At 48.4% G+C, this 71,464-nt stretch overlaps 2 protein-coding genes and 1 pseudogene across 4 annotated transcripts; all 3 read right to left on the reverse strand.

Moving 5' to 3' along the window:
- Positions 1 to 926: 926 nt before the first annotated feature.
- Slc25a37 (solute carrier family 25 member 37) lies at positions 927 to 42,788 on the reverse strand. Of its 3 annotated transcripts, XM_048422110.3 has the most exons (4): positions 42,517 to 42,788; positions 8,693 to 8,921; positions 6,939 to 6,995; positions 927 to 4,446 (listed from the first exon to the last, which is right to left on the reverse strand). In XM_048422110.3, exons 1-4 carry the CDS (start codon positions 42,724 to 42,726, stop codon positions 3,926 to 3,928), a joined length of 1,017 nt encoding a protein of 338 aa, XP_048278067.1. In that variant the 5' UTR covers positions 42,727 to 42,788; the 3' UTR covers positions 927 to 3,925. The 3 variants fall into 3 exon arrangements, with proteins under 3 accessions (XP_048278067.1, XP_048278070.1, XP_048278068.2); XM_048422113.3 differs by lacking the exons at positions 8,693 to 8,921; positions 42,517 to 42,788 and adding an exon at positions 8,267 to 8,686; XM_048422111.3 differs by lacking the exons at positions 8,693 to 8,921; positions 42,517 to 42,788 and adding an exon at positions 8,165 to 8,240.
- LOC125392339 (small ribosomal subunit protein uS12 pseudogene) lies at positions 17,164 to 22,619 on the reverse strand (annotated as a pseudogene).
- Positions 42,789 to 51,648: 8,860 nt separating the features above from the next.
- Positions 51,649 to 53,620, reverse strand: LOC146892298 (syncytin-B-like). The gene is given in 2 exon segments (XM_085698159.2): positions 51,649 to 51,795; positions 51,797 to 53,620. Coding segments are annotated over 2 exon segments (1,971 nt in total).
- Between the last annotated feature and the right edge of the window lie 17,844 nt (positions 53,621 to 71,464).

Genomic DNA, 71,464 nt, shown 5'->3' on the forward strand with positions numbered 1-71,464 from the left:
TGTCTTTGTAGTCTGGGTTTCAGGTCTCTGAGGGTAGGATATCTTTCACATCCGCCCCATAGCTCCAGCATGGATTCTGTTACCGCGTATTTGCTGGCTCAGTTTATCCAGCCACGGAGAATGGGTTGAACCCACTCCACCACACCCCATACCAAAACGCAGCACCTACAAGCCATGAGGTAATTTTGAGGAGTTCAGAGTTGGCTGTGGCCAAGACAGAAAGTCGTTACCTACACACTTTGCCCAGCACCTTTGCCCACCTGGCACCCGTGTCCATGGCTGGATCCCAGGCTCAGCCTCCATTCTAACTATATCTCTGGTCGGGACTCAGCAGTCATACTGACCTTGACTCTGTGGGCAGCATCCAGAGTTCTCAAAGCAAACATTTTCCTTTAGGCTTCCTCTCTTGCTCCTCTTGGGAAAGTTCTACTCTCTGGCTTTGGCTGTGGTTTGGGAGTGTGAACTCTGGTCAATTGGGGGCTTTTTCTGCAAGAGGTTCCCAACTGACTTTCCATGAAGGTATATACAGAGAAAAGCCACAATCCTCCAGGTGTTCAACGTAAGCAAGAGGGGCAGGAGAGATGGCTCGGCAGTTAGGAGAGAGCACTGACTATTCTTCGAGAGGACCCAGGTTCAATTCCCAGCACCCACATGGCAACTCACAATTGTCTAAAACTCCAGTTCCAGGGCACTTAACACCCTCAAACAGATATATGTACAGGCAAAACACCAATGCACATAATTTTTTTAAAAAAAGGATAAAGAAAAAAGGCAGACCTTCAGCTAATGTGATGTATGTACAGGAGAACCCTCTGCTACGGTGATGTACAGGGGCGCCCTCCGCTGGCAAAGTGGCTAGTTCCCAGTCTAGCAGCCTCCTCTATTACCCCTCTCCGGCCCCTGTGTTCACAAAGAGTCCACAATGCTTTCCAGAACAATGCTTTATTTTCTCCAGCTCCAGTGTTACAACTGTAGCACCACAGCAGACACCCCCACATGGGAACACACTGCAACTCCCCGTACTCAGAAGTCACAAGGCGAAAACAATCTCGAACACAGGCATTTTCAGACGTTCAGAGAATAACACTGGGCCGCTCTTATCCCACAGTGTGCGACTGGCGGCACATCTGTTGTTTACAGACACAACTACCCATAAATAAAGTTAAATAGAACCTCACTGGCATAGCAGTGTGTTGGAGATACAGCCTTGGGGTGACATTTGGAGGGGGATGGCTGTAAGACATGGTGGGGGGACACACACAAGCACACATAAAAGTAATTATAGTTATTCCAAATAAAAAAAATAGTCATGACTTAAGAACATTCCCATTTTTAAAGATCAATGTCTTATTCTATAATAAATTAACACTCATCTATTAAGTGATTGACTGTCATGTGGCCTGATCATGAGAACACACACAGCTAAAGTGTTAACAGTGAACCCAGGTCACACGGTCCATCCTCGGGTGTCACTCCAAAGATGCCGACAACTCTATTAACCTGGTCACTGGACAGGGGAAGCATTTTCCTATTTAGATCTTTGCGATGTCAAAAATCACAATGCACAGGCCATTAACACGCACGGCGCGAGGACAATACCAACCCTGGAGCAAAGGGTGACAGGGACAACGTAACCCCTAGAGGAGTAAGAAACACCTTTCACTTGCTCAACCTGTGGTGGCTGGGTGGGCCGGGCTGGTTAAAAAGCCGCCTCCCTCCCTGTAGATCCTGCCCACCATCACCGGGAGGGGGCAGAGAGGACTGGACCCCTGGACCTCAAGCCCACAGAGTTCCGAAGTCCTGGTCTTAATTCTCCAGCTTACATGGCCATGGCCACAGAGGCTATTCCAGACAAAGGTAGCTATAAAGAAAACCCAACAGGGAAGATTCTTTTTGCAGCAGGACTCGTCACCAGATGGACCACAGGGTGCGGTAGGAATGTTTCAGACTTGGACTTCAATTTTACTCTAGACTCTATGATCTGATTCCCCCTTCCATTGATATTTAACACTACTCAACACTAGCAGGGAGACAATAGAAACACGAACAGTGAGAAAAGGACACCAGTTAGCCTCAGACACGGCAAGCACAGAAACCTCTCACCCTGTGGTATGACAGCTCAGCAGCCAGCCACCGAGCCCTCCTGGAGAACTTTAAGTACTCGAGGTGGCTCTCTCCTCCTTCTGATCAGAATAAAAAAGAAGACAGCTGACCATCATCTAACTTCTCACGGTGAGTGGACAAAATCAAAACCTGTGCCCAAGGGCACTGGGTGATGTGTGGCCCCAAGATGAAAAGTCTCCAAGTTCAAGCTGAATTTTCCCCAGGCAGTGGCACCTATCCACAGGAACTTAAGTAAAGTCCATGCTTCCCCAGTGAGAAGGAGCATGCTAGCCATGGCTTCCAAACGAGACCAGGGCCAAGGAAATGAAAACACTAGTGTGTCCCCTGCTCGTTCGTAGACAAGCTGGAAGAGAGACATTGAGACCATTCTGTTCTCTCCATGAGAGTGACAGACTGGAAGACACAGGCTTGTATGTTCTCTCAGAGATGATCGACCAGAGCAGAGAGGACAAAGGTTCTCAAGTGACACAGGAGGAGCCTAGGCTGCTGAGCGGCTCTGGAGAGGCAGAGAGAGAGGGTCCTAGCAGGCTTCAGCTGTGCTGTCCAGGCTGAAAGGCTGGCCTCAGTGCAGTGAGAGGCCGTGACGGGCAAGACCCGGGGCTAGAACAGGGCAGGGGACAGATGAAAACCAGAAATAGTCCAGCTGGGATTTTCAAAAATCCCTAGACTGCAGGGGAAATGGGTTAAGAGGTGACTTTAATAACAACACAGAACGACCAAATTAGCTGAAGTGCCTGAGAATGAGGTCGCTACAGAAATCTGTCCTAAGACCAAGGCGGGAATCGTCCCACTAATGTGCTAGGCAAATGATGGCAAATCCAGTGCTAAGTGCTGATCAGGGAGGCACACATTCACATCACTCTCGGGAAAGGTGAAGGCCAGGCATTCTGATTCTCCTGGGCCCACTACCCTACAGTGTGGACAACCAGCATGCTTAGTACTGTACGGGTGTGTCCACAGATGGAGGCAAATGCTCCAGGGCCATAGCTTCGGTCCTGGAAATCTTAGGAAAGACAAAAGGCACACACGGGTGACTTTTTGTTGTTTGTTTAAAAAGATTTTTTTTAAAAAGAAAAAAAGCTCCAAGTGATAGATCATTATTTTGACTTGTTTTCAACGTACCTTTTTTCCCCCATGAAAAGAGAAATTCAAAATATAAACTTTGTATTTATTATTTTACATTCAAGTTAAACTCCCTTGGGAAGGGTGCTACACACAACTCCAGGCCACAGCAAGCCATTTATTACTTTGGTGCCTTTTTTTCTGTTTTGTTTTGTTTTGTTTTGTTTTGTTTTACTTCTCATGATGGAAGAATTCAACTCTCTTATTTAAAAAATAAAAAAACAAAAACAGGTACATCATCCCAACTCTAATACTATTTATGGACACACACACAAGCGCACACAATTTCAAAAATCTCAATGTAGAAAAATAAAGGATAAACATTATCCACCTCTTTTAGACTGGGTAATGGTCCTTTTATGTATACGAACTCTTCTTACTGGGTCATTGCTCTCCTCTGCGGTGTGATCTAAAGATCTAGGGAGGAGGCCACAGGGATGCAGAAAAGCTACATTCCTCTCAAGGAAGGAGGAGAAAAAGCAACGTCTCACTCTTCTTCCCAAGTTTTCCCCACCTACCACCACCCAGGGCGCCCCCACAGCCAGCCTTCTGAGCAGTGGAGGCTGCTCTTTCCCTTTCTAGGGCACAGGGAATGAAGGGCCCGGCGCAAGCACCCTGCAGGTCAGGGGGATGAGGCAGGAACAAAAGATGCTGGAACCACTTCCCACTGCCCGTTCCTTTAGTACAGAGTTCGATTCTCCAGCTGCCGCTTTGTAAGGAAATACTTGAAGAACTCATAGACGGACCAGGAGATGGCGGTGGAAGGCATCTGGTAGATGACTCGCGCGTAGAGACCTTTGAAATAGCCAGAGAGCCCGTTGAGCTGGTATACCATCCTGAAGGCGTTGGCCATGCCCGACAGCCGGCCGCTGACATTGGCCAGGGAGAGCGCCATGTTCTCTTGCGTGTTGAGGAGGGTCTTGCAGACATCCAGCGGGGTGGTGGCAGCTGCGGCCAGTGCACCGGCCAGGCCTCCTGAGATGATGTGGGACTGGGGGTTGTAGTTCCGGAGAGGGTTGACCTGCTCCTGCAGGAACTCGTAGGTGATGAAGTGGATGGACTGGAAGGGGATGTTCATGGTCAGCTGGGTGGTGTAACTCCTGTAGAAGGCCCCCAACCCCTCGGTCCGCCACACCGTCCGGATACAACTGAGGGCTGACCGGTGCTGCGAGTTGTACATCTGTAAACGCTGCTTCACCACTGTGTCCGGGTGGGGAGGAGCAACCGACAGGCAGGTGGTTGGTTTGGCCCCCTCCCATCCCAGATGGGAGTGGAATGGGGAGCCGACCAATAAAGAGAAACAGCATGTTAGAACACACACTGATGACGGGTACCAAGACAGCACCCACACAGCCCCAGCCAAGAAACCATGGAGAGCCAGCTCCAGGCAGCCTGCCTCAACTTTATTTCATTTCATTTCTACCTCTGGGACCCCATGCCAGGAAAGTGGGTACTTCTAAAGAATTTCCTGTCTGAAGTCCAAATGAGAGGTCACCCCCAAATGAGGCCTTCACTTGAGGTTCGATTAGACAACCTGATCCCCAAGGCCCTAGCCTTCTACACACTTGCCATGAATATCTCCGTCTCCCTGAGCTGAGCCTGGTGGCACATGCCTTTCATTCCAGCTCTTAGGAGGCACAAACAGGCGGCTCTCTATGAGTTCAAGGCCAGCCTGGTCTACACAGGGTGTTCCAGGCCAGCAATGACTACATAGTGAGATCTTGTCTCAAAACAAAACGCTAATCTACAAGAGTATCCCTGACTTCTCTGATTCTAATCTCTATCACAGTTCACCTGGGACAACACTAGAATTACATCTGTCCAAGCTGAGTGGCACCCCCTAGTGCAGATTCTGGCTCTGAGACAAAATAAACAAATGGTTCATAGGACCGGAGAAAATGAAGTGCGTTCCCTAGAATCTGGAATGACACCTACACATGGCCAAGAGCATCCTTATGATGTGGTCCATCTTTAAACAGGGACCCAACTGAGTCAAGAGTAAAACCAAGTGGGCAAAGGAGATGAGTGTCATGTAAATTATTTAAAAAAAAATGACTGTGTATGTGTGTGTGTGTGTGTGAAGAGATGGTTCAAGTTAAGAGCACTGTTGCTCTTCCAGAGGACTCACATTTGATCCCTAGCACCAACAAAGAGGCTCCCAACTGTAACTTCAATTCCAGGATCCCATACCCTTTTCTTGTTACCAAGCTCACATAAATACATGCAAACAAAACACCCACAAGACATAATTACTTCTTTTAAAAACACAAACACCCAGGTATAGTAGCATTTACTTAGAATCCCAGAAATCTGGAGGCTGGGACAGGGGAATAGAGATTTCAAGACCGGCCTGGGTTACAAAAACAAACAAAAGTACTGTTTAAATAAACTCTGCTTACTTAACATTGACCATGTGACTGTCATTGTCAGGTCCCTGTATGAACAGCTTTTTAAAAAAAGAATGAATCCCAAGATATATACAGCTAGTCAGTCCCTCTATACCATGATTCTGTATCCACATATTTAAGTAACTGTACATCAAAAGAAGCAGGAAAGAAAACAGTCTGCAGCAAACACAGGCAGGCCTTTTCCTTGGCATTATGCCCTAGGGGGACATCATACAGCATCTGCTTACATAGTACTGAAACCTAGGAATCAGTCAGAAATGACTTACGTATGCATATGGACATCAAGCGGGATATAAATACTGCCTTATTTTACAAGAGGATCCCCCAAATAAAAGAGTAAGAAAAAGTAGCCCCCCTCAAATGGCGACATGCTAATTTTAGAGTTACATAGGGGTAATAATTCTATATATTCACTTTTTCTTGAAATATTCTATAATCATTACAAATCAAGGGTGTGGTGATGTATATATGCCAATAATCCCAGTGCTCAAAAGGCTAAGGCAGAGGGCTGGAGAGACGGCTCAGAGGTTAAGAGCATTGCCTGCTCTTCTAAAGGTCCGGAGTTCAATTCCCAGCAACCACATGGTGGCTCACAACCATCTGTAATGAGGTCTGGTGCCCTCTTCTGGTCAGCAGGCATACACACAGACAGAATATGTACACGTAATAAATAAATAAATAAATATATATATATATTTTTTTTAAAAGGCTAAGGCAGAAAGATTTGGAGTTTGGGCAAGCCTGGGTCTCAGAGGAGTTCCGAGGCATCCTGAGTTATATGGTGAGATTCTGTATTAAAGGGGGTTGGTGATACAACCCACAGTGAATGAGACAGAAACAATTCCTCTACATCTGTGATTGGAAAGAATGAACAGTGTCTGATGTGTATATGTGCTTATTGATCATGCCCTTAAACATGCACAGTGTCCGACGTGTATATGTGTTTGTTGAGCACACCCTTGAACACATAGGTTGTACTGTACTGAAAACCATGCAAAGCAATCCCCAAGGATTCTGCCCCAGTGGGCCTGGGGCAGGGCCTGAAGAGTAGTTTCTAACTTCTCCTAGGATGCTGCCAAGTAGGCGGACAGCTCTGCTTAGCTGTTTTCATGACAGGAAGCGCTTAGAACCCCAGGGCTCCCTGGCTTTCCTGAGATCTCCCAGTAATGTATAAAGAATGAAATCTTCCTGCAGGCTGATGAAGCCAGCCCCTGTCCTGCCCCCAGCTCCTCCGGCCTCTCCACCTGTCCCCCACTGTCCCTCCCTGGAGCCGTGGAACATTACCTTCTGCTGGATTCATTACTGCATCGTGGAGTAGGGTGGCCATACTCCCAGCTATCCCTGCAAAACAAACTCCAGAAAATCAACCGCTGACTCCAGGCATCCTGGAAAGTTCCTTGAACTTATGGTCGGATGAACTTAGCTTTCTATGGATCAAAACTGACTAGCGAGAGGCTCAGCCCAGGTGAGCAAACTTTAAAACCCCAAAGCGGAGGTAGGAAAGCTGAACTACAACAAGGACCAGGGCATCTGTTATACACATCTTGGAGACGTTTTCTTTCCTTGTAAGTCAACCGTGGGAAAGGTTGGAGCCCAGAAACCACACTTTGCCTAGACTTTGATTCTCTTGTCTTGAGCCTTTAGGTACAGAGAAATCTCTAGGCTACTGACGAGATAACACCACACATATGACTAGCTACCTTAACTGAAGTCTAAGCACGCTTAGGACTGGACCGGTGAATGATCGTCATCTAAGGTCTCTCCGGACCTGGCTCTGAAAGCCTGAACCGGTCCTGAAATTTCTCCTTCTGGCTTCTTGGTGCCTCCCACTGCCGTGCAGCTACCTGCCAGTTACAATGACCAGTGGGAGGGATAGGGACAAACTAAGTCACCTCTCAGGAAGGCACCTACCGGCTCCTGCCTACTGCACACACAGACACCAAGGCGATTATCCCCAGAAAGGTGCCAGCGACCATAGGATTTGGCACACTGCTGTGGGGATAGCACTGGGCAGATAGTCTCCTCCAAAGAGCTGAGCCATTATGGAAGGTGGTTTGGGTGAGAGGCTGGCCTGTTAGTACCGCCTCAGAGATGCATGAGGGTTAGGGTTAGGCGCTTGGTGATGGTCACCAGCTGAAAAGCCAAGTCACCAAAGTAGCCAAGGATGCTTGTTTCTAAGGGTGACTGACAGAAGGGACGCTATTCTGTTCTGGGTAGAATACAAAGCAAAGGGAGCTTTACTGATGGTCACATCCATTCCTCCAATGCCTCAAAATGGATTTTGTCAAAGTAAACATATCTTATGCTACCTGCTCTCCACAGTCCTGTCTCACCCACCGAAAAGTCCATTAAAGTCCCGCCCCATGCTACCACCCGACCTGGCATATTGGCTCCTGACTCACAAACGAGTTACCCGCAGACGCCCAGTTCCCAGTCACCCCCTCCCCGCTAGATCAATCACAGGAAACTAGTTCGGCCCTGGCTTGCAGAAAGATGCGACTCAGACACACGGAGGAGGCTGGGGGGGTCAAAGGCCCGAATCGCCTGCAGCTTAAAGCGGGGAAGGCCTTCTGCCGTGGCACAAGTCCTCTGTCAGCATAAACCATCTTGACCTTTCCAAACTTAGTTGGATCCTGGTGCTGGAGAGACCTGTTGGACCAGTTTTTAAATAGTCTCAAAGAAGTTGTCCTTTTCTGTGTTTTGTTTTGCTTCCAGCATTCAAAAGATTTTTTTTTTCCTATGACTGATCATTAATTGTTTTGAGTGGTTTTGGTAAGGAAAAAAAAAAGCCCACACAACAATAAATACCAAAACACCTCTACCATCAGCTTCCTCCAGAGAAAGAGGGAATGAATAAAACATGTGTACGAGTGCATGTGGAGGTGTGTGCGTGTGCAATCACGTGACCCTAGAGTTCTCTGTTCCTGAACAAGCTGCCGAAGAGACGAAGGCTGCTGGGTCCTGGGGAGGAAGAAGACCCAGGGAGCAAACACTGAAGAGAAGGGCTCCCTAGCTGCACACAAACGCTTTCAAAATACCATTAGCGAGGTGGCTGTTTCCTTGGTGGCTGAAAACGTCATTTAAAGTCCTTTTCATGTTTTCGTAGCAGGCAAAATACATGGCATGTGCGGGCCCTGCGCCTGTCATCATCACGTTCAGGCCCCTCAGGGGCCTCCAGAAGCCTTCGGTTTGTATGATCTTCTTGAGGGCGCCATAGATGCTTGTATACTGGGCTCTGGGATCTGGATTCAAACTCTGCATCCGTGTCTGCGGGAGACAGAAAGTAGGTATGAATAGGGGAGTTAATATGGACAGACGCTTGCCCCCAGTCTCTGTGGGGGACTTGACCCTAGAGTCCCCCACTAAGGACACCAACATTCATGAAGGTTTAACCTTGTGTGAAAGGCTACGGTGCTTCGGGTCTACGCGCCTGTCCCCAGATGATAGATAATGTAATACAAATGCTCTATGAAGGCTGTGGGATGAGGCTCCACTGTGAGAATGCTTGCCTATCGTGCACAAGGCCATATGGTTTGAGTCCCAGCACCGTATATATAAACCATGCATGGTGGGCATGCCTGCAATCTTAGCACTCAGGAGAAGAATCAGGAGTTCAAGGTCAGCTTCGGTTACACTTGTCTCCACGAAACCGAACAAACAACCAACAATTAAAAAACCCACCAACAAAAGTTGCCACCGCCACCAAAAAAAGTGCTATAGGAAGTTATCAGAGTGCCCTGCTCAGGGACTAAAGACAAGATCTAACAGTCTGCATGTGCTTAATACAGGTGTACATTTTCCTGACTTAGGATGCACAGTTGGCTGCAGCTGCTAGTCTGGAGAAAACCAACTGAATTATCTGCATCCTTCTGGTCTGCTCTGGTTCCCAGCATCCTCTGGTCTACACTGCTTCCCAAGTCTTGTGTACCCTTCTACCCCTGAACCTCTGTGTCCTGTCAATTTTTCCTCAGGCCCTATCAGGAAATCTCCCCAGATCCCCTGGGCCTCACTCACACTGTCACCTCTAAGTATCTTTTATACTGTGTTTGTATGAAGCAATAGGCTTCGCTCTTACCACCTCCTATGCATAGAAAGGAAAGTCTACGTGAGGAGAGGCCATGGCTTCCCCAGCTCTGCTGGCCGCCAACACTCCCGCAGGTATGAAAGGCCCATGAGGAGATAGGGGTTAATTTCATTATTTCAGCCTGGCAAGGCTGAGATGCACAAATTACCTGATCAAACATCAGCGTGCTCTAGATGGTTCTCTAAGGCTTGTTTTGTTTAGATAAGGCTAACAAAATCAGTTGTTCCTGACTTTGTGTGATGTTGGTAGTTATCCATCCTGCTGACCTGCAGGGTGCAGGCCCGATGGTGACGTGAGCCAGTTCCTTAAAACAAATCCCTCAGCCTCATTCCCTCTCTATTTGAAAAGATCTGAAATCACTCAAAGTTTCAAGCAAATGAGGTCTTGTCTTTCACCAGGCTGTGTCTCCTGTGGCTGTCAGGATGCCAAAAGTGTAGCCCGACAGATGACACAATGCCTTGTTTTGTGGTCCTGGGCCTTGGCAGCGTGGGGCTGGAGTGGATTCAGATCTTATGGCTCCTATTGCAACCCTGGTCAGCCAGCTCATCTCTCTAAGCATGAGTTCATTCCGGGGGGTTGGGAGATTGAAATGGCATGGCGTCTAAACATTTCTGTAGCAGGTGCTAAAGGAGTCATGGGTGTGATGGCATTTCATTTGTATTTTAATAAATGAAATTTGCCTGAAGATCAGAGAGTAAAACAGCCCCACTGGTCAGCCTTACAGACCAGGCAGGGGTAACATACACCTTTAGTCCCAGTAACCACACTAGGGGACATAGAAACCAGGCGGTGCAGGTCTGTAAATCCAGCCCTGGCGAGGATTATAAAACAGGAGGAGACAGCTCTCAGTCGGTCTCATTCTGAGAGTCTTGGGGGCAGGATTGCCATTTTGGATAGAGATAGAGGTAAGAGTCAGGGCTGGCTGTTTTGCTTTTCTGACCTTCAGGTTGAACCCCAATTTCTCCCTCTGAGTTTTCATCAATAGTGTTACCCACAGGGGGAGGGGTGTTATATAAAGGGGACTAATGTGGATCCAGGATATAATCTCCGTGAGAGCTGAGACACCACCACCCCTAGCTTGGGCTCTAGCTCTCATTCACTGCAGGGACTAAGGCTTGGTAGACATACTGATCCTGTGCACTCCCAGTGGATATAGGAATTGACGATGCAACTTTGCCAAGTGGGCTGGAAGGATTCTGCGCCACCTGGCCCACCTCCCCCAGCAAGAACCACACTCTCGGGGACTGAATCTATCCTTCACTGTCAGCATCATTTGTCCATCCCTAGCTGATGTCAAGGCTACAATCCACTGTGGTTCTCACGCTGTACTGTGCCCCACTGAACACACCTGTTCCTGAAGACAAAGCTGAGCTTAGGGAAAAGGGTGACTCTGGCCAGAGCAGAGGCCCCAGTGCCTCCTAAAGGGTCTGCTGTCTTGTGCCTCTTCTCAGCGAATGATACTGGTCAAACAGGTGGATTACTACCTCCTCCTGAGCTCCTGGCCTGGGGCAGGGTCCTGCCAGGGTTTTTGAGGATGTCCTTGGATCCAAGCAGGCAGAAACCACAGAGCCCAGGGCAAGAAGTAGGAGCAACAAGGTGAGAAAACAGAGACAGCAGGGGTAGCTACTGCAAGACCTCAGACGAGAGCAGATGCTGGCTCTGGCAGGCCCAAGGGTCTGATTCAGCATGTTACCTCTTGGGTCCCCAGCACGTTTGATCTGAAATTGAAAGCAGGGAGTAAAGCAGGGGCTGACTAGCAGAATCACCTGGGAGAAACTGTGGCTAGATCTATGGTACCACCTCAACATGTACGAATTCAATTCCTCCACTGATTCTAATCCCTGTAGGTAGGAAGACCCATTAAAGCACTCCTTAGGCCCCGCCCAGCCCCTGGTACTTTCCAATAACTTTCTCCACACCAGTATGGGATTCATCGCTGGTCCTATGAGGAGGGAGGGGAGGGGGGTTGAGGGACGGCAGTGGGCACAGAGCCAGGCAGGATGGGAAACAGTGGTGTCCAGTGTAGGCTTCAGAACCGGCCTGAGGTGGCTGACCCTGGCATGGCTGTCCTCAGCTGTAATAATCACCCAGAGAGCTCCCGGGGAGCAACACCTATCTCTTCTTCACCTCTTCTATAAAGACAAGATCATCACGCAGGCCTTTCCTTTACACACATATCCTTCACAGCTCGTTGGGCACAGCATCAACACTAATGCTTCCCAGGAAGTCTGGCAATGACTTTGCATTTCCATCCCCTGTTCTGATAAAGACGTGGCGGCTACGCCAAACACTATTGAACCTAAGTGCACCAACCTCCTAAGAAAAAGGCAAAGTCAAAGCGGGCATCTCTGCAACCTGGTGGGTGTTTCTGTCCGTGGGGGTGCTCAATGATACTCACCTGGAGTAGAGCAGGAGGCCGTGTGCATGGAGCAGGGCCCAGATAGGCCCTCACCAAAGAGCAAACACCCAGAGTCAGACTCTCAAAATAGAAAGAAGAAAAGACAGCAAGGAAAAGAAAAGAGAAAAAGAAAGCACGTGACAGGAAGGAAAGAGGATAACCCCTGAGGCGTCCAGAGGTGGCACGAAAGTTGGCATAGCTTCAGAGGAAAGGCTGGAGCCAGGTGGGTGAGGAGCGAGGCAGACGGGTGAAGAGATGCAGGGAAGGAAATCAATTTAACCGCTTACTTTTCAATTCTCAGTACCTCTGTCTATTAAATGTAAACAAGAGAGCTGACAGTCTCTGTCTGATGGGTCAGAAGTGGAAAAAAAGTAGGTAAAAGCAACCCAAAAGAACGAGGATTTACTCGACCGAAGACTGGATAAGAAAAATGTGGTACATTTACACAGTGGAGTACTACACAGCAGGAAAAAATAATGACAGCTTGAAATTTGTAGGCAAAAGGATGGATCTAGAAAACATCATAGTGAGTGAGGTAACCCAGACACAGAAAGACAATTATCAGATGTACTCACTCATAAGTGGCTTTTAGACATAAAGCAAAGAAAAACCAGCCTACAGTTCACAATTCCAGAGTACCTAGACAACAATGAAGACACTAAGAGAGACATACATGGGTATAATCTACATGGGAAGCAGAAAAAGACAAGATCTCCTGAGTAAATTGGGAGCATAGGGATCATGGGAGAGGGGAGGAGGGGAGGAGAGGGGAAGGGAGGGGAGCAGAGAAAAATATATAGCTCAATAAAAACCTTTTTTTTTTTAAAAAAAAAGCGCTTTAACAAGAGAAAACTGATATTTTTTCTACTATGTATTTTACTAGAATTAAATGGTATACTGAAAATGTATGCATTGCACTGGATGTAAAATAACTCTTACCAATAATGTATAAACAATAGGGAACTCCAGTTCCAAAATAAGTCTGATGACATACATAAAGGTAAATACATCAATATCTACACACTGAAATCAGACAAAAAGTAAAATGAATTTCTGAGTTTGAAGGCACGTGGGGAAAAGATACTATTTCATGATTGGTTTATCACAAAATCAGTATTTGTCCGAAGTTGAACCATATTAATAATCAATGTGTTGTTCACTTTTAATAAAGACAAGACATATCGATATTTAAAATATTAACATTAGAAAAAGGAGGGTTTAGCAAAAATGTGGCTATCCACTTCCCAGAGTACTGCGCTGACAGGAGGGACCCACCACAGTCAGATCCACACAGCTGGGAGTGGGGGCGGGCAGAGGCTGAGGGCGGATGATGGAGACATGTTTAGGGGGCACAGGAGTTTGACTCTGCAATAGGAAGAGTTCTGTAGATTGACAGTGGCGATGGTTACACAACACCACGGACCTGGGAGATGATGCTGAGCTGTAGGTACTTAACAATGGTGAGGATGGCAAAATGTATGAAAGGTGTGTGTGTATACGTGTGTGTGTGCATGTGTGTGCGTGTGTATGTGTATGCGCGTGTGTACAAGTGTGTGTGGAGTGGGTGTGTCTGAAACGTCACCTAGTGTTCTCCACCTATTCCTCTGAAACAGGGTCTCTTCCTGAACCTGGGACATATTTGCTCAGTTAGGCTGGAAGTTTTCAAGCCCCAGTCATCTCCAACTCCCTGGGAGCTGGGGTCATAGACCTGCATAGGATGACTGCCTTGCTATGTGGATGCTGGGATCCAAATTCTAAACCACATGATTGCAAGGCAAGTACTAGTTCTCTGGGCCCAGCTTGAAAATGGCATACATGTGTGTGTGTGTGTGTGTGTGTAATATGCATATTACATGTACATTAGGGTATATAATATATACAATCTGTATATTATATATATATAACTACATTTTTTTAAAAATAAAAAGACATGAGAAAAGTGAAGGAAATGAACAAATGTGGCTACGCGAAGATGCAGAAAACACACGCTCGCACGCACACGCTCCAGAGAAAGGATTTGGCTGAGTTTCATCTTCATCATTTTACATTCATTTGTGTGTATGTGTGTACGTATGTGAGCACGCATGTGCCATGGTGCACATGTGAAGGCAAGAGCAAACCTTTAAGGATGAATTCTGTCCTTCTACCATGTGGGTAAGGGGGCTCAAACTCAGGCCACAAGGCTCCGCAGCAAGTGCCTTTCTCCAGCAAGGCTCCCCAGCCCATCGGGACTTCGGGTCCTGCGTTAGACCTGGATGCCTTTCCTTACACTCAGTCTCCATGTTTGGGCTGTAATTCCTACCTCTTAGAAATCTATTCCACACATCAGCATGCGGTAGGCTCTGGGAAACCCTTCCGGAAAGAAACTTGTTTAGCTCGTTTTAACCAGGTACTTCCTAAACATGTGTCTTTGGCAGCACAAGCGGTTTTTCTCATTTAATAAGCAGTCACACTTGGCCAAGCACACTTGTGAAAACACAGCTGGGGCCAACAGACAAACCTCTGAGGCAGGAAATACAGGGAGTCTGTATGTGTCAGAGACCCTGGGGCAGCCCCTCTAGAGGAAGGACAGAGGACAGGATGGTCAGCAGGGAGCGGTCAGGAGTAGCCAACAGCAGGAGCGCAGCCTTTTCTGCTTCGGAGCTTTCCCGAGCCGCCTTCTGCACTACCGCCACTCACTCTCAAGGGGGCAGCAAAGAGCAACGTGCTCTGGGGCTCGGCCTAGCTCTGTCACTCATGAGTGTGGCTCTCGGTCAGGCCCCCTTGGGCACCAGGTGCTTGCGGTACATGAGGGATTTTAGGCAATGTCACATGCATAGGCCAAGCTCCTTCTATAAGCTTCCAGAGAGATTAGGAGAGGGGTCATCTCTTTCTCGTACCCTCCCCAGGACAAGACAATAGCCTGTTCTCTAACCTGGGGAGGCGGGGAGAGGGGAGGAGGGAGAGTGGAAAATGTGTGTGCTGTCCCAGGTGAGCTCGTGGATCATATAACCAGAGGCAACGAGCCCGTGGAGCGCAGCCCTGTCTTTAGATAGAAAACACAGGACCCCAGAAGCACCTTCCCCTCCACCTGATCCATGGGGAGTATGGAAGCTGGGTCCGGCCCAAAAGAACAAAAGAAAACCTGGAAGAGAGGTCTCGGAGCTCCCAAAAGCACTTGCTCGGGACGCTGCCCAGCCCAGGCACCAGTGTGTCATCACCAAAGCACTGACTCTGCCCGAGAGTCGCTGGCGACTTTCAATCTCCCATCTCACATTTCTCAAAAGAGGGTGGAGAGCGGACCTTCCCGGGTTCAAAGTACATGTGGCACTTCCAGGGTCAGAGATAATGTGAAAGCCAAGAACCACGGGGATCCAGCCAGGGTACGGGTTCCAAAGCCCTGGTGTGAACATGCGCATGCACGCATGCACACACACACACACACACACACAAACAGGCTCAGCTCATGCGCTCCACTGAGTTCCCTCCACACTGGGAGCTGAGGTTGCCCTGCAGACACACAAGGCCATCTTCCACCAACAGCCACCCACAACACAGAGGGTTGTGGTGGCCTAGGAGTTCATTCCCAAGTTGAGACCTCCCCATGACTCACCCCACAGCGGCTCACAGCCCAAGGCCAGCAGGAAGAGGCTCCTCTGGCCAAGTGTTCTGTGGGAAGCAATGTCTTTTGGAATGAAGCTATAAATTCACCCAGGCCTTGGAGAGCCATGTCTGTTCTTCCGGAATCCTTGGGATGTCTACAGATAGTGGAATACTACAATACTACAAATGTGGAACCCCAAATCCGGAATCCTTGGGACGTCTACAGATAGTGGAATACTATAATACTACAAGTGTGGAACCCCAAAACACAAGAAGCAGCATGAGCAGTGAAGCCCTCAATACTCAATTTATCTATGTCCCTAACCCACCAGCACCTCTAAAACACCAGCACCCCTAATTCACCAGTACTGCTCAATTAGAACCTGCACCCTTTTTCATTCTGCTCTACAAAAGACAGACTCACATTGGTCCCATCCTGGTCCTTTGAAATCCTGTATAAACAGCCAGCAGCCAGCACCATTCCCATACCCACTAACCAAGAATGAAGCAGTGGACTAAGTCCTGGAAGAGAAACCATGGCGTCAACGCATCTCAGCTCACCCACAAGCTCTGAACTCCAGCTCACGCTTTGCTTTGGTAGAAAGTTGGTCCTTAAAATTAGCATACATAGTAAAGAATTTTATCACACTGCTTTCACAGGAGTCAGTACGCTTCGCTCTAACTCATCAGCTGTGCTTTGAATTTACACCATCCGATTTAGAAACCACATCCACAAGACACACTTCCCTATCCGGATGTACGAAAATAAAGACATGCATAAGTGTCTATTTAATGAGGAGGAAAACCGTGTCCTTTGATGTTTAGAGGTTTAGGGAGCAGCAAGAGAAGATGACCACCCGAGGGGTTGCTGCTGTCTTCTGAAATGGTGGGGGGGGGAGTCTACACAGCACTCAGGGAGTCTACACAGCACTCACAGTGGGCGCTCCAAAACGTGTATTCTGAACAGAGACCTCCCATGCTCTGCTGAGAACTTCTAATTGGGAGCAAGCAGAAAGGCTGGTCCAGCTCCAATACCAGCTAGAAGGACGGAGTTAGAAACAGTGAGGAGAGTGGGCCTGGAGGAGCCTGATACCATGCCAAAGTTCCTGAGTTTCTTCAGGTGGCCCCAATGGGAGGAGGCGGCCAAGAGAAAGTGTGTTCATACGCAAACAGCGAAGGTTCTGTCCTCCCTTCACCCCCGACCCTCGGGGATCCCCATCCTCTGAATGGTGTTATGTCCGAGTTCCGCAGTCCTGCCTTCCTGGCTATCTATGACAAGGGAGGCTCCTCACACCTGCCACTCCCCAGGGAGGGACAGTCCTGAAGCCCGCAGGGTCCGGTAGGGTGTGCTTTAGGGGGTAATGCTAGTTTTGCTTGTTATGCTAGCCATTCAACCAGGTCCTCGGGCATATCAGGCAGACACTCTGCTGACTAATCTAGGTCCCGGCCAAGGCACTTGCTGTTTCTGGGGGACAAACTGCATTGTGTGTTGAATGGAATTCCACCTTGGCCAGAATAGTCAAGTTCCTCAGGCTGTGTGAAGGAGTCACAGAACCAAGCCTGCTTCTCCCCCTGTGGCCACACAGGGGCGCACCAGGGTACAAAGATTCTCACCTCCAAGGTGGCCAGAGAGGGACCACTGCAGCTAGGAAAAGGGACAGGGCACCAAGTTGTCAGAACTTGTCACTACTGCTCTTTCTAGACTATTTAATTTTCTAGACTCTCTTACTCTGGGAAAAATATAAAGTAAGCCCATTCACGGAGGGTATGGGAACAATGAACCAGCTGGGGGAGCGCACAGACATGGGGAAAGGGGTTGGGTATTTGAGGAAAGAGGACCATGTGAACAAGCAGAGTTAACCGGCAGACAAGATCATGTGACTGGGATATGACGTGCAGGGATGTCCCTCAGGAAGGTATGGGGATAGGAGGAGCACTGGCCAAGACTCAGAGGAAGAGCTGGAACATTACATGGGCATCTGAAGATGGCTATAAGAAAGGCAGGTTAGCACCAGACAACAGAAAGGAAGGCCAGTATTGAGCCAGTGAAGCTGGAATTCAATCAGCTGACTTCCCAGGCATGGCTATATGCTACTTAAAACAGTGACGGGACAGCCAGCAGGAAATCTCAGGCATTTGGCTGGACAGACAAAAACCCTCCCTTCAGGGTCCCCAGACAGGCTGGCTGCTCTCTCCAAAGCTGTGGCCACTGTCACACACACCACTCGGGTTTCCCCTCTACCTAGGGCAGCAGCTCATACATAGCATGCCTATGGCTCCAAGGATAAGAGGCTATGGCTCCCATTCCTGACCCCAGGAGCTGGCCTTGGGTTTAATCCTTTCTCCAGAAAGCCCCACAGCCAGCAGGGAAGGACAAAAGAATCCATGCCTGGCCAGTTTACTCAAGACACTCTCAGAACACCCCAAGTGAGACACACCCCAAGAATTAACCAATCTCTACCCTTCAGGTGGGGCAAATTCCCAGGATACCAGATAGCAGGCCTGGGATCTCATTGGGGCAACTGTGACCTCATTGGGAGACAGAAGGGAAACCTGAGACACGGGTCACTCCTTCCCACTCAGAACAGAGCCTCTAGTCCTGTTTCTGTCATTTACAGACTGGCAGACTCTATGCCCTTATCTCTATTTACCAAAAATACTATAATAAAAACAAGAAAAGAATGGCAAGCTCATTTTATAAATGAGGAAATCGTGGTAGAGAACCAAGTGATGCAACTCCAAATTCCTGCCTGTCCCCAGCATGCACCGCTTCTATGATCACACTAAGTCACATGAATTGCCTAAGTTCCCCCAGTTTCCTTAAGTTCAAGTCCAGGCAGCTCTTAGTGGGCTCTGTCTATGCATGGCCTACACCATCGTCCTCACAGGCCAAGTCCTGAGCCAATTCCCCCAAAGACCTCATGGCCGCTGTCTCCAGTCGAACTAGATATAGTGCTGAATCAACATATCACCATTTGGTCTCCGGAAAAAGAATTTGGGCCAGATACCCATTGAGGTCATGGGCAGGAAGGGTATCTAAGAGGGACAGAAACATAGAGCTGAACCAGTAATTGTCTCAGGCCTTCTTCTCCTGCTATCACAGAACACCTTCAACTGGCTGTAACAGCAGCCATGTTTGGGGGAAGTCCAAGTACATATGCCAATATTTGGGGAGGGTCCCTGCATTTTGGAAGGCAGAAAGGCAAAGGCAAGCAACACAGTAAATCCAGCCAAACACTCTCATCAGGCCCTCCCCCACTCCCATGGTAACTGACCTCTTCCTGTATCGGGGCATCAATCCATTCAGTAGGTGGGAGCCCTGTCTCAGCCTCCCCCTTGAAGGACCTGTTTCTCAACTGTGCTATAATAGTAGTTCATTTTCTTTGTTTTTTTTTCCAGAAAATGTAAATTTATTATTGTGTTTCCATTGTCAAAATGCATGCTCTCGGTCTTTCCTTCTTGCCTTTGAACAAGGCCAAAAGAGACACACTGGTTCCTTTAACAGCCTTAGAAAGGACTCTGGGAGCATCACCTACAGCGTGACCATTTGGACCAAATCCAGCAACAAAAACTTCACGGTTTTCCTCAGTGAAGGTCAAGCAGCCATCACTGGGCACAGACGCTGTAATCTTCCTGTCATTCTTGATGAGTTGAACCCTGACACACCTCCCGGCAGCAGAATTTAGCCGCTTGACTTCAACCCCTGCTTTTCCCAGCACAATTCCCTTTGCATGAGAAGTAGGTCTAAAAAGATTGGCCTTCAGAGCTGTGCCCACATCGGCTTTCTTATATTGTTTATCATGCCGTTTTGGACTCCACTGGTGACTGCAGAACTTCCTGGCCGTCCAGAGACCACGACACTTGCCCATCTTGCCAGGTGCCACAATCCAAACGGCAGCAGCTCAATTTCAACACTGTGTTTTAAACAGGATGTTCAAAACGTACCAGTATCCAAAGGCTAATGCGTCCAAGAGACACAGTTCAACTCCATGCCAATAAAGTGCACTTCTGAGGCCTCCCACTGACTCAGCCAGTCTTGAGGAGCTGAATGGCTTGTAAACACTCCATTCACAAGTAAGGACAAGATGTCAAGACAAACTGGAGAAACAGCATGTTATTTTCACAAAGCATAGGTAGGCTTGGCAGGCCACAAAAGAACAAATTTAACCCAAGAGTCCCCATGCAGGCACCACAGAAGCCTATCGGCCTGGACCGGGCAGGTTCACTCTGCGCGCATGAGAGAACAAGGATCCAGGAAGATAAGCAAGGTCGTGCTGAGGCTCTGCCGGCAATGGTTGTCTGGCATGGTAGGGCTACCTTCAAAGTTCTCATTTGCCTTCTAAGTGCTACTTCCCACCCCACTCCCACACCATTTACCTCCAGCTTTGTTCCGCTCTGAAGGAAAAGTAACACAGAGCTAGCTGGTCAGGGGGACAGCGCCCTCTGCCTGTCCTTCAACTATATCTTGCTGGAAAACCCAGTCTCAGGGTCTGGTGGATGCCCACTTCAACCATCCACACAAGGCGTCACAGAGACACAGCTTCTACTCTCTGTCTGGGGACGTTAATTGATAGCTCAGTACGATAAAGATGGGACGGGACGGGATGGGATGGAATAGAGAGACGGGGTCAGAGGGTCAGAGACAGGTGAGAGGCTTCACCCCAGAGGATGATCACTTTGGGCCACTGGGCACAAGGCTGGGGACAGTGGAACATGGAGTAGAGCTAGCAGTTCATTATCTGAGTTAGGGTCAGTCCCAGCAACCTGGGCGCAGGCATCTGTCTTAAACGGGTCAACTAAATACACAAGTCATTGTGGAAAGCAGAGGAAAGGGGATTTGATTTATTCAAGGTGCCCACGCTTGGAAGAGAAACACAGAGGTCCAGTGGCGCCCCCATTCCATACTCGGGGTCCCGCTGTGACGCTTTGGCTTACACAGAAGGAAGAGGAATGTATACACAGTTTTAGGCAAAGTGGCAATCACTGCCTCCGCTCTGGTCTCTCCTACAAGGTGATCAGAAATGCTGACAACTGTTGTGACCTCCTCCAGGGAGATAAGCTCCCTGGCACTGCCACCAGCCTGCAGTCTCTTCCTTTCTCCAAGCAGGAGACTCCTGGGGGAAATCCCAATACCTTGGGCTTCGATATCTCAACAGTCTGATAGTCAAAGGGAGGGACAGCTCCTTAGGATATCTCCATGCCTGGCAGGGACAGCTACAGGTTCATCCACCACCAATGCATGCCTCCATCCATCAGGTGCACAGCGAAAGCTGATTTGAAGCCGGGACACAAAGATGGCCCAATCTGCTGCCACCTAGTTGCTGAAGTCCTGATTCAACTTTGTAGCTCGGCAACTGACTTGACCTCTCTGACCTTCGGCTGCCTCACCTGCAGAGAGACCTCTTAGCTTGTATACTTCCCAGGATGAAGGAATGAGGAACCGGTACCCTTCCGTTCTGCCATCCCACTCAACAGAGTGAAAGCGAAGGCCCAGGAGAAAGGAAAGTTGCCCAGGCTGTCCCCGGGGGGACACCACAAGACTCCCACAGTCATTCCTCTTCCCTGTCATTTCTGAATGAAGGGATAGAGCTGCTTAAATTAATCCTGGTTATATAACAAAGGGAACTTGGACAGCTAACTAGTGTGGAGGATGGGGAGCTGTCACTAATATCAGTTTACATGAGCTAAGAGAGTGGCAAACAAAAGTGCTCCAGGAAGCTCGCTCACCTGGCCTCCTGGCTCACCTTTACTGGGTACTAAAGTTCCAGCCCAGGGCTGGAGAGGGTCCTTGAGCAATCAGATACACTGAGACCACTGTGTGGTGTGTTATGACCAAGCTCCCCCTCAATGGCAAGCCTTTGGCCTCGTTGGATGCCTTCTGGAGTGCGGGCAAGTGTGGCTGCCGCAGGGTGGCAGACAGGTGAGGGTGGAGATCAGCTGCAGGTCTGCACATAGAAGAGCCTCCCTCCCCTGCCCATGACCCCCACCCCTACCCCAGTTGCCCTGAAAAACTTTGACCTCCCGCAGCCCAGAGATGGGATGCAGGTGTTCTGGCCTGAGATTCTCTAGGAATGTACACCTGGTACAAATGCTGACGTGGTGGTGGGACTCACTTTGCCAAACAGATGGTCCCCCAAAATGTTGCTTGGCCACCACAGAGGCACTGAGCGATCGTGTCACCTCTCTGGGAGCCCACTGCCACGGAGGCTTGACATGCAGATTCCTAGTGCTTTTGTTCACCATCTTGTACAACTACAAACACAGGCTGAATGAAGAAACGGGGCTAACACTGTCTCTAAGAACACATTCCGAATATCAAGTCTCAGAATCTACATAACTGGCAGCACCATTGATAAACAAAGGCGCATCAGTGTGTCGGAATATTTAGTTGGAGGAGGTAAGCCTCCGACATTAATGCACGTTCATTAATGTACACTGGACTTATCTGCAGCTTGAAAATGGTATAGGAGGTCCTTCTGTATTTGTGTTGCTTTCATTGGTTAATCAATAATGAAACTGCTTGGCCTGATAGGGCAGAACTTAGATAGGCGGAGAAGACAGAACTGTATTCTGGGAGAAAGAAAGCAGCAGATGATAGAGTCAAGCCGCCATGAAGCTGCCATGTCAGACACGCTGAATCTTTCCTGGTAAGCCATGACCTCATAATGACATACAGATTATTAGAAATGGGTTGAATCAAGGTGTGAGAGTTAGCCAAGAAGAGACTAGAGTTTAGGGGCCAAGCAGTAATTTAATTAATACAATTTCTGTGTGATTATTTTGGGTATAAGCTAGCTGGGTGGTCAGAACAAAAGGCCCCCCCCACTCTTTACTATATTAAAACACCTATATTTAAAAATAGTTTTTTAAACACACCTAGACAGGCACGGTGGTGCACACCTAAAATCCCAGCACTTGGGAAGTGAAGGCAGGGAGCATATAAACTCAAGCTCAGTCAGGGCTGTACAGGAGACACTGTCAGAAGAAGAACCAAAGGTGTAGAGTGGCTGAAGACCAGGGAAAACCCGAACCCTCGTGCACTTGGCTTAGCTACTGTTCCATTGCTGTGGCCAAGGAACTCATACAAAGAAGCATTTAACTGGGGGCCTGCTTACAGCTGCCGAGGGTAGATGGTCATGGTGGGGAGCACGGCCGCACAGATAAGGATGCAGCTGGAGCACTAGCTGAAACCTCACCTCTTATCCTCGAGATAGAGGCAGAGAGACTGGATCTGATAGGGGCCTCTGAAACCTCAAATCCCACCCCTAGTGACACAGCTCTTCCACAACAGGACTGCACCTCCTAATCCTTATCCTTCCCAAACAGTTCCACCAACTAGAGCCCTAGCATCCAAATGCATAAGCCTATGGGAGCCATTCTCCTTCAAACACACTATTTACGACTGGTAGGAATGTTTAAAGGACAGCCAGGCAGCTCTTCTAAAAGTTAAAAGCAGAGTTTCCAAGGATCCAGCAATTCCACTTGCGGGGATACACCAAGGAGAAATGAAAGCGGGGTCTCGGGGTATTTGGATGGGCAGAAAGAGTCCAGTTGTCCATCACAGACAGAGATAAATGTGATTTTAGTCATACAATAAAATACTGTCTAGCCTTAGAAATGGTGGAAATTCTGACATGTTCCATTATGGGTGAACATGGAAGACATTATGATAACTGAAATAAGCAACTGCAAAAGGGCAGATTCTGGTTACATGAGGCACTAAAGGAACAGCATTCAAAGAGAAGGAGCAGAATGAAGCCTGCTAGGGTCTGGAGGGCGGGGAAATAGGAGTTCGTTATTTAAGAGTTGGGGTCTAGTTTTGCAAGATAAAAAGATGCCTGAGTCTGGCTACATCACAAAGGAAAAACATTAAACTTTTGAAGGGTATGCGTGCAGAAGGCAAGAGATGGCTGTCAGTAAAGCACTTGTCAAACAAGCCCAAGGACCCAAACCCAATCCCAGAACTATGCAGAAGCCAGGCACAGAAAGGCGCTGGCGATGGAGGTGTGGATCTCTGGCGCTCTCTGGCCTGCCAGCCTAGCAGTTTTGGGTAAAAAGAGACCCGCTCTCAAAAGACAAGGTCAGGGGCTGGAGAGATGGCTCAGTAGTTAAGAGCACTTGCTGTTGTTATAGAAGATCTGAGCCCAATTCCCAGTATCATGGGTTACATCTATCTGTCATTCCAGTTCTAGGATATCCAATGCCCTCTTTCTGAACTCTGTGGGTACCAAGCACACATGTGGTACATAGACATACATGTAGGCAAAGCACATACATGTGTGTGTGTCAATGTAATTTAAAAATTTACAAAAAAAAAAAAGATAGCAGCTCCTGAGGAACATTCCAGGTTATCTCTGGCCTTCCCACACATGAACACACACACACAGAGAGTTTTAACAAGGGCAAAACAACATATTTTATGTACATGTATATTTAGTCTCAATTTCAAAAAGATTTAACCTAAAGTTTGCTCCAAGCATGTATCTCAAGAATCTGGACTCAGAATTCCCTGAGGTCTCCTGCAGGCCAGCCCTCCAGGAGCTAGCCTTTTCCTATCTTAGGCTCTCTGCGGGGTCAGTCCTCCCCACACCCACCCACCCAGAACTGTCCCTAGCCCAGAAGTGTATGGAGAAAGCATCTGAAAAGAAAGACAAAGTGCTTAGGCCACAAAACCTGAGCTCTGCTCCTCCCATAGGCCAACCTGCCTGGATGACACAGCACTTCTTCCCCAGCCTGTGCCAGCCACTTGCCACCCCAGGAGACACCCTCCCAGAACACATCCCAGCTGTTCGGGCACAAGGGAACGGACGGATGAACACCAGCAATGTGTCTGCGTGAGAGACCAGGTGGCTGACAAGGCCAGTGGCCCTGAGACACAGCCCTTGGCATTGATACCAAGGAAGGGAGGGGGGCCCAGGATTCAGGGGGGTGCAGCTCAGCAGAAACCCACACTGCATCGGGAGACGGGCACCCTGTGCATGCCTCCAAACTGGGTGCGGCCCTGCCAGCTTCTACAAGGCCGCCTTCCACACCCTTCACAGAGCCACCACACCTTCTGCGGTGTGCCCGGTGATTAGCCCAATAAACAGAGGAAGAAAGCAGCATTCAGAGCGAGCCTGTCGCCAGCCTTCGCTTGCTCATTCCTCTGCGTATAATTATATCAGGCGGGGCATCTGTGCGGCTGCTTCTTGTGAGAATCATCCACTGTTGGTCACTGTGCCTCACCGAGACATTTTAACAATGGCCAAGGAGTCAGGGGCCAACAACGGTTCACCCACATGCACACAGCAGGGTCTTAAGTGCTCCCCAGACTATCCTCCAGAGTCCAGGGCACAACACACAGGGAAACGGCCAAGGCCATGAGCACCAGCAAAGCTGAGCCCCAGAGGTCAGGGTGTCCCAAGGGTCTAAGGTTTGGAGATAAATTCCCGGGGCCATAATTTGCACAAACTCTACTATTAATCTCGACAGCACAGGGGGATATATGTGCAGTCAGGCCAGTCACACTACGGACCTTCTACCTTGTCTCCAAAAAGGTGACACCAGGTAGGAAACCCTAAGCATCACATGCAAAGGCCTCGGGAAAGGACACTCCAAAGGATCAATCAGAAGTTTCAGGTTTCAGTCTCTGGGGCCCGTTTGTTAAATCGATGTTATGTGACTTGCACAGTGTATGCCTGACACTTTGGAGTTAAGTTTTCTCTGGACGCAAAGAAGGCAGAAAGCTTCCATTACGGGTGAGAGCCAAGGCTAACTAAAATCTTTTCCCTGGGAAGAAGGAGCGAGGAGGGTGTGTGATTTAAACCAAAGCTGCCTGAGAGAAGGGCTCCCAGGGGTGACAGAAAGATGAGGGACTAGGGCGAGAGTGAGCCCAGGTTGCAGAAGTCCCCAGTAGGGAAAAATGACTGTGCTGCCAGAGATCTTCCCGTGAGCTATCTATTCGTACACTGCTGGGGGCAAAGCCCAGCAAGGTGGGCGGGGTTCTGGCCTTTGAGGTATTTATGATCTAGTAGGGGAGAAAAAGGAAATCCCAAATCCCTCAATTTCCAAACTCTGAATGTCTTAAATAGGCAGTGCTATAGAAGAGATGCAGGGGACCTAATTTAGATTAGGGAGTGATGGCAAAGTGGACACCAAGGCTAAGGATGGGAAAGTTGGGGATGTGGAGGAGAAAGAGAAAGTTGCCTGCAGCTTGGGAGATAGCTCAGTCATTGGTGAAGTACTCGCAAAGGCCCGAGTCAGACGCCCAGAATCCGCACTTAATAAATAAATAAATAAATAAATAAATAAATAAATAAATAAATAAAGCCAGGCACATAGGCTCACTCTTGCAATCCCAGCACCGGGGAAAGGAAGGTTTAACCTGGGGCTAGCTTGCCAAACAGCCTAGCCTAGTGAGAGCCCGTCTCAAATAGGGAAGGTAATGCTAGGCGTGGTAGCACCGGCCTTTAATCCCAGCACTCGTGATGTAGAGACAAGCAGATCTCTGTGAGTTCTAGGCCAGCCTGGGCTACATAGGAGACCCTGACTCAAAGCAGTAACAACGCCAAGGCTGGGGAAGGTGAAGCTGGTGTGGATGAAACACACCCAGGGTAAACAGCACCTGAGGAGTAATGACTAAGCATTGTCCTTTGGCCTCTATAAACACAGACACGTGCACACACATACACACACAGGAAAGAAAAGAAAGGGACTCGGGCACGTGGGACTGTGGAATGGGAATGTGGGTGAGTGACTTAGGGGACTGTTGCCCCCTAAACCTGGTAAGGGTGGGGAGATGAGCCTGGGACCACAGCCAAGGGACTAAGAGCTTGAGCTGAACCCAAAGATGAGACATGAGGAGGGCATTTTATCCTTGGCTCTGTGTTTTTGTTTGGTTCTGACCTCGGCCTTGAATTCAGAGAAGGAAAGAATCGGGGTGAATGGAAGGAGATGGATCTTTGCTGTTTACCCCAGGATGTGCAGCTGCCACCCCAATCCCCACCCCGAGAGAGGGGAGGATGCGGGGGAGGAGGAGCTTGAGCTCATCCACTTGGCCATTCCTACACGGCTCCCCCCAAATGCCCAGCCAACGCTATCTGTGCTGCTGGCAGCCCTGGATGACTTTTGATCATGCCAGCTGACCCCTGGATGACTCAGCTTCCTGGTGATGAACTTGTGAAAGGTCTCCGGCGGGCAAGAGTCAGAGCGCTATAAACAGAGCCCTCCAGAAACATCTGGGACATTCTCCCCTAGGTTCCAGGGCGGGGCTGCAGTCAGTCAACATTCTGGAGCTGCTTGAATGAAGGGTCTGCGCTCTTGCTGGCGATTTCAAGTCAACAAAATAAACTATAATTTTGAGGCGGGCACTTTGGAATTCTGGGACAAGGCAGGCCCCCCCCCAAAAAAAATGGTACATGAGCAGTTGGCTCCTCTCCCAGAATGCACTGCAAGCAATCCTCCATCCCAGCATTCTTCTCAAGGCAGAATTGCTCTGACTGGGAGTTTACATCAATATCCAAGTCTAAATAGAGCACCTAGAAGTCACATTGCCCCAAGGAACAGAGGCCATGAGTTTGAGTCACACTTGCCGTGCAGTCAATATACCCCTTGAACTGCAAGTAAACATGAACCTTGGGGTCCCGCCTCTGGGATGGAAAAAAAATCACTCCCCTATACTTCCGGGTACCTTCTCTCTGGCTGCTCTGAGACCAGACATCTGCTCCCAATTGTGCAGCAGCTTCTGGGGACAGCCCATCTTTACAGTCACTTTTGATTTCCAAGGTCTGAAAGGACTTTCAGGAACTTTCTTAGGATGTCATTGTCATAAAACACAAAGAGCAAGGTCTGGGACGTGTCACCATAGTGATGGGGGCCAGCTTCTAAACCTGAGAGAGGAACCCTACATTTGAGGGTCCACAGAGCCCACCGCTATCTGTAGTCATGGCGCTATGCACCCCGCAATAGCACAATGCATTTTCAACATTCTCCAGCTCCAATCCAAAACTTGAAAGGGTCTGTCAGAAGTAAACAAGTAGCTGAGGGCTAAAGCAACTCGCAGACTGTGAGGGCTGCTCTGTTTATAATTAAAGGCCATTTCTGAGCTGACATCCTTAAACCTCTAATACACATTTGTCAATCTTCAATAATTCTGGAAGTGAGTTCGTTGAACCCTCTCCCTTCCCAGCATGCACAAGTGCTTAGAAACTCAGATGTTTCTGGAAAAGCTATGAGACTAAAGGGGAAAAAATTTGTTTGATGTACAGCTTCATTAAGGAGGGCACTCCAGGCTCCAAGGCAAATGGCTCCACAGGCAAAGGGCTTGCTGTTCAAGTTCAAGGACCAGAGTGCAGGCCCCCAGAACCTGGTGTAGATGCTGGACAGATACGGTGGCCCACCTATAACCTCAGCACATGGGAGGTGAAGGCGGCTGTACCCTGGGCGGGGGGGGGGGGTCAACTGAGAGACCCTGCTTCCATATACATGGAGAAAGACACCTGGCATCAAGCTAGAGCCTCCGTAAAACACACTTGGATCTGCCCCACACATGTGTCCACACACGTGCAAACACACATATGTATACACACATGCATATCACATACACGCACAAGAAGGGGTGAGGGGGAGAGAAACTCCCTTCTTACACTTTGGTGCTTTCTTGGGCTTGACTTCAATCAGACTAAATCTCTTCTTCTATTGTTTCTTCTGAGTAACTACCCAGCACTGGCTAGACACAGAAAAGGATCCATCCCCAACCAGAGCGACCAGAAAACAAACTGAGTCACCAAGGTCTCTTGGGCCAGGGACCGCCACAGTCGCATGGTGGTGTGATCAGGATGTCCACGCACGTGGTGCTGGATTTGCCCCAGGAGAAATGGGACTCCATCAAGTGCGTGTTTCATGTGCCCCTCTCTCACCCGGGATTGGCCAACAGGAGCAGAGGGTCCTCCTGCACTGCACCAGTGCATCTGTCCGCACTAAACCAAAGGAAAGCTAACAAGGGAAGCACGCCCAGCCGCACCTTCACTTTCCCGGAGAACAAGTCACCACTTATGAGTTTCCACCTCCAAAACAAGCTCCTGCTTTCACTAATTCTGGCCCTGTTCTGAAAAGCAATACCTCTGACCCAGCCGTGTTTCCCTTTTCCTACCTTTGCGTCCACCTTCCCCTGCTCAGTCAGTGTTCTCACCCCTAGGACAGGATGATCTCCTCTGCAAGCCACCATGAAGTTCCCAAAAGGAAACTGAGAGAGAATGCAGAGTTTGAGCTTCAGGAACCCCAAAACAACAAAGCATTCTCACAAGGGATCAGTCCTGATCATCAGGAGATCCCCAAGATGAGCTGGTGTCTAGGGGACCTGCTGTGATGGAGCAGAATGAGCCACATTCATCTCTGTTCTAACACCCATAGCTTCAGGCCTAGACCCATGCTGAGATACAACTGAACCAGCACGGGGCCTCGCATACCCTCTCCTTCACTTTGATGCTCAGAATCCCGGAGAATGGTCCATCTCCCTTCAAGGAACTGATGTAATAAGCATCTGTCCTCATGGGTATCAGACCCCATGGGTGAGGCATCCATCTCACAATGAGTACCATTGCTTGAGGGTAGCCAGACATTACCATGAATCAGGGAGGCAACAGACTGGAGGCTACAGGAGCAACCAACCCCAGAGACGGTGACTATGGAAATCCACCTCTCACTTCTTTATTGAGAATCACCCAGCTCACTTGCACACCCATGCACAGGACAAATCACACACACACACACACACACACACACACCAACACCACCACCACCACAACCACCACCACCAGCAGCAGCAACAACAACATCCTTTTGGGTCCAATTCCTTGAAACGAATCATCTACAGCTACCCGGCACTTTTAATCCAGGTACCAGAGAGCCTGGGAACACCCCTAACCACCTTGCCATGTCCCAACAGAGAGCACCCTACACTCAGGCCATAGCTGTGGCTGTTAGGGAAAGACCTGTGACCCACAAGCCAGTACTCATCCCTACCTTTGATTCCTGATGCCAAGTACCAGCAAAAAACCATGAAGAAAGGGAGGCCAGGGGACCCCAAGACAATGACACCTGTTTCTACACAGATCGGCAAGCACAGAAACCAGGACAGTACACGGTTCATGAGCCAGCTGATCCAGGGGTCTCCCTCCCCAAGACATTCCTAGACCCATTTGTCTGGTGCTCCAGAGAACAGACCCTCAAAATGAGAATGAGGGTGTGCAATGCTAAGTCCATAGAGGACTCCCAAGCAACAGCATGTGCCTTCTAGTGGTCACCTCCTCTTCCCTTATGTCCCAGGCGAAGACAGCAGCAGGCAGCTGAGGGCTCAACGGGATAAGAGGTCAAAGCCCAAGGCCACAGCCACAGGGAATCCCACTGTCCTACATGAATTTGTCCCTTTCCCTAAAAGCCCAGTTTCACAGTAAATAAAATACGCAGAGCAACCTGCATAGGGCTTTAATTCCAGGAGAAGGAGGTGGCTCAGTGAAAAGCCATTTGTCACACAAGTGTTTAATCCTCAGATCCAAGGCAGGCACAGTACTGTCTATAATCTCATTGTTCTATCCCAAGATGATGGGTGGAGACAGGACAATCTCTGGAAGCTTCCGGGCCAGCTAGCCTGGCCTGTGCCATGGTGAACAAAAGACATTGTCCCAACAAGAGGGGAGGTAGGGGTCAGCACCCAAAGCTGTCCTCTGACCTCTGATGCCATGACACCAACACCCACACTTGGAGAGGAGGGAGGAATGAAAAGAAGGAAGGGGGAGGAGGGAGGGAGGGGAGGAGGGAAGGAGGGAAAAACAGAAAACAAACAAAAAAACCTATGTTCTCTGTATGGTAGGGTAATACATAATCCCAGCGCTTTGGGAAGCTGAAACTGGAAGATTAGGAGTCAGAGGCCAGCATGGGCTATAATGGCGAAAGTCCATTTCAAACAAGAAAAAAACAAACCAAAAAAAAAAAAAAAACCACTTTGGGCCAAGGGGTGGTAGAGCAGTCCTTTAATCCCAGCACTCGGGAGGCAGAGGCAGGCGAATCTCTGTGAGTGCAAGACCAATCTGATCTACAAGAGCTAGTTCAAGGACAGTCTCCAAAGCTACATAGAAACCCTGTCTCAAAAAACAAAAAACAAGGGGGAAAAAAAACCACTTTGGGCTCCTGACAAAACCGGCTGCATCATCTCTAAGGTGCCAGTGGACCAAATGGACGACAGGCCAAGCATGGCCACTCTTGCCAACTTCAGATGAGAAGCCTACAGCCCTCGTGGACAACAGAATTCTAACACAGCTCAGAGAGATGACTTTCTCAACACTGAAACTGCTTAAAGGCAAGACCAGGAATTAAATACATAAGGCTGTCTGTCCCCTAGCTTAAAATGGCTTCAATGCCAGCATAAGCAGAACGTATGCACACCTCTTCTGATCCCCAGCCTACGGGTACATCTCAGAAGTACCCTTCCCAGCCACCCCGGGGGCGGGGGGACCATCGGCATACTGAAATACAGGAGTAGGGGCTTCCTCCAGCCACAGCATGCACCATCTATGTGGACAGTCGCCCCTCCGGGTTCAGGAATTAGGCTCTGCCCAGCCATGTCTGATGGACGCAAGAGCTCATCAGACACAGGAAGTGCCATCGGCGACCGAGGCTAAGCTCGACCATCAGAGGACAGACATTTCCTAAACCTGTTATGCAACTGTTGCCCCAAGCCGGCTGGGATTTCTCCCAATTACAACACATTTTATTTTCTCTGAAGAAAAAAAAAAAAGACACCGGTTTAAGGCTGAGGCCCCTGGGTGACTAAGCTGCAGCATCCTAGGCTGTCTGGGAGACAGCACAGCAAGGGGGATGTTTTCAAAGGCGCCTCTGTGAGCCAGTGTCAACTTGCAGAATGACTAAAGATACCTGGCAGGGTGGGAGCAGTCAGGACCCACCATCACTGCCTTTACTCACCAGTGTCCCCAAAGGAGGCCAGGCGACAATGCTCTAAAATCCAGACCTTCAAGAAAGCAGCAGTCTGGCCACCCCAGAACCCGACAACTCCCACCTCATCCTTCTAGCCCAAGTGAAAGTACTGCCTTAGGGTCACTGGGTAGGATGGGCAGGAAGGCAGGGCTGCTTCTCCCCACACCCCAGGGCCTGGCACCATGCAAGCCAGATAGATGACCCGCGTCAGGGAGCCAACCTCACCCTTACAGCAGGATCTCAGTTTGACTCTCATAAATGGTGTGGGCAGTCCAGGACTAGGGCCTTCCCTATTGAAAACTGTGGCGCCTAGAATTCTGGTCACTGTGACTCGCAACTGGTGCTGTTGCACTTCGGATTTCAGAGGAATCAACCTACAGGGCTCTGAGGTCAGGTGCCCGGGAGCAGCTGTGAAGGGCGGTCTCTGCAGAATGGAGAATGGTCTCAGCAGAAGCTGATTCACCAAATGCTTCCTGGCACCTATTCTGTTTCAGGTCAGGAAAATGCAGAGAACAGAACACAAGCCCCGCCTACTGGAAGCAGATATTCTAATGAGGAGAGGAAGTCCACAGATAATAATAAAGAATGCTGTAACCGCAAATAAACTCTAAACACTATAAACAAGCAAATGGTAATGTGTCTTAGAAGGAAAAGACACCGTAGAGAAAAATCAAGAGAGGAGAGAAGGGGGCGTCCCGGAAGCCAAGGTCCATCGGCAAATCTAAAGACCCTAAAGCATGGCAGCGGGGTGGAGAAGCGCTGTAAAGAGGCCTTGGACTCGGAGATATACAAATCTTCCATTTATACAAGCAGGAGCCAGGAAGAAGCTGAAGATGTCACACCAAAGAGTTGGGAATACGCTCTCAGAAGGGCATTGAGGTGAGGGAAAGAGAGGCTGGAGGGGGCACCAAAAAGACACATGATGTCTTCAAGCCCAGTGGTGCTTCAGTTCCTGAGCGCCTGGACTGGAGACGGAGAGAGAAAGGGATGGCTGAGTTATCAACCCTGATGGAAACTAAGACAGGAACACTCCCTGTGAGCTTGGGAGACGAAGGTGTGCCGGGCAAGTACCCAAGGACCAGGAGGGAGTCAGCTGCAAAACTCAAGAAGATCACTAGCAAAATACAGAGTGGTGGGTGCAGAAGCCTGCAGAGCCATGGACAATGCCTGTGATCCCAGCCCTCAGGTGGTATAGGCAGGAGAATCAGAAGTACACACTGAGACCCTGCCTCAATCAATCAATCAATCAATCAATAGGTGGTGGGAAAGGAGAGAGAGAAAGAAAGTCATCCTTGGCTACAAAGGAAGTTCAAAGCCATCCTGGACGACAAGAGACACTGTCTCAAAACACAAACCAGGTGCGGAAATTGGGACACGAGGAAGGGGAGATCACATGACAACAGTTCTCTCACAATGCCAGTGTGAAGTTTAGAATGGACTTGTTTATTTGAGACAACAAAGCTGGCCTCGGTTTGCAGAAATGCTCTGGAGGAGCCATTGGATGGAGGAGGGGCTGAAGACCCTGGCCTGGGTCACCCAAGGGAGGCAAAATAGATGACTATCTCAAGCACCGTTTACTGAGAGCATCACCAGACAGGGGATGTGTATACATTGTCACATTTTTTTTTCTTTCAGTAACCTCCAAAAGGTGCATCTGGGGTTAATAATGTCCCCCAGTCTGCAAGGAAGGGACCTGAGGTGACAGAGGTTAAGTCACATGCCCTAGGTGTAAAGTCAGGACTCGGTCCTGTGGTATCTGGGTGGTTCATGAACATCACACCACACCTCCCCGTCACTGTCAACTTCCCCTGGTGCAGCGGTTCTCAACCTGTGGGCTGTGACCCCTTGGGACACAAAGACCCTTTCCCAATGTCGCATATCAGATATCCTGCACATCAGATATTTACATTGTGATTCATAACGCCGGCAAAATTACAGTTATGAAGTAGTAACGAAATAATTTCATGGCTGGCGGTCACCACAACATGAGGACCTGTATTAAAGGGTTGCAGCATTGGGAAGGTTGAGAACTGCTGGCCTGCAGAAAAAAGAGACACCTGCTCCCTTACAGTGAGGGTTGGAAAACAAAAGAGGCTGAAGGACACTGACCGGAAGATGAGGCCATCTGGGGTCCTGGTTTCTTGTGTTTCTGTATCTTGTGGCAGTGAGGAAAGCATAGGCAGTTGGGTGGTCAGAAGCAGTTGATGGAGCGTAGGAGGACAGACCCAGAGCTCAGGGCCCACAGGGTGCCAGTGGGGGCAGTGCCGAACTACCTAAGGGCTCAGTTCCAGAACTAAGTGTAAAGACACAAAGGTGAAGAAGCTGAAGGCCTGGCATCAGCTGCCGTAATGGACCAAGGAAGGAGACAGATGACGAGGCAGGGAGGTTCTGGGGCAGAACTAGGACCCATGGAGGTGAACATCAGTGATCTCCAGGGTAGAAAGAATGGGAGAGTGTGAATGGGGAGACAGCTTAGCTGGCAAAGCATTTGCCTTGCAAACAGAAGAATCTGAATTTGATCCCCAGAACCCGCACTGGGATTTAATCCCAGTACTTGGGAGGCAGAGGTAGGCTGAGCTCTGTAAATTAGAGGCTGGCTTGGTCTACATGTGAGTTCCAGGACTATATACTGAGACCCTGCTTAGATAGATAGATAGATAAGATAGATAGATAGATAGATAGATAGATAGATAGATAGATAGATAGATAGATAGATAGATAGATAGATGATAGATAGATAGAGGAGAAGGAGAGAGAGAGAAAAGAAAGAACACATACAAGCACACAAACTAGATGTGGGGGTATGTTTATAATCCAAGCACTGCGAAGGCAAGGGCAAGCAGATCCCTGGGGCCTAGCTGAATCAGCAAGTTCCAGGTCAATGAAATCCACATACACATGCATGTGCTTTGTGCCCACACACACACACACACACACACACACACACACAGGGCCCAGGGGCCTGCACTGTCAGGCTCATTCATACCTATCCATAGAGATCTGGAGAGAAGCAGATTGCCAAGGGTCCAAAATCCTTGGAGAAGGGACAGTGACTACAGTCACATTACCTACAGGGAGGAGGAAGAAGCAGGCTCATTCTTGGAGAACACCCTTGTATCAATTGCTGTTCTAAGCAAGGTAAGGATCTCACCCTCTCTGACCACCCAAGAAAGAGGACAATGTCTTCTTTCTACAAGTGGGAAACAGACCCAGAGAGGCTATGAAACTATTTCAAGATCACACAGGTGAGAACTGGGGCCCACTGCTAGGAAGATAGGTAAAAAGTCCCCATGCTTCCCCAACATTAGGAAGAGAGGAGAACGTCTAGGAGGACAAGAGGTAGCAGCATTCAGTGACAGAGGAAGATGTCAACCAGACATTTCCACTGGACCAGCGAATAGACGAGGGGCAAAGCAATCAATGGGAAGTGGGGCCAGGAAAGAGAAAACGAAATGGAAATTAGGGTTCTCTCTCTATAGATAAGTGTTGCAATAAGGAATATTTCCACACTAGCCCAGAATGGAGTATAATACAGGTTTATTTATAAGGGAACCAATTCACAGAATCGGTAGCAGTCCAGAGTCCTTTGCATGTGCAGGGAACTGGAACTGAATCCAGCAGCGAAGGGGCTCCTCGTGCATGCCCCTAGATCTGCATATAAAGTACACGAGACCACGCCCAAAGTGGGCTAACATCCCAAAGGCCATTGGCTGAAGGAGTTCCCATTGCACCTCTCCCTTTTGTCCAAATAAGAGAATTCCAAGCCCAATACAAAACTATATACAACAAGAACAAATATCAAGTAAAAAGGTTAGAATTACATGTGGCATGAACTACATCAAGCAAGAAATATATGCCAAATATTTCAATAGTAAGCCTAGCCTAAAGAGTCTAAGTCTTATATTAGAAATGGCTAAATCATAAGAGGAAAGTAACTATGACCATCTAGTCTTCAACCCCATCAAGGACCTGAGAAGGGAAATAATAGGGCTTGAGTAAACAGGATATGCAATGAAGCAACTTTCAAATTGTGCAGTAAATGACAGAGACAACTGGCTACCTGGGCAATCACCCAAAGTCTCATTTGCAACATTGGGGCAACCAACATTGGGCGTCACCTGTAATCTGTGGCTGCTCATTCGTTTTCTGGCTGCCCAGACTCAAATAATCACACAGAAGCTATAGTAATTACAACACTGCTTGGTCTATTAGCTCAGGCTTCTTATTAACTAACTCTTACAGCTTAAATTAACCCATTTCTACTAATCTATGTATTGCCACAAGGCTGTGGTTTATTGGGTAAGGCTCTGTTTTGACATTTTTCTCCTTCGGCAGCTATATGGCATCTCCCTGACTCTGCCTACTCTCTATATATCTCTGCTCGAAATCTCCACCTGGCTTTATTCTACTAAGCCATTGGCTAAAACAGCTTCTTTATTAACCAATGGTAATAACACATATTCACAGCATACAGAGGGGAATCCCACATCGGAGAAGGAACTACTCAGGAGAGCTAATGGGCTTTGCCTCAACCGTGTAAGCCAAACACTGGGATGTGAACTCCAAGGACAGAAAAAGTCAGTGTAAAGTAAGCCTTGGGAGTTCAACCAAGACAGAGCAGGAAATAGCAAGGCCAAACCACAGGGCTGCAGTGCTCTGTCCCTGGGCAGTACCGATGGGGCCAGACTGCTTCAGATTACAAACACCAATGCCCCTAAAAGGAAAGAGTGAGTACAAAAGGAGATGGGAAAAAGGGAAGCACTGGGGTTCTAGAGAAGCCCTCCTAGTGGCTTAATGAGAAGAGTGAAGGGAAGGGAGAGGAGGGAAAGAGAAAGAGGGGAGAGGAGGGGAGGGGAGGGGAGGGATTGGAGCAGGTAACTCATACAATGATTGAGGAAAGGCAGTCATCTGCAACCAAAAGCCAAAAGTCCAGTAGGCCTGCTGGCTCCCACCTGCAATCCCAGCCCTCAAAGGTGGGACTGATATGAGTTTGAGGCTAGCCTAGGCTACCTAGTAAGTTTCATGCCGCAAAAGAAAAGGTGGGGGGAGGGGTTCTGGAGACAACTGCAGAGGACAAGAGTTTGGTTCCCCAGCACCCATGTCAGGTGACCCACAACCACCTGTAATTCCAATTCCAGGGGATCTGACACCCCTAGTGGGCCCTTGCACTCGTGTGCACATACCTACACAGAAATACACATGTACAAATAATTATGAAAATCTTTAAACACCTACATACATACATACAAAAGCCCAAGACAAAACAACGTGAGTGGAAATAGGGGCCTGAGGTAGGTCACTGCAAAAGAAGACAAAAAGGACCTTCCAAGAGGAGGTGACCAATGTGGCAAAGACTTGGCCAATAAAAAGTGTGGAGAGCACACACCAAGCCCTGAACACTTACCCCTGTGTGACTTAAGAACACAGCCAACTCACTCACTCACTCACACACACACACACACACACACACACACACACACACCATTAAACTCTAAATACGCAGTAGGCAAGATGACTCAGCACTTAAAGTGCTTGATGATGTAAGCTCCAACCCCTGAACCCACATAAAAGTGGGGCGAGAGAACTGACTCCCAAAGTTGTCCCCTGACCTCCACATGTGCACCCTGTCATGATCACGCCCCCAATCACACATCATACCCATGCACAATATAAAAAAAAAATTTAAACCTAAAATACCACTCCATATTGAAAAGCTGGCCAGGTGTGCTGGCTAATCTTAGGTCAGCTTGACACAAGCTAATTATCTGAAGGGAGGGGACCTCAACTGAGAAAATGCCTCCGTAAGATCCAGTTGTAAGGCATTTTCTTAACTAGTGATTGATGGGGGAGGGCCCAGCCCACAGTGGGCAGTACCATCCCTGGGCTGGTGGTCCTAGGTTCTATAAGAAAGCAGGTTGGGAAAGCCGTGGGAAGCAAGCCAGTAAGCAGCACCCCTCCATGACCTCTGCATCAGCTCCTGCCTCCAGGTTCCTGCCCTGTTGGAGCTCCTGCCCTGACGTCCTCCAGTGATGAACAGTGCTGTGGAAGTGTAAGTCAAATAAACCCTTTCCTCCCCAGCTTTCTTTGGTCATGGCGTTCGATCACAGCAAGAGTAACCCTAACTAGGAGAGAAATCTTCCCTTCACCTCATCTTTCCAGCATCCCCGGTGGGGCACAGCGGTGCACACCTTTAATCCCAGCACTCAGGAAGCAGAGTTAGGCTAATCTCTGCCGGTTTTAGGTCAGCCTGATCTACACAGTGAGTCCCAGGCCAGGCAGGGTTACGTAGAGAGAGAGAGAGAGAGAGAGAGAGAGAGAGAGAGAGAGAGAGAGAGAGAGAGAGACTTCATCTAAATAAATAAAGTTTACGTATCCGTTTTAGAAATCAATTTAAAACTAGGCGATTTATTTTCTTTGTAAGGCTGAGTCCCCTCCACTACTCATTATTGTTCTGGGTGCTATCCTCCAACCTTTGGGCCCAACCCAGCCTGTCCTTCCATTCCTAAGCAGGGGTCAAGTAGCAACTTTGCAGTGGGCAGCAGATACGGTCACCCGCGTGCACTGGGGTGTCATGAAAGAAGGAAAGAACTGTGGTTGAAGAGAACTCTTTTTTTGATTCCACAATTGCTTATCACCCACCTATCCAAATGTGCTTCTCACTGAAGGGCAGGGAAGAGAAGACACAGAGGTAGAGAGGGAAAGCACCGTCATTTTGCTCCAGGAAACCGGGACGCCATGGCCTCTAAAGGGCACTGGTATCACCTGTCCTACACTTTGTTCTAAAGCATGAGGAAGTGGTGGTGAGGGGGGCGCTCTGGCAGCTGCTAGTACTCTCTGTCAGTCAACCAGAAAAACTCAAGGGCTGTGGGGGTGTCCCAGAGGCAGGCTGGATTGTGACCATGCCTAGGCCACCCCACCACGAGATACCCATGAGGGCCGCCTGAGGAGCCCTTCTGGGCATGGAGGACAGAGGGCTCACCCAGGAAGAGTCTGAGCAGTGCTTTCTTGACAAGCCACTCAAGAAGGGCTGTGAAAGGGTCAGCGGAAGTTCCCCACTTCAAATCTTTCCTGTTTCCTTTCTTCCCTGTGCTTACCACGCTGACTTGCCTGGTCTCTGCCTAATCTGGATGGAATTTCCTCCTCCACCCACCTGGCATGCGCCCTACCGTCTTAAGCACTTCTGACCATGGGCTCTTGCGTCCACCTCACAGGCCAGTCTAAGCCACCATATCACTTGCCCACCAGTTAAAGGCTCCTTGGGGAAAGCTGCCAAGCACAGGTTAGAGAGACGCTATGGCTGGACAAGAGCCTGCAGACACCCAGGCATCCTAGATCCCTGACTTGGTTTCCCTCTGCTGGTTGCTACAGTCGGGGGCACTCAGAGGTCTCACCAATCTGGCTCTCATTAAATGAAGCATTTATATCTACCATGGGCTGTGAAGACTTAGGGGAAAAAAAAAAGAGGTTAGAAAAATTGATGCAAGTCTTCCCAATAGGTACTTAAACAACCTAAGACTGCTGGAAAATCAGAGAGAAATTATGGACCATCTAAGATGCTCATACTTTGTTTGGAAATGGAGTTTTGCTAGGTAGTAGCTCAGGCTGGCCTTGAACTCACTATGAATTCAGGCTGACCTCAAATTCTCCACTGTCCTGTCTCAGCTTCCAAGTGCTAGGATTCAATGTGTGCACTATCTGGCCTGGCCAGAAGTGTTTTGTTTTGTTTTTTTTTTTTCAATCTCTGAGAAACATGACCCACACAAAATCAACAGTGTCTCTTCCTACCGAAGCCATAACTGCTTATATACCATACAGTCACCAATCTGTCTTTCAAATGCGCAGCCCACTAGTGGGTCAAAAGCCACAGTTTGAAAAACACTGGGCATGAACGTGGCATTGGAAGGTGACAGAGCCTCATGAAATGAACAATTTCAGTATTAGAACAGAAGACATCTATGAGTCCTCTTCCTATACATAAGACCACAAAACCAAGGAGCTCCACAGGCTCAGAGCTGCAAGGAACCTGCCCTGGGTTCCACAGCTCACACATCCTAGGATAGCAAATCTAAAAAAAGCAGACTGACTCAACACCCACATTTAACAACAACAAGCTCAAAGTGGAGGTGGGGGAGAACACAACACAGATCATAGATGCCTTTTCAAAGAAAAAAAAAATCAAAGAAAACTTTCTTTCTTTCCAAGACATGATTTACATACATTTGGTTTCTGTTGTAATAATTAACACGAAAGGACAATAGGTGTGCCAGAGAAAGGGGGTGGGTTAAAGGTGAATAAAGTGCCCATTTTCCCCACAGCAAAACAAAGGCACACATCAGTGCTTGAGGCAGAGAGCAGGGGTGCTGAAGAGCTGCCAGCCCAACCCACATCTCCTGACTCAGTTACTCAGTCTTCATCATCCAAAACGATTTAAGAGGGACGCAGCTGTGGTCGTCCCCACGTGGAACGCTTCCAGGACTGGGCTGTAGCTGTGTCCCTGCCACCAAAGGCTGGGCACAGACAACCGTGGTCATGTGCGGAGACACTGGCTCTACCGCTGCTTACTTGGAGTCATAAGATGGTGTCATGTACCTTTCTCTGTGCTTTTTTGTCTTTGCTGAAAACGAGAGAGAGAGAGAGAGAGAGAGAGAGAGAGAGAGAGAGAGAGAGAGAAAGGAAGAAAGTCCTTGCTACCCAAAGAAAGTTGCAGGGGAACACAAAAGGAACTTCACACCCATGGCTGAGAATTGCAGAGCCCAAGGGTCACTACCCGCAGCCAGGATCAAAATCGCAGACCTAGGAGAACTTGCTGACTGGCAAAGGAAAACATCAGTTTGTAACCAAGCCCCCTAAGGTGAATACTTACGACAATAAGGACAGATACAAACACACTCACACACACACATATGCTCACAACTCACACTCACAAAACACATTCTCTCTCACACACAGCTCATATACATTCACATGGTCTCTCTTACACACACATATTCACTCACACAAGCACACACATGCTCACAGCTCATAAACACATGCGCTCTCTCTCTCTCTCTCTCTCTCTCTCTCTCACACACACACACACACACACACACACACACATATATAAGGGAACTTTTTGGAAAAGACCGAGCACAGAGATGAAGTCTGAATCAAAACCGGGCAGGGAACAGTATGGGGGAACAAAACACACAGCGCATGACTTACACAGAGGAGACAAACGCCTTGACTGTCAAATAAATGAAAAGGCAGTAAGAACTGCTACTAACCTTCAAAGTAAGCTAAGTCCCTGAACCAGAATTCATGACAAAGAGGCACCAGGCCTCACAGGTGGAAGGGTTCCTTTGATGTAAAGTCATCTCCCAAGTCTATGGTCTATTCAAATGAACAGCTCCTAACTTTCCCCTGGCTCTAACCCAGGACACATTAGACTGCAAAAATGTCATTACATTTGATCTGTTCTATACTAAAGCCATCTAGTATATGCCCCGGGTCTTTCTGTGGTAATTTAAAAATCTAAGACGTTTCCCCACCTCATTCCTCAACAGTGGCAGGCAAGGAACACTACAAGACTCCCCACTAGGACAGTAGGGGGACAGAAAAGACATTCAGGTCTGGCAGCGAGCTGGAAGACAGGCCTTGCCGTATGCCCAGTGTCTGTTCTCCCTGGACTTGGCCTGTCCAGTCACTGACCGCCAGCTCTGAGAAAACCCCAATATTCACAGCTGCTCAGGTGGATCCCGCATCAGCAATAAAGTACTGTTATTTTGTGTACAGACCTGGCCCCCTGCCCTACAAAACAACTGCCACCAAGTTCCCCAAACCGTACTAGAGGGTGAGCCCAGAATTAAGACTCTGAGCAAGCTCCTATGCTCCCCTCCCTTGCACCTCGGTTTATTCATATGTTAATTCCCAGAGATGTCCCCCATCCAACTCCTGTTAGTTGGGTTCCACCCCTAAAAGTCAGTACAGGTATTACTTCCTGGAACTCTTGGGGAGCTTCTCCAGGTCCAGTACAGGCAGCTCACCTGTTCAAGTCGCCCCTTGACAGAAACACACGGGAAACTACCCGGGGGAGGGCGGGGAGTGACCAGGTCAAACTGGAAGCCTATTACACAACCCATAGCCGTACACAAGTCTGCAGGTTCTCCTCACAGCAAACGAAAGACAGCGAATGACCCAGTAGGTCCCACTGTCTCCCAGCAGAATTGGGTGGGAAGGGAGGAGTCACGGGTATGTCACCGATCCAGTACCCCCTCCCCACCCTCCCACCCCCGCCCAAAGGAGCTGTTCCGAGCCTGGGGATCTGGCATTCATGGCTCGTCCCCAGCCCCTAAACCACCCCAGAGCCAGAGGCATGCCGGGGCCAGCGGGCGCACGGCCGGGTGTGTGTGTGTGTGTGGCGGGGGTTGTTAGGTTTCTCCACAGAGCGCAGCAAGCAGAGCAGCGAGCGCTGGGCTGCCAGCTCCCTCGGAAGCCGCACACGTGCTACACCCGCGCGGTGGGATGGCTCAAAGCCACAGCCACCGCTGTGCAGAGTGCTCACCACTTTATCCCCTGCGACAGAGGCGGGGACCAAAGTGCGGGGCTCCCAAGCAGGATCTGGGAACACTCCCCCAAGGCATCCTGGAAGGAGCAACTCGGCACACTTCCCTGAGCCTGAGCTGCACACGCCCAGTCCGAGAGAGACCCCCTGCCTGTGCCGAGCCCCGAGGGACCAGTAGCGTGGCTTCTCGGTGCTGCCCTAGGGCTAGCGCTGCACAGGATGCAAAACACGCTCACTGCTACTGCTGCTCCCCCGGCTCCTTTCCCCCACAGTCCTCCGCGAGCCTCACCTTCACGGAGTCCAACGGGTACATGAGGGAGTGCTCCAGAATCCCGGCCATCGCTCCTGCTGTCATGTGGGTGGACACCGAGGCGCTGGTCGGTAGGTTCTCGTAGTCCTCCGACCCGGCGTCCCTGCTGCCGCAGCCGCCATCGCGGCAGTCCCCATCCATCCTCCGGCCCGCAGCCTGGCTCCCCACGCCACCGCGGTGGAGCTCCATCCGCAGCCCCGCGGGGCGCGGGAAGTGGCAGGAGGTGGGCAGAAGGGGGAGGGGGAGGAAAACTTCACTTCTTAAAGTGGGAACCTCCTCCCCCGGGTTGCGGCGACTGACGCCATGGCGGGCTGGGGTGGAGCCGAGTGGCCTGAAGCACCAATGGCTGGAGAAGAAGAGGCCGGCCGCGGCAGTGCTATTGGTGCGCGGGGCAGCGGGCTCCCGCCTCCCTGTGTGACGTCGCAGCCCACTGCACATTTCCAAGCAACCGGATGGGGGCGAGAAACGACGTTGGGGTGTCCCGGGAAGTTGTGCTACCTAGGGGGTGGTGACCATCTGCAAGGGACTCAGGTCCCTAGGGAGAGTCAGCAGAAGAGGTATGCCCAGAGCTGCAAGATAAGGAGCAGGAGCTGTCCCCAGAACCGGTGGTTTTGCACACACTGGTCACCCAGCTTTAGCATTCCTAAGGCTGGGGATCGAGTGGGAGAGGAAGACAGTTACTGGGAATGTGACTTATGAAGCATGGTGGGTGGACGGACATTGGACTCGAGGGAAAGGTGTGTTCTAGAATCAAGGACACACCTGGACATCAGCGGGTGCACCTTTTGTGTTTCACTAGAGCACATTCCAGGGAGTGAACAGTATCACTCATGCCCCCCCTTTCTAGTTAGCTTTGCTTGGAGACAGCCTCATTGATTGGGAAATGTTTCTCTTCTGAAAATAATGAAGGGCTAAGTGTGTGCCTCTTGTTCTCTGGAAGATCCAAGTCCACCCTGTTCTGGATTGACCAAGGCAATAGTAGGCAGGACCAGAACCCTTTGCTAAACAACTTCCTGGGCATTTTCTTTGGGTTTGTAAAGTCCTTAGCTGATGTTACAGCAAGTAACTGAATAAAGCTTTACAACAAAGTCTGCCTGTCTTTTAAAATGTTCTTTTAAAGTCATCTCTGCTGGCTCCTTCAATGAATTGGAGCCCAGGATGCTTTAACTTAATATTGCCTGAGGTTAAACGTAGAAACCAAAAGGCAGAGGTCTGTCTGCTTGTGGAAGGCTCCTTCCTTACGTGCCTTAGGACATATTCCAGGGTGGAGGGCTGATCTGCAGAGCCTGGGCCTCCCTCACTTATCAAGAGCAGCAAGCCTGGGCAATGAGATATGCAAGGGTTGGGGGGAACCCTGTAGATACTGTGCTTACCAAGCTTCAGGTCAGCACATGGCAAGCAACTCTCAGGGATCTGAGATTCAGTGATGGGCACATCAAACAGAACAATAAAGGCGTCAAAGTTGAGGGAACCATTTTGCAGTCTTGGGTAGCTGTCCTAGTGGCTTCTGGGTGAGTCCTAAGATTATGAAAGTAAATACCAGATTGTTGTCTAACAAAAGTGACGGAAAACATGGCTCAACTTTTGACAAGAGTAGTGTTTAAGAACTGTTGATCAGAAGCTGTTGACACTCACAGAATGTAGCCCAGCAAGAGGGTGAGGCAAGGAGCTCGCCACTAGTTTGAGGCCACTTTGGAGAGTCCCAGACCAGCCTGAGTTCAGTGTGAGAGCCTGTCACACACAAAAATGGCTTTCTTCAGCCAACACATTTGAACCCCCATTCCACTTCTGAAGGCCTGAGGCACATAGAGAGCTTTTGAAAGTGTCGTTTGTAGAAGCTATATAAATATTCAGTAAGAGTGAGAGGGGAAATGAAGAAATGATGACGTGTATCAGTGAAATAGTACACAGCCCCTAAAAACTTTGGCTCTGTTAGGCAATCACAAAGGAAATGATTCATGTACCGTTGGGTTAAAAAAAAAAAAAAAGAAAAAGGCAAAGCACAATTCTGTGACCATTACGCTCACAAAATGTCTGTGCACAGAAATAAAAACAAATTGACTCGTGATTGCTATTTTTCAGACTCCAGTTGACATGTTATTTCTGTGATTTAAAAATAAAAAGATTCGTATACCACCTCCTAATGGATGGGAAATGGGAAACTGAAATTTGCAACAACAGCATGGGTGGAAGGAATTCAACTTACCAGTGACTAAGAATATTCTTGGGGACTTTTTTTTTTTAATTAAAAGAGATTTCTGCAAATGTGGACATGACTATAATCTTCAGAGTCAGAAGATTTTTAAATTTTTTTTTTAAAAATTCATTCCAGTGTAGCACTCACTTCTCATCAAAGAAGTTTCTCTTTGAAACAGGCGATACCATTACAAAACACCAGAGTTCACCAAATTTCAAAGAATAACTGATCATGGGGTGCCCAACCCCCAACTGATGCATATACAACAAATCCCCTATATGTGAGGTTCACAAAACATGGAGGTAGATCACACAGAACATGGAGATGGAGCAGACAGAAAGATTCTAAGAACCAGGGGACCAGGACATCTGTTGGGAAAGAGTGGTTTTCTGTTGGGGGCTGTGGATCCCCAGACCCAAATTTCTTGTAAACAACTTGTTTTCGCCTGCTCTGAACAGGAGAGTAATTTCTGGTGGGCCTGCGATTGAAAGATCCCACGAGCTGGGCCGTGCCCAGAGCCCTATATAAGCTACCCCTGAGCACAATAAAGTTGGCATTCTAGTATCAAGGATGACCCGTGTCTGTGTCTCTGTATGTCTGTCTGTCTCTGTGTACATGAGTTTTTAAGTCTCCAGCCTAGTTCCCGACTCACGTACAGTCTTGTAGTGGCATGGGCGCTACAGATAGAGGCCCCAGCAAGATTGGGAACTGGGGAGATGCTAAGAAATAGCCCTTGGAAGGCTGGCCAGCAAGCAAGAGATTGATGCTGAGGGTGGACTGAAGATGGGTGCCAGTAATCCTGTTCAGGTATTGACCAGATTTTAAAGAGATAGAGTAAATAATAAGAAGCCACATAAAGATTAAGTGTGCACGGAGAATTTAGATTATGTATATTACTGTCTTTTGATTTTTTGACTGGAGAAAGACATTTGATTCTGGGAACTGCTAGGAAAGGTATCTTGACTCTAAAATATGGGTATAAAAATTTGTTGCTTTGAAAAAGAGGTTCTACTTTTGTTTCCACAGAGGATGAGAACCTGTGGACTCATTCCAGATTAATGTGGTTTGATGCACCAAGACCCTCTGAAATGTCACTGTGAAAAACCCCTTAAGATACTTGGCCCACTAAACAGCAAGGACACTCAAATTCCCTAAATAATTGTTTACTGAAGGAAGTGGGCCTTGGGAGTCTGTCCACCACTGTGGGCCCAAGAAACAGAGGGAGCTCAGGCCCCTTCCATGATTCCTGAGCACAAACCTGCTTCCCAAAGTCACCCAGACCCCACCAGGCTGCCCAAGAAGGTGGTGGCAGAACCGAGAGGCAGTGGCTGGAGCCGAGCTTTGCAAGGGCAGCAGCTGACTGCTGTGAGAACTTGACTTCTGTGAGGGCTTGCGGAGAGGCCCAGAAGGCGGCTGCAGGGCATGCAGTAGCCATGGAGGGTCCTCAAGTATGCCTGCCATCCCTGCTCCCAGTGTTCTGGTGGCACACGCTGGTAGGATTTGCTGAAGGAGGCAGAGGCAGGAGAATCAATTAAGGAGACTATCCGGCAGTTTGTATTTTGTTTCTGCTGAGTTTTCTTTCTCTTTGTGCTAAGTGTTGGCCTGGTACTATGGCTTATGGCCAGAGCACATTATTCATTATGGTGATGATGAATTGCCACACTGTTGATCCCCTAGCCAGACAGGTTGCCACTGCCTTAGAGATCCAGAATTTCCTATATAATTTTTGCCAGGGCGTTTTTTGGTTTGACCTATAGACCTCCTTTTATAAGAACAGTTGGAGCATGTGGTTGGCTGTTCCCTTTCCTTTCATCATATTTGTGCCACACCGATGCCAATCTAATTATATAGAAAATGGGGAGCTTTTGGGAGCTGTGGCCTCCCAGGCCCTGAATTTCTTGTAAACAACTTGTTTTCCCCTGCTCTGAGCAGGAGAGTGGTTTCTGATGGGTCTGCAACTGAACGATCCCGAGAGCTGAGGCATGGCCAGATCCTGCTTTATCCCTGAGCACAATAAAGTTGGCATTCTAGTGTCAAGGATGACCTGTGTCTGTGTGTCTCTCTCTGTCTGTCTGTGTGTGTGTGTGTGTGTGTGTGTGTGTTTAAGTCTCCAGCGTAGTTCCTGGCTCGCATACCATCCTGTAGTGGGATGGACGCTAAGTTTTCTTTTTGTTTGGTTTCGTTTGGTTGGTTTTGGTTTTTCAAGACAGGGTTTCTTCTGTGTAACTCTGGCTGTCCTGGAATTCACTCTATAGACCAGGCTGACCTTGAACTTGGAGTCCCGCCTGCCTCTGCCTCTGCCTCTGCCTCTGCCTCTGCCTCTGCCTCTGCCTCTGCCTCTGCCTCTGCCTCTGCCTCTGCCTCTGCCTCTGCCTCTGCCTCTGCCTCTGCCTCTGCCTCTGCCTCTGCCTCCCAAATTCTGGGATTAAAGGTGCACACCTCCACCTCCCTTCAACAGTGTCTTCTATAAGACAGGGAAGCGACACCAGGGAAACTGTAACAATATGTTTGCTTAAACAAGACCTGAAAAATGACACTACCTATTGACATGGCAACACAGATGTGGGAATTCTCCCAAGACTCCACCCCCGGATGAAGAACTTCAAGCAATTAATGGTTGCTAAGAGAGGGAGACACAGGATTCTCCAGGGATGAGCCCCGGACAGGCTATTCAGTCCCAAAGAGGTTAGCCCTAAATACATATGAGCCACACTCAAGGAACTCAGCAGGTTGTATTTATAAATGTATATGTATATAGGTAACAATAATAAAGAATAAGAAGCTGGGGCTGGAGCGATGGCTCAGCTATTAAGGGCACTAGTTGTTCTTCCAGAGATTCTGAGTTCAATTCCCAGTACCCATATGGCAGCTCACAACTGCCTATAAAGGGATCTGAAACCCTCTTCCAGTGTACAGAGGTGCATGAAGACAAAGCACCCATATACATAATCCTTTTTGTTGTTGTTGTTGTTTTGTTTTTTCGAGACAGGGTTTCTCCGTAGCTTTGGAGCCTGTCCTGGAACTAGCTCTGTAGACCAGGCTGGCATCTAACTCACAGAGATCTGCCTGCCTCTGCCTCCCGAGTGCTGGGATTAAAGGCATGCACCACCATCACCCGACCATAAATCTTTTTTAAAAAAAGAATAAGAGGCCATGAATTTGAGAAGCGGTGTGGGGACATGAGAAAAGTTGGAGGAGTTGGAGGGAAAACTGTATATAGTACTTATATATCAAATTTACACAAAAATAAACATTAAAAATCAAACTATGGAAAGAATTCAAGCCAGGCCCAAGAGCAAATCTGTGAGGGATTTACTGTAAGTGCTCATTTTTTTTTCTACTTCTCTGTGTGATGGACTGTGTACCCATATGTATCTCACACACACTGCATTGCAGCAGCCACATTTCCAAAATGCCCTTGCAGCCAGGGTTCTAGATGTGCTGGTCCACCGCTAGAGGAACTGGAGAGATCTGGAAAGCAGAGGTGCAGCCAGAGCCATCTTCTGCTGCTTGCTGTTTCCTGCTCCCTGAGAAGGATACATGATGTGGGTTCCTTCTGTATATGTGTTGCTTTTATTGGTTAATGAATAAAGCTGCTTTGGCCTATAGCAAGGCAGGATATAGCCAGGATGGAAGAGATATAGAGAGAGAATAGGTGGAGTTAAAGAGATACCATGTAGCTGCCAGAGCAGAAAGATACTGCCAGAACCTTTCTGGTAAGCCACAGCCTCATGGCAATAAAGAGATTAATATAAATAGGTTAATTTAAGATATAAGAGCTAGGTAGGAATACACCTAAGCTGTTGTCCAAACAGTGTTGTAATTGATATAGTTTTGTGTGATTATTTGGGTCCGGGCGTCCAGGAAACAAACAAGCGGTCTCCCTTTACAGATGCAGACACTTGGGTGTCAGGGAGGATAGCACTACAGTGTCTGACCACCAGACACATGGCTGTTGAACGACTTCAATGGCAAGATTGATGGCAGTTTCCCAAGCCCTTCATGATAGCTTCATATATGACCTTCTGATTCCTCCCCTTCACAGACGTGAGAGTTAGTTGTTCCACTGGCTGTGTGTATCGGAAAGTTATCCTCAGAGACCTACCTTGGAGTCTGCTCTACACATCTCCAACAATACCAGGCATAGCAGTAGAAAGGCCCAGTGGTGGAGGGCTCACTGCTGGACATGGGAATCCAGCAGCCAGCCCTGCTCCCCCACTTCTGGAGGAAGACCTATTGGGCAAGGTCCACATTCCAGCCCTAGAGCCCTGTGTTTTGGACACGCCCATACAGAGGAAGAAGCCCAGGAACCCAGAATCAGATCAGCTGCTGAGTAGATAGATATTCCATCTGCTATCCAGGGTCAGGTCAGGAGATGAAGAGTAATGATTCTGCTGGAGTCTTGCATAATAAAGTTCCTGACTGTTGAAGGCCTGAAGATGTCAGCACGCCTTCTGCCCCAGGCCAACTGAAAGCCAAGCTTAGCTTAGAAAGAGGAAGTTGCTGAGCATGCAGGATGCACAGCCTCTAACTTTGGCTCAGAGATCTATGCCAGCGCTGGTTCCACCATTTACTGACAATGAGGCTCTGGCCTCTGGACTGACCTGCTTCCTCTGTAGGCCACAGCCACAGATACTTAACCACACACCAAGTGAAATACATTGGAAGATTGAGAATGAAAGCATCCACAATGCTGACTAATTTTAACTCAAGTGTATACATTAAGAAGACCACAAACTCCTCTGAACATATACAGTCCCTCACAACTGCACATATCTGCCCCCTGTAATCCCAGAATCCCTTGCTTTTCCAAAGACAGTGCTATTTATAGCCTCTTCACCTGTGACTCATCCTCAGGGCTACGTTTCCCCAAGACACAGACGAAGAAACAGAAACAAAATGAAGAGGTGGGGCAGAACTGCCGTCATTTTCCAGGCTTCCTTGGATGGCAGGTGGTGACAGGGAGAGGATGGAGTTGTGAATCCCAGCAGCAGATTGAGGGGACCTCTTAGCCTACTCCACCTCACGAGAGTCTGCCCCTTCTCCGGTCTCAGCCACTCAAGTCCGCAAGTCACCATGACATGTGACATCGACCAAGCCCAAGTGCTGAGAGGTGATCCAGTTCCACTCTTGGGGATACTTGCCCCATGCGGCATGACCTGAAGACACCAGCTTGGACCAATGTCTCTGCACCACTGTGGGCCTTGCTCTCACTCCACAGCCAAGCCTCTAGCAGGCTAAGAGCCCAGAGTGGCCAAAGGGGAGGGCAAAGCAGTGCTGGTGGCATGGAAGGCAAAGAGGTAAACGCACTATGTCTGAAACAAGCCCTACGTGCACCTCTGTATGGCGGACCATGGACCATCCACTAGTCACCCACTATGTCAGCTGTTCCATAATCCTTTCCCCTCCCAGCCCATTATCACAAACACACCGATGTCTCCTGTATCTCATAAAATCTCTCTTCCCAGCTTCACACGTTAAACTGCTGCCAATTCCCCTCGGCCATCCCAAAGTCCTTGAAAGAGTTACCTCCTCTGCCTCAATCCTTAAGGACACACTTTTCAAAACCCTGCACGGTAATTTTTACCCCCTGCCATTTTCTTGAAGGTTCACTTATGACTTGGATGCCAAGTGAGCCCCTGAGCCCAGCTCCTGTCACTGTCCTGGCAGGAATAGAGGTGTTTTAAAGGGCACTTAGACCTCTGTGCTTCGCTATCAGGCTGTTGAAAGGGTTCCTACGAAATTGGAATCCCCCCAGGAGTCTCACACCAGATGGAGGAGGGGCTGGGGCCCAGGTGCCTAGTTAGGAGCTTACCTTCCAGGAAGAGATGTTACACAGCTATGACAACATGTCAGACCACCTTGCAGAAGAGACCAAACTAGGACCATGATGACATGGAATGGTACCGTCAATAGGACTGCTTAGTTAAGCCCACCTCTTGCTTTCTATTTAAACCTAAAGCTCATGTCAGGACCCTGAGCATAGACTTGGGGAGTGAGGGGGTTACTCCATGGACCTCACTAATCCACACTGGCCACACTGGATAAGTCTTTTTATGCTTTTCACTATTAATTGTGATGACAAATGGCCTATTGAGAAGAGGTGGCCAAGTCTAATTTGTTAGGGCCGCCAGGGCTCCAGCTCTGCCCCCAACAACTCTGGTAACATCCACAGCCTGAACTTCTAGATCCTTCCCCTGAAATTCCTCCCTCGCTTTCCATTCTTTCTTCCCACCCACTCAACCTCTCGTTCCTCTCCAGGTTCTGTCCTCCCTTCTTCCCTCCCTTCCCTGTGGTCCTCTTGTTCATCCCAGTTACCAAGCTCATCTCAGTTTTGCATCCTACCCCGTACTCTATTCTCCATGCCTGGTTCATGTGCTCCCAGACAGCACCAGAATATTCTACCATCCTACAGCTCAGTGTTGATTCGTGTCTTGGGCTGGCTATACCAAAATGCTTCTAGGGGGACAACTTGAGACAATAGAAACTTATTAACTTATGTAGGCTAAAGCCTAAGGTTGAGGGGACAACAGCATCTTATACTCTCTCTGAAAGCTGTCACAGGGGACCTTGCTGTCCCCTTCCAGCTTCTGGAAAATTCCTGCCACCTTGATGTTCTTTGAGGTAAGAAAGCAAGAAAGACAAGGGAACAAGCCACTCCATGACTGCACAGACCTGGGGAACGGAGACCTCTAGTATAAGAAACTAGAGAGCCCGCTCTCCACTTATAGACCGGGCATTGAAAATATTCTTTTTCTGGCCTCCACTCGGTCGTTGCTAGGAGTAGTTTAGGAACTAAAGACTCTCAGGTGATGGAAAACTAGCTCTCATGGTCACATCTCAGGGACGGAGTAGTGATAAGGCAGAAAGGCTTGAATCTGGAAAAATAAGTAATGTTAGTTCTGGAGGCACAATTACTTAGTTTCTGGAAATGTCACGGATAAAAGCACTGTGGCAGTGACTAATACCCCGACTTGGTTTCTATTAACTGGGTAGGAAGGAGGCCATCGCTGGTGCTCTCCCAACTTCTTCCTGTTCCACGGGAGAGGTGTCTTCATCTGGGGCATCTTGGGGCAGTCTTTTATAGTGGACATTTTGAAGGATTCTGTCCACATGCCTTTTGGTGGCATCTTGGACAAAGGAGCCAAGTCTCTGGGACACAAAACGGGTTAGGCAGTTAAGAAGACAAGACCCAAATGTCAATAGGAAGACAATGAAGAGGAGAGGTCCCAGGAAGGGAGTCAGCCATGACAGCCAGTATCCAGGATCGGGCCACTGTCCCCAAGAGTCAGAATGCTGGCCAAGTTCTGATGCTCGTTCTCGGAGTTTCCTTGCTGCATCTCGGACTATTCCAGACTGGTTTACATAGAAGCAGCACTCTTCTTGGAGAAAGAGACAGGTGCCCCCTTTCTCAGCCGTGACGAGGTCCAGCGCCCTACGGTTTTGAAGAACGACACCCGCCAGCGAGTCTATCTGGCTCTGGAGGGTAGTGACAGAGGCGGCGATTTCATCCAGGGTGTCCGAAAGAGCCTTAGAAAGCCGTTGGAAATAAAAAGTTGAGGAGGCCAAGCCAGCTATTCCAGTACCAAGGGCAGAAGAGATGCCCAGGCCTGCAAGGAAGGGGAAGAGGTGAGGGGACCTCTTTGGGCGAGAAGATGAGGCAAGAACTGAAGCAAAAAGGGGAACAGACACCGTTTGGTTATTGGGGAGAAGTTCGATGTCTGGGTATTGGAAGACAAGGGTACAGACCCCGGACCAATTGGCCGGAAGACACATGTAAGTTGATGTTCCACAGAGGAAGAAAACGCCTGAGGAGTTGAGGCAGAAGGAGTATGAGAAAGTGAGGAGATGGGAAAATGTGTTAGAGGTGACACCCCAGTTTTCTTGAATAGTTACCTCATTTTCCCAGACAGAATATTGTCCAGACAGGGCAGCTCCTGTGAGGGGCTGGTAGTGGGAGAGTGGATAGGGGTCTCTGTGTCCCTGGAGTTTGAGCTTGAAGTAGGTAGGGTTCACTGACATAGTAATGGGGTGGGTTAAATTGTCTGATTCAAATAGAGTGAGATTATAGCAGGTGCCAGACAGGGAGAGAGGACAGCGCATCCAGGGAGTGGCTGGGGAGGTATGACAGTGTTTGATGTCGGTTGGGCACGGATAGTAAGAGGGTTCTGGGGAGACTAGGGAGGGAGGTCCCGAAAAGCGGAGCGGATTTTTCCATTTGGCATCTGGTCTTTTCATTGCCTGTCTGAATAGATGGGTAGTGGACAGATCTAGGTTCACGTGACTATTGGAAGGTGATATACGAAGAGTGTAGTTGCAGAGAGAGGCAGAGAGCGTGCCTACAAAATTGGCATAAGCCGGAACCTTGAAGGAGCGGGATATGCAGAGCGGAGCCTGGGACATGAGGAGTGTCTCAGTGAAGAGTGGTCCCCATAAAGGGCGCTGGGCAGACTCAAAGAAGCGGTCCTTGTCAGGATAGATCACAGAGGTGAGTCGGGTGATGATCGGGAATATGCCGGTCGAACTGACGAGCTGAAGGAAAGCAATAGCCCGTCGGTCAGGATTGTGGAAAGAATAGGAGGCAGTCAATGGGTGGAAGAGTTGGAGGCGCCTCTCAATGTCAGTGATTGGATAGGAGCCAGAAAAGGGCTTGACTGAGTACGTGAGGTGAAGCTTCATGGGTGAGTCTGCCCAAGCGGACAAAGGAGCTGGAACCGCTAGAGAGCGCTGGGTACGGGTGGACAAGCAGACCCAGCAGTTGGGAAAAAAGGGAGAGTTGGTATCACGTAGGATATGATGGGTTAGGTTTATGAGGGGCATCCAGCTCTCAGAAGAGGACAAGGAGTAGGGGAAAAGGACGAAACAGAGGACCCAAAGGCAGATCATGGTGCTTTGGGAGTGGCCGGCAGTAGTGTGGGGCGCAGAGGAGTTGGTCCTGTGGATTCTCCAATCCTGAATCTTGTTCGGTCTGGGTGTTTAAAGGTGGATGGTAAGTCCAGGTGGCCCCAGGCCATGCAGGTTATGCGTTGAGAGGTCAGACCTGTGAGAGAAGAGGTGGGGAAGGGTCACCAGAAGGATTAAGAGTTTTAAAGTTAGGATCTGGAGCCCTTTTGAGCTCAGCGTGGTGTAGTCAGCGAGAGATGGCCTCTACCTGAGCTACCGTTGGGGTAGTTACCTGGTGAAGTTCCCGCCCAGAAGTCTCAGGATGGATGTGAATTTAGGAAGGTATCTGTGAGCCAAATGACCGCAGAATGTAACTCGTTAAATGTAAAGCAGTTCATACATCAGAAATGGGAATGAGGTGCTGGAGAGAAGGTAGTAGTGGGCCAGCAGTACTTGAATTCTAAGGGGCCAAGGTTAAGGGGCTTTTCTGGAGAGAAGCTGAAAATGAAGGCAAGCAATAGGTAGATAAGATAGCTGGGAAAGTTGAATTACAAGCATGAGCTAAGTGCAGTTTGAGAAGAACATTGGCATGGTACACCTTTCCTGAGGACTGGGATCTATAGAGAATATGGAGTGTTTGGGCCTAAGGAGGCAGCCAAGTGTTGCGAGACCATAGAAATAAAAACATGGCTCTATTATCAAACGGCAGAGAAGAAGGCAGGCCAAAGCAAGGATTGATTTGAAGGATAAGAGAAACTGTGCGTGTCCTCTTAGACCTAGTGGGGGAAGTTTCTGTCATGGGGAGGGTAGCATGTTGGGTGAAGTCGATCTGCTACTTCTGTTTCAGGAGATGTCCTGGGGGCTTGGTGAAGGAGGGAGGGAGGGAGGGAGAGAGGGAGGGAGAGAGGGAGAGAGAGAGGGAGGGAGGGGTCTATGACAAGGTGGAGAGCAGAGGTAAGTCTTGAGCAAGGTGAGCAGAGGTTGATGTCCCATAGGGGAGTGACAATGTAGGGTGGAAAGGGGGGTCTTTCTTGAACAGAAAAGGGGACAATGGGAGTCTCAAGAATCGTTAAGGGTAGCCTGACATCCCCAACACACACACACACACACACACACACACACACACACACACACGGTAGGTAGGTTGAAAAGGGACAAGGGCTGGAAAGATAAAACTGAACAAAGGAAAGACAGGCTCTGGGTGAGCAGACTCCAGAGGACTGGGAGAACCTGAGGCGGAGACCAGTGGTGTCATCTTCGAGAGCTGCCTCTGGCTATCTGGTCAGAACTGCCTTGGTGGCCAGTGCCCTGGATGCCTGCTACTGCCAGAGGCAGCCAGTCAACCTGAAGGACTTCGTCGAGAGTGGCAGGGGTGATCTGTTGGCCTGTTGAAAGCCCCTCTCTCTGGCCAAATCATAGCATGAGGATTAGAGTATAGTGTGCCTCTTTGAAAGTGATGCAGACGGCAGCCTTTGGTCTCCTGCTAACGTGAAGGCCGGGGAAGAGGAAAGAGTTCTGCTTGCTGTGAGGTGGTGGGATACAGAAGGGGAGGGGGAGGGGTTGCACTTTTTTAGTAGTTTCATCTGTGACATTAAGTCTGAAACTTAATGGGAATCTTTAAAAGAGCTCCTCCCTTGGGGCTGGAGAGATGGCTCAGTGGCTAAGAACACTTGCTGCTCATCCAGAGAACAGAGTTTGGTTCCCAGAACCCATGTCAAGTGCCTCACAACCATCAATAACTCCACCTCTAGGGGAATTTAATGCCTCATGCCTCAAGGGGCATCTGTACTCACATGTATATACACTATACACACACACACACACACACACACACACACACACAGAGTCGTAATTACAAGTTAATAAAGATTAATCCTTAAAAATAAAAGCTCCCACCAGCTTCCTCCCCTCCCCTCTGGAGACACAAGTTCTCCCCAGAGCTGCTCCCTTGCTCGCTGGGCCTGGACTGTGGGCCTAGTCCGGCAGGGGCAGTTCTGGTGCTTTGAGAGCCTGCCTGAGGACAGGCAAGCCCTGTCTCAGCTCAATCACATTCCTGGCCAGCAAGAGAGAGTGAACTTCTAGCAGACTTCCATTGGAGGAGGGAACCCTCATCTGGCGATGGATGGAGTTGGAGGCGGAGAACCACGTTGGAACACTGGACCTAGCTCCCTAGGTCCAAATGAGAGGCAGAAGGAAAGAGAACGTGAGCAAAGAAGGCAAGGGCAGAGGAAACCTTCATCCGACGTTGGATGGCGATACAGATGGAGACCCATATTGGAACACCGAACTGAGCACTCCACGGTCCAAATGAGGAGCAGAAGGATGAAGAAAATAAAAAAAGTAATCAGGACTGCGAGGGATGCGAGCACCCACTGATACAAGGGGACTGATCTAATGAGAGTTCACCAAGGCCTGTTGGACTGGGACTGAACGAGGACGTGATCCATCCAGATTCTCTGAATGTGGCTGGCCCGGAGCCTTTTTGAAAAGCCATTGACAATGACACTGGGACTTGCTTCCTCTGCATATACTGGATTTTGGCGCTCCAGTCTGTTTGGACTCTCACCTTCCCTGGACCTGGAGGGAGGGGGGAGGAACTTGAACTTCCCACAGGGCAGGAAACCCTGACTGCTCTAGGGGATGGAGAGGGAGGAGGAGAGGGAGTGGGGGGAGTGGGAGGGTGTTGGGAGGAGGGGCTGAAATGGAAACTTTTATAATTTAATAAAAAAAAAAGCTCCCACCAGAGAGGTGTTTTCTTGCTTATTTGTGTTGTGTTGTTTTTAGTTGTTTTGGGGAGTTCTTTTGGGGGGGATGCTGCAGGAGTGAGAGAAGGATATGGAGGGACAGGGAGGTGAGTGGGATTAGGGTTCATTATATGAAATTCCCAAAGAATTAATTAAATTTTACATTTATATTTATATTTATAATCAATATATACATACACACACACACACACACACACACACACACACACACACATATGAGAGCTCCCACCAGTGACCCAACTAGAGGTCTCAGCAATGGGAATATTTGACAGGTTGACAGAGGAGCAAAGAGTCAAGGAGATCAATACAAGAGTCAGAGTCCTTTGGAGGACTGAAGGCTTCAGGGACAAGGGTGGCTGGATTAAGAGCTTTGTACCTTTGAAGGGTGACTGAGGGCAGTGGAGAGATAAAAAGAATGTGTTTATTTAATGTGACCGGGAAAGAAAATAGCACTGACTTATGATCCCAAGGAGATGATTGCAGACAGAGACAGTAATGGATAATGAGTTAGAATGTGAGTTGAAGGGCTTGGATCATTAAGACAGTTGTCTCTGAGGGTCTCTAAGCAAAGGGCCAAACCTACGCTCCTGAGTCTTACTTTTCAGGTAGGCTACGACTTGCAGGTGTTTCTCCATAAAATTGACAGAAGAGACCTAAGGCCAAGTTATAAGAGGAGTAGACAAACAGAACCAAAGAAATGCAGAAGTCAGAGCCTCCTTAAGTTAGGAGAAGGTGGGTCGGAGAGGTTGGGAGAGGTCCAGAGGTTCCAAGAGAGTACTACAAGCAGTTTGATAAACTGGTTTGGCTCAGACCCCAAAACTGGAAATCCATATAAGAAAGTTACACAGTAGACTCAGAAAGGAAAGAAGATCCCACTTAGTTTTGTTGTTGTTGTTGTTTTGTTCTGTTTTGTTTTCGGATGGAGGGAGTATGTCCTGGATTATAGCTTTGAAGATTTGAGGTCTGCCACGGGAAGGGGCAGGGGTAGGGTGAAGACAAAGTAGGTAACCTGGGAGAAGACTCTGGGCATTCCTGGTCAGCTAGGAAGTTACGGGAGACGGAGATGTATTGTGGAGACAGGTCATGAGGGGCTGCAGAGGAGAAGGTTGTCTACACGTTGGAGACGAGTGAAGGGGAGGGGGGGAGTTTGAGGCTAGCAGAGCGTAAAGAGGACTTCCAGGCCCAAGAGATGAGGCATTTTGTGGAATCCTTGGGGAAGGGCTGTCAGGGTTAGCTAGGTGGACATTTAGGTGACAGGGTCTGTCCAAGTCACCTCAGAAAGGTCTTGAGGAAGACAGACGGAGAGGAGGAGAAGAGCGGCTGTGAAATCCAGGCCTGAGAACTGACAGGTGGAAGGAGGAATTATGAGATAGGTGGGTGTAAAGACTGAGGAGCACCAGGGGAAGAGACATTTACAATTTGGTTAATCAGGCAAATCTTGGACTAGGCGATAAGAACCATCTGATTCTAGTCTGCCAGAATAGGCTTATTGTGGGGAGAGTTGGTAAGGACTTGGATAATTATAGGTTTACGTTCCTTGAGGCCAGTAGGGACAAGAGGATATTGGGCCTGGCGTACAGCAAAACAAAAATAAAACAAAAACAAAGGGGGCCTACAATTTAATCAGTATGGAGGGTTGAAAGGCAGCAATAGCGTGATAGGGCAGAGTCCCAGACCAGAGGATACCCGGAGAATGAAGAGCCATGAAGGTGTCCTGGGCCCAGTAAGGTCTGATGGCAAAGAAGGAGCAGAGGAGTTGTTTTGGAGCGAACTTGTGATGGGAAAGATAAGAGGCATGGAACTTTTCCAGAATGTCAGGTCCCAGGAGAGTGGTTGGACAGCTGGGAACAGGGAAGGAGATGACCCAAAAGGTTACATAGTCATTTAGGTTTAGTTGAAAAGACTTTCACCCCCATCATAGAGGAAGGGGTCCCCCTGATAAAACGGGATACCTCACTCTTCTATCAGATAAAAAGAAACAACCTTACCAGTTACAGACAGCGTTTCCCTGGATTGAGCGAAGGTGGTGGAGGCGGAAGTCGCACCTCCCCAGGTCCAATCAGTCGGCAGCAGTTGTCGGTTCCAGCAACTGTCAATCAAAACAATCCCAGTTTGGGACTGTGTGATTGGATCTTGGCAGTCGTCTCGCCAGGCACAGTTTGATTTCCAGAGACCTGCTCTCCCCTCAGGGGAGCAGGAGTGAGCAGAGTTATAGGCTGGGGCAGGTTATTGCTCAGTTGCCCCAGGTGGGCTCTCCTGAGAACAAACAGGGGCACTCCCCTGTTGGAGTTACCCTGCAAGAAATCCTGGTGTGAGGCTGCTGCTAGCATGTGGTATTCTGCTTGATCTCCTCTGAGCGTTTAAGTTTCTTCTCTCTTTTATGAAAGACCGTAAAGGCTGTTTTGTAAAGTCTCTTTGAGGGGTATGAGGGGCATTCCTCTAATAGCTGGAGTTTTTTTTCCCAATGCGGGTACTGACGGCGAGATAAAATGAAAGTGGAGATATGATCTTCCATCACAGATGTCAGGAGTCAGACTAGTGTATCTGGTCATGGTTTCAGGTAAGCAGGAGAAAAAGAAAACCGGATTTTCACCAGCTCGTTGAGTAACCTCTTAGATTTTTGTCATAACTGAGTGCCTTAAGGGCAGCCTTTTCCGTGATGCCATCTGGGAACTCATATGCATTGCATGGTGATTCCAGTGGGTGTCTGAAAGTGCCACAGTACCAATCGGGTTATGATTCCCAGCCTGGGCATGAAGAGTGTTGGTGTGTGCATGAACTGCCGTCCAGATATCCTCCCTGCCCTCATAACAAATGTCACATAAGGTCAGGTCAAAGGACCGGGTAAGGGATTGACATTCTTTGGGATAGGCACTGAGTTGGAGACAAAGGAGTTCAAACAAACATGTTTCTGTTGGAAATAGATCGGTGGCGTAAAAGGGACTATGGACCAGCATGAGGCCACCAGCAAAGGCAGCCTCATAGAGCAGAAAAATGGAGTGAGCTGAGTCAGGAGGAGCTGTGACATGAGAACAGGTATGAGGCAGGAGGTCAGGGAGAGATGGTAGAGGGAGGGTAGTTAGCGGGTTAACCTCAGTGCCAGACCTGAGGGGCATGGGTTCCTCGGAGGTCTGGCTGGATGGGGAGGCAGGGGCAGGGTGCTGTCACTAGAGGTGGATCAGCGGCAGGCAAGAAGTCTCATCTTCAGGACAAAAGTCCAATGGAAAAGGCAAATCAAGGGTGGTCATTTGGGAAGAGAGGAATCGGCCTTAGGAAACCAGCAGGAGACCTGGCCAGCTGGACCAGGAGAGGGACCTGGATGGTAGAGCAGAGACCGACCAAGGCTGATAGGGAAACTTGGCCCGTTTTCCACTGGGCTGGAGGAAAATTTCAAGCTTCTTTTGAAGCTGACGGTCAAGCATGTTTTCCTCTGGCCAGCAGTAGCCATTGTCAAGGGGATGCTTTGGCCAGGACAATAGGGCAAGACAACAGGAGACATTTTGACATCACAGAAACTCTCTGTCACAGGGCTGATTCTGTATGAGCAAGAGTGCCCAAGTGACCATGACTGAGGAGAGGAAGAGGAGTGAGCAAGGACGATTTGCTCAACAAGAAGCAGGACAAAAGGAAGGGGCATCCCTGCAGTCCAGTGGCTCTGCTTGGCGAGAGATAAGTCATGACAGAGAGTGACAATACAATCTTGGGAAAACTCTCTCCCCAGCGTTGAGGTCTCTAAGAAACCAGAAAGTCACCTCTCTGCTTACAGGTCAGGGTAGTTACAGGACAGAAAGGGGAACAAGAGAAAGGGACTGTTTAGCCATTGCTAAGGGTCACTAAGGCATAAGGTAAGTGACAGATTAAAAAGTATTGTCAGGGGATGTGTATACATCATGGCAGAAATTGCAGGGGGTCAACATGGTGGGAGAGTCGAGTCGAGTACTCTAAGTTACTTTAATTTTAGAAGTAAAATTTTGGTTTGTGATGTGGGATTTCCCTCTGTATGCTAAGGATATCATTGGTTAATAAAGAAACTGCTTTGAGCCTATAGCAGAGCAGGGCAGAACAGAGGTAGGTGGGGAAAACTAAATTGAATGCTGGGAGAAAGAAGGCGGAGTCAGGAGGATCCATGTAGCTCTGCCAGAGACAGATGCCAGAAGTTTACCTGGTAAACCACAGCCATGTGGCAATACACAGATGAATAGAAATGGGTTAAATTAAGATGTAAGAGTTAGCCAGTAAGAAGTTAGAACTAATGGACCAAGCAGTGATTTAATTAATACAGTTTCTATGTGCTTATTTTGGGGCTGAGCAGCCTGGAACCAACAAGCGGGCTCCTCCATCAGGTTTGGGGAATTGTTGTTTAACCAAAATGAAGGAGCTTTTAAAATGTTTAACCAAATGGTGCAGTCAAGCAAACACTGCAGCTCATGGGCACATTGTTCCAGTGCCCACTTCCTATATGGCCTTCCTCCTGTGGTTTTCTAGCTCTTCTTATAAGCATGCCTAACTCACCAAATTTAGGGCCTACCCTATCCTAGTATGGCCTCATCAGCCATGCTAACACCTGCAAAGACCATAAAGTCACACTCATGGATTCTGGGTAGGTGTGAATTTGGAGGAATATGAGTCATCTCTGAACAGTGGGGGTACAGACAAGAATCCAAGGGTCCTGGGCTCTAGTCCTGACTGCTACCTTCATCCGCTTTAAAAAAGAAAAGAATGTGAATCCGGGGTTGGGTTCCGTTGGGGCAAAGCTTACCACGACTGTTTTCAGACTAAATTTATAACCCTCCTCCATGGGCATGGTCTTTTCCCCTTTGAATACTAAGGATTGAACCTAGGCCTGAGCATTTAGCAGGCAAGTAGTCTACTGCTACGTTAAATTCCCAGGCCTCTTTTTAGTTTTCATTTTGAGACAGAGTCTCACTACATTACCCAGGCCAGCCTTGAACTTGCTCCATTGTCCTGGCAAATCTTGACCTGCAGTCTTCCTGTCTTGGCCTTCCAAGTAGCCTGGATTACAGGCCTGGTCGCCAACTCCTTCCAATACCATTTCCCATGCATTTTACATGTTTGTTTATTTGTTGTTTTTGTTTGTTTTCCATCCAAAAAATTGACAAACATAGGACTTCCCTATTCTTCCTGATTCTCTTTTTCTACCTCTCGGATCTCATCAACCAGATGTGTCTCTGCCCTCCGTATCAGCATCCTTTAGAACCATGCTGACTCTAGAATTCATTGCCCAAGCTGGGCCACTCTTGGGGATAAGAAAATGACCTCTTAATCACATCAGGCTACAAAAGATAAACTGAGTGTCCCGAGAAAACCAGGACATAGGTCACCATAATCCTAGCCACTCTTTGCTTTTTGTTCCCCACTGTCTCCCTACATCTCCTGACATCTTCTTACAAGGAGCCCTGCCACCCCCCCCACACACACACACATATACCCATCAAGATTATAGCCAATATCCAGTTCCCAGTGTCAGGCACATGGTGCGTCTTCCATGGGGCTTCTCTGGCCTCTCAGTAGGGAGATGAGCCTGACACTCCACCCTTCCTATCCCCCAACTCTTGCCACCTTTCATTCTACAGTGTGGTTTAGTTATGTCTTACCATTCCGGTATATGCTCAGCTCCTTAAGGACATACACCGAAACAACAAGAAATATTGAATCTTACACCTGTCAGAATGGCCAAGATCAAAAACACCGATGACAACTTATGCTGGAGAAAATGTGGGGTAAGGGGAACACTTCTCAATTACTAGTGGGTGTGCAAATTCGTACAGCTGCTTTGGAAATCAGTACAGTGACTTCTCAGAAAATTAGGAAACAACCTACCTCTATACCCTATCATATAGGCCAGCAAAGGAGATCCAAAGTAAAGGAACTTGTCTCAGAGTACAAAAGAAGTAGCAAACTTCAGGTATGGTTTCCAACTCCTTCGCACGCTCACTCTTTGTTTTGTTTTGCAGTATTTTGGTTTTGTTTCTTGTTTAGTTTTTTTAAATCAAGATAATAATTTATAGCCCAAATTAGCCTTGAACTTATTATGTAATCCAGGGTGGCTTCGAGGTTGCTGTAACCCTCCTGCCTAAGTTTTCCAAGTGCTGAAATTATAGACATGAGCCACTCCCACCTGGTCAATATTCTCACCTCTGTAATAAACTCTGAGGCTGATAAGATACATTTATTGCTGTCATTAGTCATATCTCAGATATTAAGAAATCAGTTACTTATAACCCACTCCAGGCAAACTCATCTGACACAGCACATTAGAGTGCAGCCATGTTGACTGACTTCCCCCAGATGATTTACACAGAGACTCTACACCATGACTAAGATAATCAGTAATTACATCCGTCCAGGCAGCATGGGTGCCCCATTTCCAATGCCTCAGACAGACAACTGAGTAAAGAAGGGTGTACTTTAGGAGAACGAAGAGGGGGTGGCAGGAAAGTCAGGAGACTTTCTGTGTTTGGAGACACACCAGGATTAAGTAAAGAAACACCTTTGCTTCCAAGAGCTGCCCTGGATCGGGAACACCAGCCCCTACAACTGTCCCTGTGAATTTCAGGCTGCTAGCCTCTGTTAGCAGCTTCTATTGGTGTGGAATGTGTCTCTCCCGACTTTCAGCTGCTGGTGGAGGACTGTGGCAGAGCAGTCGTGAATCCACAGGAGAAGATCGTGCAAAGGAACCCTGTGTCACCTCCTAGCAAAGCAGGGTCAACACCAGAGACTCCCGGGTGATGGAGACAAAGGGTAACCATGGGTCACCATATCTGTAGTTCCTTCAGAAATGGAGCACAGAAGAGAATAGTCGTGAATACCCATAATCCCAGCACTCAGGAGGCTGAAGCAGGGGACTTGCTACAAGTCTAAGGCTCATAAATAAATATAGTGAGTTAATATGGTGAAAGAAATATAGTGAGTTCCATGCCAGCATGAATTACAGTGAGAGTCTATCACAAAAAAAAGAAAAAGGAAGGAAGGAGGAAGGGAGGGAAGGAGGGAGGGAGGGAAGGAAAGAAGAAAGGAAGGAAGGAAGGAAGGAAGGAAGGAAGGAAGGAAGGAAGGAAGGAAGGAAGGAAAAAAGAAAAGAAAACTAAAGAAAATAAAAAAGGGTGGTAGTGGAGAGATGGTTGGGGGCAAAGAGTGTGAGGACCCTCAATTCCCAACACCTACACACCAAGGGTGGCACCTTCTTCTGCTCTCCATGTGTGTGCACGCACACACACAACACAAACACACGAGAGAGAGAGATAGCTTTAAAAAATAATTTTTCCAAAACAAAAAGGGCCACCCCTTTTCACATTCCTTCCATGCTCCAAGTAGCTGTTCCTCTGATGCTCAGAAAACCTTGCTTACTTGCAAAAACGTAAAAGAAGAGAGAGATGAAAGTGGGTGAGAGGAACAGAAGGAGGAAGATAAGCCTAGCGTAAGGAAGACTGTCAGGAGTCTTAGCCTCAGGCGTCCTAAATGACCCACTGTGCTGGTGGGAGGATCTAATATTCGAGGTTCCCAAGGGGCTGTGCTTCAACCAACTGGACAGGACGTTTCCCCTCTGTTAAAGCTCCAGCTCCACCTAACCTGTCCAGCTCTAATTTGGCTTTGCCAATTACAGGGGTCCCCTTAATGTGATACATACATTCTCTAAAATGTAGCCCAAATTCACCCAGCTGGTCTAAGAAGCAGAACACAGCCCCAGCTCTCCCCTGGAAATCTGCCTACGAGGGACCATTTATCAAAAATCAGGGCAGGCCGTGAACACAGACAGCATTTTCAGTCTGTTGCTTTAAACTAACCAGCATTAGTATTATACAGTCAGTTCGGAAGACAGTCTGGCAGTATCTGCTGAAGCTGAACGTGTGTATGACCCACAACTGCTAATCTGAACCCATCAGTAATGCGCTCTTGACTTATCAAAGGGCATGGACCTATCACTCAAGACACCGTGGACCTGCTTATGTGGAAGAACACTATCTGCTATCCGTGGAAGCAGGGAGACGTGCTGAAAAGTTCTTTCAGCGTTGCACCTCCTTGTCCTTTAAGTCACCGTTTGTCCCAAGAAAGCAGCTTTGCCCACGTAGTCCCTGGGTCTCTCGAGCTTTCAAGGCCTTTGATATCGTTGATTGCATTCCCTCTTATGAACTGTTATTAAAGAGTATGCTGGGGACATTCAAGCCAAATAAATGGGTTGGATCCATGTGTATATGCACCCAATGGCTGTTGACTAAGGGTGGTACTGTGAGCAGGAGAAGGGTGACACAGGACTCTCTCCTGGACCAGTTTCTGTTCCACTTTTTTAAATCAACTATTGAAAAGCACCACAGACTTCGGACTCACCTGCCTCTCAGTAGATGTTACAATGCTTCTTGGGATGTTAAAAGACTCTAAATATTTAACAACTGGAGATGTCCAGACTCAGTAAACAGTTCAGTTAGTAAAGGCCTGCCTTGCAAGCAGGAACTTCTGGATTTGATTCTCAGAAACCATGTGAAAATTACAGGCTAGTGGTGTGTGCTTGTCACCCCGGTGGTAGGGAAGCCGAGACAGGGAGCTCCCTGGGGGTTCTCGGGCTAGCAAATCTAGAACAATCAGTGAGCTCCAGGCTCAAGAGAGACCCTGCCTCAAAAAAAGGTGGGTAACACCTGAGGAGCAATACCCAGGGTTGTCCTCTGGCCTCCCCATGCACAGGCACACACATCCACCTGTATGAGCATGCACATACACACACCTACCTAAAAGCATAATAAATACTTTTTGAATATATAAGACATTCCCCTTAAATTCTAAACATAAAGAATGTGTTAGGCAGGCCAGAGTACTTGTGAACTGGTGGGAGTTCAGATGTCTCTCTCATTGTCTTTGTGACATTAGGACACGGTTCCTGCTTTTCTTCAACTAGATGGATGCTGATCCCCCTTCCAGTTCTCATACAGAAGTAGACTTCCCTAGGAAGCCACCCCAACCCCCAAGGTTTGCTACTAGTAGCTCAAACAAAAACTCTGGAATCATCCTTCAGTCTCAGGTCATTCACACAAAACACTCACCCTGTCTGTCAAGAAACAAGACAACTTGACCTCAACAGAATGCCTTCCAGGACTGAAAAAGATCCCTACTGAGTAAATTGCTAGCCCTGAAAGCATGGTAGGGGCAGAAACAGGAGGATCACAAGAGTTTGATAGCCGGCCTAGCCAATCAGGGAGTTTCAGGATCAGTGAGAGACTCAGCCTCAAAAAAACTAAGAAGAATAGTGATGAAAGAGGAAATCTGACATCAACCTTTGACCTTCATACACATATACCTGGGCATATGCACCCCCTTTTCCCCCACAGTACACTTATGCATGCATACATTACACAAGCATACACACACACACACATATGTTGTCTGTCTCCCCACCTCACACACGTCCCTAAAATGTTATCTTCTTGGGGGAAAAGATCCTTTGTTTTTTAGTACTGACCTTCTCTAAAATCTATACACTGTAGGAATCTGACAAGTGCTTATTTTTAATAAACAGATGAGCAAGTAAATGAGAAAAAGCCAGGGGCTCCATGTTCATGCTTTGCTGTGGCCCTGTACTTCTCTGATCCAAAGATTTGCTGAAGGATAATTGACGGAGGTTAGTCTTTGTATAAAAATACACCTTTTAATTACACATTTGCCTATGCATAAATCCAAGCTGTCATGTAATGGCTTACCAGTCTAGCCATTTCAGTAGACTGCAAACCACAAAGGGTCTATTGCTGGTCAGCCTGGCTGGCTGCCATTCCCAGCACCTGGACAGTGAAGTAGCACATTTATGAAAGGCTAAGCCCTCTTGTGTTTTCAGCACACCAGTTCATTTAATCTTCACAACAACTCCATGAGGTGGGTCAGATAAGGAGCCGGAAGCCCTGAGAAGTGAAGAAACCTGCAGAATGGTACAGGTTAAGATTAAGGGTGTAACTTAGATCCTGACCCAGGAAATCTAGATCCAGAGGTCAAATTCCAAGATAACGCATTGATTACCTTTATTAGACACCCAATAAAAAGTCTGATGACTGAAACAATGTTATATAGCCAAAAAAGGCATTTATTGCTGTACTACACGAGTGAAGCGTCCAGATAATAGACGTTGTACCCAGAGCTGGTACAGACCAACTCCACTTAGGTTGGTTTCTTCTCAGAAGGAGATAAGCGTGTTGACATCAGCCTAAACAGTCAAGGGACAAAGACAAATCATCTGGAAGTTATGAAACACTCAGCAGCGCAACTTCTGGCCTTCGAAGGGTGGTGTGGGAACTCAGGCCCTCTCTTCAAATCTAGTGATTCCTTAGGGGAGTCATCGGCTCTGAAGCTCTGGGGTCCCTAAGGCAGAGATGAGCACTGGATGTGAGTCATAGGAAGAAAGCCCAGCTCACGGTGCAGGGGAACCCAGGGCAGCATTCAAAACTGAGGAGTCCACCCAAGATAAATGGATAGATTGTGGACTGTACATCCCAAGGAAGATGACTCAGCCTTACAAAGAAAGGACACTCTGACGCACGTTGCACCGTGGAAGAACCTTGAGGGCATCGTGATAAGTAAAATAAGGAATTCAAAAAAGACCAAATGGGGCTGGCAAGATGGACAAGCAGATAAAGGGGCCTGCTCCACAAGTTTGGCAACCTGAGTTCGGTTCCAGGCACCTACCTAAATGTGGAAAGAGAAAAACCAAGAGGTCAGCTGTCCTCTGACCTTTGCATGTTGTCCCTGGCACATGGACCCCCCCTATATCCACATAATGCACACATACATACTAGTTATGAATAACATTAAGAAAAGGAACAAATGCTATATGAGTCTACTTATGTGAGGTACCTAGAAGAGTCTGAGACATGGAAACAATTGTGGTGCTCAGAGCCTGAGAAGAGAGGGGAAATTGGTATCTGGTTTGGTTTTAGTTTGATGTGACAGAAATGTTCTGGAGATGGCAGAGGGAGTGGTTGTATCATAACGTACACAGACTTAGTGTCATTGCCATACACTTACAAATACAAAAGTGAGAGTTTGCTTTATGTATTTTATCACCAAATATCACATCATATTAGATTAAGACAAGAAAGGTGGGAGTTCACAGTCACCCTAGGTTATATAGAAAGACCCTGTCAAAGAGTCATCAACACCATGGTCATCACATTCTAGATTCTCATTTCTCTTGGTGAACTCAGACCTGGCCTTGCCTTCTAGTCCCTTCTGTAAATCTGGGGCACAAACCAGGTCTGTGGAAATCGAAGTCTCCTCAGTGCACCCACCAAAACAGGCTTCTGAGCAGAGAAGTCTGCAGCCCATTCTGTATGTGTGTTACTGGTCACCGAAGTTTGTGAGCACTATCCAGAATGAAGTAGCCATTTTAGGCAATGCCCAAGAGAGGTTTATTCATTTAACAAATAGTATCTGAGCACCCTCAAAGTGTAGGGCCTGAGTTGCTTAGACAAATTTAAATAGCAACTGTTTCCAATCCTCCTAAACATCAAGGCTGTCTTTAAAAATAATGAAGTAGGGGGTTGAAAAGATGGGTCAGAGGTTAAACGCATTAGCTGTTCTTCTAGAGGATCCAGGTTTGATTTTCAGAACCCATGTGGAAGCACACAACTGTCTGTAACTCTAGTTCCAGGGAATCCTATGCCCTCTTCTAGTCTCTGTGGGTACCAGACCTAGGCACACAAGTGATACATAAACATACATGCAAGCAAACACCCATACACATGAGATAAAATGAAACATTCTTTAAAAAGTAAGTAGGTTGCTGCAGGCTGAAGGGAGCTTCTGCTGTGGGTACCAAACAGCAGTAGTTACGAGTGAGAGGCTTTTTTGTGTGTGTTTTTGTTGTGTACAACTTGGATGGAGGACCAAGAGAGCCACCAGTAACAGTACGGTAACCCAGCCTGGCTGCCCAGATCCAGGTGAGAACCTGCCTAGAGGCAGGTGGGTGCACTGAAACCCAGGGGACAAATCTCCCTAAGACTCTGGGCAGTGAAGGGACAGGAGCCCAGCTGGGTTCAGAGGTTTCATCTTTCAGCTTAATTCTGGCTGGCAGTACCCAGCTCAACCCACCAAAGCTCTGAAAAGGGTCCTTTGTGGGCACAGTGAGGGAGCTGCTGGACTGTCCATCAAATGCTCACACGCCAGAGTGAATAACCCAGGAGGTTGGTACTCCTCTAGTGAGAGCCCAGCCACAGTTATCTCCCATGAACTTGCTCATCCTTGCTGCTTGATTAGCAAGAGGGTGGGGTCTGCTCTCGGGCCAGAGACACACGTGTGAAGCAAGATGTGGCAGGTGCACCAGGATAAGCAGGGAGGGGCTGGTCGGTGGGACACACCCATTGCAGAGCTGGGAGCAGAGCAGGCAGTGGCAGGGAGGGGGGCTAGCCTAGAAAGGGAAAAGAAAGAGGGAAGGATTATTTCTTAGATATGTTTTGATTATTGTGAATGTTAACCTTGTGTCTTTGGCTTCAAGGGCATCGAGCTAAGTGCCTCTCCCTGTGGCTAACTGAAGGCACTGAGTGGTGGCCACAGGACTTGCTCTTAATATGTCTCCGGGAGATGTGTTAGCTCCCTGCATCTAGTCCTCTAGAGCGTCTCTAAGGAAACGCAGTGGGGTGGAAATAAAACAGTGCTGCCTCAGACTCATGGGATGCTCAAGCCTTAGACAAGTGCCTCCGTCTCTCTGGACCACATTCCTGTCCTAGGTCACTGGTCACACAGTGTCCCCACCACCTCACCCAGCCACTGCCAAGGCTATGGATGTCTCAAGTCTACTACAGCATATAGTCCTAGACTGAACGGCAGCCCAGAGGGTCAGTTGGGCTGATCAGATGCCCTCCGCTGGGATCAGGCCTTTGGAAAGACACAAGGTTAACCTCCAATCCTGCACAAGCTGCCTCTACAGATAATGGTCAGGAACATCACTGATATGAACCTATGGTCAGATTGGACTCCAGGGACTCCGGAAGGACAAAGCGTCACACCCTTGCCTAGTCCTGGAGTCTCCTTCCTTGTAGTCCTTTTTTGTACTTAGTTCTAAGCCTATGTTGGCCAAACTCATTGGAGCAACTGCCAAGGCCTGCACTCTTCAGGATGAGACTCTCCTTCCAGAGCACATGTGGTGTTTGCATCATGTATGGTTTTTTAGTTCTCCTCCACCCCCACCTGACACCATCCAGGGAGCTGGAACTCCCTGGACTCGGAGGCTTGGGATTCTTATGAATCACCTTTCTCAGTGACTGCCTGAGTGACATACAGGAAGAAGAGTTTTATTTACCTCCTGCTCTGGATTCCTTGTCTTCTGATTTGGCTGACTGAGCAGCAGAGATCAGAGGCCCTGGACAATCTCTCTGGGCCTTTGGTACCTGTGAATACAGATACCCATCATGACTTAAGAAGACTGTTAATGGTCATTTATACGTATTCTTGCCTGCAACCTCACAGCTTCATAACAGGTCCTGTCTGCTGCATCCTTGTAGGATCATCCTCTTATAGACAGTTCATTCTGTGTGGCAAGATCCCTGTGCCAACAGGAAAGCTTCCCAGCACACGGAAGGCACAGTTCAGCAAGGAAGGAGGCTGTTCTTTGCTTTCTACCTTTTAACTACTTGCTGGACTTGAAGCCTGACATCCCTGAAAATCAGAAAGGGGCAAGAGAAAGGAAAGGAAGGAAGGAGGAAGGGAGGAGGGATAGAGGGGAGTAGGGAGGGGAGAATAAGAGAAGAAAGGGGAGGGGAAAGAAAGGAAAAGGAACTGAAAAAGGAAACTGAAACAGCTACGTGAAAAGTGAGTTCTTTCATCTTGGGGGTCCTGGCATGAATCCTTCCTCTGGCTACCTCATGAACAATTCCACGGGGTTACATTTTGAGCCCACTCTGGTATGGAGAGAAGGCAGGAGAAGCCAGGGGCAGACACTGGTCACCCACCCGTCCTGAGGAGTGAACACTTGTCCTGCTAAGGAGAACTGGAAGGGAGCTCTGAGACGGTTTCTGCTCCCAAATCCCTGAAATAGGATACCGACTAAGGATAAAACATTGTTTCCTGAGAGGAACCACTGCCAGAATGTGGGTTCGTTCAGCTGGAGTTCAATCTCCTACATTCCAAAGTGGAATCTTTGGAATGTGCTGGTTGGTAGGCCCTAAAGAAGTGGAACATTACCTGCAGGCTCTGGGCTAGCCTTGGCTAAGTGAAGCTTGGGATCTTTTTTTCCCTCCCTGTATTTCCAAATGTTGGGGCCTTGTGTAATGTCGCAGCAAAACTAGCCACCACTTGCAAACACAGTTCTGTAGACTAAGCAGCAGGAGCAAGGTAGAAAGAGTTAGGGTGATCTCCATCTAACTTTCTGAGAATGTTTGAAATGTTTAGTAATCTTCTCAAACAGAACTGTTTTTTATTATTGCAAATGTGATAGACAAAACACTGTGGGCAGTCTAGAAAATGTTTACAAGAAAAAGAACACGATGAAAAATCGTTGGTTATTTTATTCTCAAGAACTAGGTCTATAAATGTTCTTTCTTCTGGCTTTTTATATTAAGATATTTTTAACTGAGCAAGTCACACATAAATGTATGCACCTTTAAAAAATATACATTTATTCCCAGAACTAAATTATCCATAATTCCAAGTCCTCCTCCACCCACTAGATTAACCACCCTGAGAATCTAGGTATAGTTCTTGCAAGAACTTTAAATTGTATATAAGTAATTATACCTGTCTTCTGTATGTGATCTAGTATTCCATTCTATAACTATACCACATTTTACTTGACTAGTAGCTGGGATAGATTAAATTTCCTATTTTCCTTTCTGTATTTCCCACTTGCTTCTGCATCGCCGGCCTTAGAAATACCAGCAGGTTTTCCCTCCCAGAACCCACAGTTCCATGGGGGAACCAGGCATTAAATGGCTAGCACATACCAGGCAGTGGTGGTGCACACCTTTAATCCCAGCACTCAGGAGGTAGAATCAGGCAGATCTTTGTGAATTTGAAGGCAGCCTGGTCTACAGAGGAGTTCCAAGGCAGCCGAGGCTACATACAGAAACCCTGTCTTGAAAAACCAAGCAAAAAC

The sequence above is a fragment of the Myodes glareolus genome, chromosome 12, assembly GCF_982192425.1.
Source record: "Myodes glareolus chromosome 12, mMyoGla1.1, whole genome shotgun sequence".
NCBI classification, from domain to species: domain Eukaryota; kingdom Metazoa; phylum Chordata; class Mammalia; order Rodentia; family Cricetidae; genus Myodes; species Myodes glareolus.

Bases quoted from the DNA above. Each gene is read 5' to 3' on its own strand.
- Slc25a37 (XM_048422110.3), bottom strand. From the start codon at position 42,726: ATGGAGCTCCACCGCGGTGGCGTGGGGAGCCAGGCTGCGGGCCGGAGG. The intron at 6,996-8,692 runs GTATTTTGAAAG...TTTGTTTTGCAG, and splicing joins AAACAGCCACCTCGCTAATG to GGATAGCTGGGAGTATGGCC. The intron at 4,447-6,938 runs GTAATGTTCCAC...ACCCGGACACAG, and splicing joins AGTAATGAATCCAGCAGAAG to TGGTGAAGCAGCGTTTACAG.